The sequence below is a fragment of the Bacillus rossius genome, chromosome 1 (assembly GCF_032445375.1).
Source record: "Bacillus rossius redtenbacheri isolate Brsri chromosome 1, Brsri_v3, whole genome shotgun sequence".
Taxonomy (NCBI): Eukaryota; Metazoa; Arthropoda; class Insecta; order Phasmatodea; family Bacillidae; genus Bacillus; species Bacillus rossius.
In genome coordinates, this window is record NC_086330.1 from 358,745,387 (window position 1) to 358,817,475 (window position 72,089).

The window sequence follows — 72,089 nt, forward strand, 5'->3', positions numbered from 1 at the left end:
TCTTCCATTTTGAGTTGGAAATGCCCAGGATAAAAATGCTCCAAGTATTCGCAAAATACTAAGCCCTAGAAACATTTATTGTAATATACCTCACAAAAATATTTCACCACATATATATTTATGTAGAAGCATGTGAGTAACAGTTAAATCCCAACGATGGATAAAAATTCACTCTATGACACTAAAACACAATTTTTTACTTTATAAACCCAACAAAAAAGGGCCAATTTATGGAGATGTACACGTTATTCTTGTAAGATAACTGAAAGGCGGAACACTTTTTTAAAGTAGTGAATATTTTAGCTTTCATTGACAAAATTGTTGTATTTGTGAGCAACAATTTGTTTCTACCTTCATAGCTGAATTTGTAGTACCTATTGCATATACCATTAGGACACCTTTATATACTACTAAGAGCCTAATAATTTCTAAGTGTAATTTATGGTTGAATTATTATTGTTTTATTAGAGCGGTGTGTGGAACTAGTCTATAAAGCAATGCAACACGATTTTCTGCATTACATGTAACAAAGAGCGGTAGGTAACTTTTATCACATAATTTTACTACGTAGCTTTAAACGCATTTTTGTGAGCGAATATTAAAGTCATATTATTAGTTTGTACTTCAATATTTTGAATGTTAACATAAACACATGCAACATGCTTATATTACGTCTATTTTAAAATGAGTAAAAACTTTTCTTGTTAGTTTATATCCAAAATAACAAATTCGTACCACTAAAAAAATGAAATTTGTTAGTATTCATCCCCCCCCCCCCCCCCCAATTAAACCAACTTTGATTTTGTGCAAATAATTAATAGAAATAAAATAATAAAAGGACTGGGGTGATATAATAAATACAGTTAGTAAAAAATAAAAACAATCAACATTAAAATTAAAAAAATACTTAGTATTTAATATTAATAAAGTCACGTGTTTAATATTAATTATATAATTTAGTAAAATAAACGAGATGAATTTTAATTAATTATGGAAATAAATACATATGTTGAAAGTTTATTCTGATTTGTTAATTTAAAATATTTATTGAATAATAACGTAATAATTCCTAATTCCAATAACTTATACATACGGGAACAAGGACTAACCTATATAAATATACTTGAAAATAATTTGAAAAAGTTTATAAACACAATTTATATCACTAATATTAACAATATAAATGTTCACAATAAATAAATCGCTAAAGTTTACGATTTAAAAATACACACATAATTTTTATTTTGTATGTAGCCTTTTTTTATCCTGTGAAAATTTAGTAGCTTGGTGCGCGCGCATTGTAAAAATTCACTGCATCCAAACTTTTTCACAACGCGCCTAAAGAATTTTAACTTCAACAAATGGTCGCTTACCAAGGTTTCGGACAAGAAAAAACGCTATAAGAAAGACACCCCATACACGTTCTTTAGATAATAGTTAAATGTTTTAATCTTCTTCTTCTCCTCGTCCTGCTCTGGTTTCGTCACGTAGGATTTTCGAATGAAGATTCCTGGAAGGCACCCTCCCCCCACTACTAGACAGTCTCCTGCGCCATCTTTCTGTTCGTGTCCATTGCTACAATAAGCGGGGCGACTGAAATGCTGCCCCTTGGAAGGGCAGCCCTTCAGGATTTTTCTGACAGTAGTGTTTTTGAAAGGTTGTATGAATTGTTGCCCCTTGGATGGGCAGCCCTTCAGGATTTTTCTGACAGTGGTTAGTTTGTAAAGTGACCTAACCTAACCTTACCTAACCTAAACTAACCACTGTCAGAAAAATCATGAAGGGCTGCCTATCCAAGGGGCAACAATTCAGACAACCTTTCAAAAACACTACTGTCAGAGAAATCCTTATGGGCTGCCCTTCCAAGGGGCAAGTTTTCAGGATTATTTAAACACTTAAAGAAAGATGTTTTCAGAATTGGGATGGGCTGCCCTTCCAGTCGCTGTACAAGCAAAACATTGCCTGAAAAATCCTGAAGGGCTGCCCTTCCAAGAGGCAACAATTATGCACCCCCAATTCGGCCACCCACTATAATCAATTTGCTTGTGGGGGGGGGGGGGGGATGTATATAAAATTCTTTTTACCAGATTAGCTCTTTGATTAAGATTGTCTCTTGGATGTTACTTTCTACTTAACAAATCTAAATAATGTATGCAAATTATCACGCAGGCATCTTTCATTAGGAAAATCCCGCCAATTCCCGCTGATTTGCATTATTTGCCTCGGGTGAGTTGCGTGGGACTTTCACCAGTGGCGACGATTTTTAGAGTCGTGACACTCACTCTCATCGCCGTTTTTTTTTTCCGTCACCCCTTCCCCCACCATCCCTTCGTCCACAGGCGCTCCGCATTTGTCAGAGGAGCGCTGACGTTCGCGCAGATATGTTCGTTGGTTTGATGGGCGGGGCGGAGAGGCGAACAGTAAAAAAAAAAAAAAAAAAAAAAAAAAGGATGCTTACGCGCGCGGAATTAATGATCGTCGCACATCGGGGCCCGGGCACCATTTATAATCGATTTACATAACTAACTCTGTATTCTAGTCGGGAAGCAGAATGCATGATGCGGGCGTACCGCTAGGCCCAAAGTCCAGCGTTCCACGAATTCCGCAGGGAGCTGTAATAACAAGCGCAAGCAGGGGGGGGGGGGGGAACATTTTTTTTTTAGAAAATAAAAAATTCTGTTAATCAACATTGGAACAATTTTTTTTTTTTGGTTCTCTAAACTGCGTCCGCAAAAAAAAAGTAAGTTTTTGTATATATTTTTTTTATGTCTTCATTAGTCGAGGTCGCTGCTGTATACGGAATGCATGATAAATTAGATACTAGCAGTGAAAGCGCTTGTTCTGGAATACGGAGAACTGTACTCTAGCCAGCATGCAGTTATGAATGTTCAGGAGATGGCGTGCTGGGTCGTACACAGGAGAAAAATAAAATAAATTCTGTACTTTTATAAAATTCTTTTGGGAAATATGTTGCAGAGAAAATAGAATGTAAATGCTACAATAAATATATTGTGACTTTGTACAACACATGGCTATAGCTATTTTTGCATTTATTACAAATAGATACGTTTTTCGAGATATTACCGACTATTTCTTAGGAAATTCACAGTACATTACATATAGGTATAGAACGATGTTTTATTCAAGAATTATTTTATTAAACCATAAACAAGTTAGTCAAATATTCAATATTAGGACGTTAATTGGCAATGTTTATACAGTGTGGCTTTTCCGGGAATTAATAATAAAATACTTTTTTTCGGACACTAGAGACGTTCCTATATTTACCGTGAAAACAGCTTTTCTATATTCCTACTTTTTTCTAGGAAATCACCTTAATAGACTAACATTACAATACATTTACACGTTCGCCGCCAATTTTTCCCTTTCCCGTGTGGATATGTGTGTGTTTATGAATTGGAGAAATTTAGTTAAATTGTGAAAATGGTCGATTACGTTAGAATAGCTACATTAAAAATAATTGAAAACAATTTAGACGGTTGGTTGGGTTAATACAACTACATAAAAATACTGTGAAATCATGTTAGCAGTTGGTTAGGTCAGGATAGATACATTTTAAATTGGTATTTATTAAGTAACCTTTAAAAATATTTTACTGTATTTTAAATGTAGGTATACCAACTCAAACAACCGTCAACAATGTTTTGAATCTTTTTTTAAATGTAGCTAACCTAACGTAATCGACCATTCTCACGATAACTTAAGTTCTCCAATCCGTATACATACACAGTCACATGGAAAAGCGGAAAATGGCGCCGCCCGCGTATAATGCACACGCATTTTCTCAGAAACCAGTAGGATACCATTGATTTCTCAGAAACCTGTAGGAATTCAGAAACGCTGTTTTCAGGGTAAATACAGGAACGTGGCTAATATTTGAAAAAAATGTATTTTCGAAATTTTATTATTATTTCACAAAAAAACAGCACTTAAAAATATTATCCTTTATTTTGTCTCATTATGCTTATCAATTTGCGCAGTAAACACTGGAAAGATATTGAGGGAACGGTTTGCAAATAGCTTTAACTATTGGAGGTACTGGGACAAAACACAAAGCATAAATGCCCGGGCAACATTCTGAACCCAGTATTACTGCCAATACTATTTTGTAGTGACGCAGTTGTTTTTTAGTAAAATGTAAAAATCTACAAACATCTGTAATTTTACATTAATATTTCTGTTCCATTAACAAAATAAAAATACAGCGTAGGTTAAGTCAAATTCTTACTTACTATCGCAGCATTGAAACATCCAAAAGTTCGCGGAAATGATTTTTCCCCATGCTCGAAGATAGGCAATTGGTAGAGAGACCGGAACAATTCGCGGATTCATTTCACGATATGCTAAAATGCCAATTGTTGTATTGTTATGCAACTTCTGCTATTGGTTCACTGTTAACTTGGAGGACTTTGGGCCAATTATAGACCCTCAGTCAAAGCAGTATCGAATCACGAGTCTCCCAATTGAGACGCCTCACAAGTCAGTAGCCAATGAACAGGTGACGTTTGCCCGAGTATGCACAGGATCGTGGAGTCTATCCTGGACGTCATTGAATACGCGAATTTTTCCAGTCCCTAGTAATAGGTATGAGTTAGAATTTCTATCGTTAACAACAGTCACACAGTAAGCGTTTAAAACGGCTTTCACAATGTGAAACGCTACAAATCACACACAATTATAGGGTGCCCCGCAAGCATGGCGCATACCATCTGATGAACATTTAGCGGCTTCGCGCATTTTCTATGTAGTAACTAACGCATGCAATTCCAACTGCGTTTAATTACTCAAGTTTTGAAACGATTACGTAAAATGTTTATTGCTCTTCAACGGTGTAACATTGATAGAGACCTGCAAAATTCGCGGTTTCGATGGCCTTCAGGATATACTGCACATAACCCTGTACACTCGGGCAAATAACGCAAGTTCATTGGCTGCCGACTTGTAAGTCGTCTCAGCTGGGTTGTCTGTGATTCGATCCTTCTTTGGTTGAGGGTTTATAACTGGTTGAGATTCGTCCAGATGAACAGTAAGCCAATAGCAAAATCATCTAAGAGGTATATGTGTTTGAATTCTAGCCTATCACCGAATTAATCCGCGAATTTTGCAGGTCTCTAAACATTGAGCGTCTAGGATTCATCAAGACGTACGAGGTGTTATAAAAAATACAGTGAATAATTTTATACGAAATTTCACTTATCCACCATTTTGGTCTCGGCAAGTACTTCAAAACCTTAGTGAAAGACCTATGATCCAAGTGTGGCCAACTATATCTCCCATCTATGGAAAGGTAGTACCTACTGTCGCCCATAAATGGCAGTTACCAACATTCATGAATAACATCGTAAATTGATCTGTGACATCATTAGGCGTTATTTAGAAAGAGAACTGTAGTTACCATGCTCAGATTGTGTATTGTGTATCCTATACAATAAGATATGGTATATGTATAGCAGATATGATATATATGATCTTATGTATAGACATGTAATGTAAAGTCAGGTCAGAGACATAAACGACCTGGCCGTATGTGTAACGGGGACAATCCTGCCTGGTCAGATGTCCTTACACCAGAGAAATCTGGGGAAAATAAACCCGAGAAATAATATCGGAATTTATCACTGCTATTTCCTCTTTCTCTCCATGTCACATCTTCCTTCCTGCTATCAACTCTTCGAAGACCAAGGGCATCTTTCTTCCTTCCTTCTAGTGACTCTTTGGAGACCAAGGGCATCTTCCTTCCTTCTAGTGACTCTTTGGAGAACGCGGGCATTTACCTCTCCTCCCCCTGTCAGCTTGCTTACCACAGACATTCTCGTCGACGATGTCAGCCTGTCATCCCTGGCTGACACTTGGGACAAGTCAAAGTTACTAGCTTACATTAAATTTGAACTAATCTCATTTTAAATATTCTCTTCGGCTAGCGACTCGCACTCATCCAAATGTTGATTCCATGATCGGAAGCGGTATGTGGGCAGACCGGAACCTTATGTTCGGCCAAAAACTCTCGTATCAGAAGCGAGGTGTGGCAGGGCGCTTTGTCGTGGTAAAGGAGGATGCAAGTGACCCATTTTAATGGTCTCCGATAAGAAAACAAAAATTAATGTTAACACGTTATTCGAAATCCTTGATTAGGGACACGGAAATTTCGCGTATTCATTAAGTCTCAGGTTAGAATGAAAAATTTCACATTTCCACACTGTGTTCATGATTGGACTGTAGTTATATTGGACACACCCCTTTACGAACGTGAGCCAACGATGCACAGCTGAGAGAGAAGTAAGCGAATCAGGCAGTGCCAATTAACAAGGATAAAAATGTTCTCGCTAAGAAATCCACGAATGGGAAAACAGATACGTATTGAGCACATTTATGACTTTGAATTTTACCCTAAGACCATATGAATCCGCGAAATTTCTGGGTCTCCAGCCATGAATCCATGATGCGCGACAGACACGGTAAACACGACCTCACTCTTCCGCCTCTGGAAGCCAACTGACAAGTCACAACTTGTTCAAACATGACACTGAATATCTCAACGGATCAGGTCATCGGGCTTATTTCTTCAAATAGGTGTAGCGTCAGAAGTTGCAACTATAAAAATTTATTTACCGTATTTTTTGATCTCACCTCGCATAGGTAGATAATTTTGGTTTTATGTCTTGTAAACATAAATTAATAATTTTGATCTAATCTCTTTAGTGCGGAGAAATTGCCTCTTAGACTATAACGAACATAAATAAAAATAAAAGTCGTTTTTCCGTTTTTTTTTTCGGTCGCACATCCTACTAAACTTTTATAGAAATTCTGCTGAAGTTTTATTGTAATTTGTTTTAATATTAATTAAAATTATTCGGTCTGGTGCGCTTTAGTCTATTATGCTTCTTTTATGGTTCAAATGAGTTAATTAACTACAATACTATCATAATTTAAAAGGATTCTGGTTTCGCAATGTGCAGGTAACTTTACCATATTGTATACTTGAAATTTTTTGAAACACTCTATTACACACTAGCAAGTCAGGAATAATTGTAAATGATTCGGCCACGGTGTTATAGCCAGGGACAATACAAGCCTGCAGTGATTTTGGAACATCATGCGGAAATTCGTAATCCCGCGAATTCCTTTGGCGTCGAGCTAAAATTCAAAGCTCTATGATTTCTCTACCAACGTTGGCTTTACAATTGGCTGATTTCTTAGCAAGAACATTTTTTTTGCTTGGTCAGCACTAACTGATTCGCATGCTTCTCTCCTAGCTGGACATCAGTTGGCTTACGTTCGCAGAGGGGCGTGTCAAAATAATTTCGGTCCAATCACGAGCACAGTGCACGAGTGTGCAGGTTTGCATTGTGGGTAACGACCAAATGAGTCTGCGTAATTTCCGTACCTCGAGTAATTGGAATGTACTGGTGTTCGGACCCGAAAGTGAGTTGAACATTCCACAGTTTTAACATCTCACTCGGTAAATCATCATGAGAAACTACTCAAAAAAAAAAAAAAAAAAAAAAAAAAAACAATCACTGCTCTGCTGGAACCCGCACGATCGATCATCGCAGTGATTGCATCTCGCTGGATGAATTTGTTCGTATCTCCTGATTTTCATTAGATTAAACTGCAAACGGAAAATGTATCTACCGGAGGGATTTTCACATCGTGCGGCTGTGCGAAGGGGCTTTAAAGCGAGGGAAGGTTCCAAGATCACAGCAGGCCTCTGAAGCACTTCGATCCAGCTGAGCGTTCGTAAAAAGGGACTGTAAAAATTTTCGTGGGAAAATATACTCCACGATACACTGCACATCTGGGAAAACATCACTTGTAGTCCAATCAAATTAGGCAAAAATGAAGGCGAACCCGCACATTAAAAATAACAAACCGGGACTGCTGGAAAAATGTCTAAGACACCTTCCTTTGCGTCCATACAAAAATCCCAAAAAATCCGGTTGCGGGTTTTCCGCCATTTTGAAAAATACTGTCACCATTTTGAATTTTCACATATATTTACTAAAAAAAATCGTAGCAACTAAACGGTTTCACTTATCGGGATGTTTTTTTCCTACATACTTCCTATAAATTTATCTTTCCATAAATGTTACTCTACACATAATTTCTTTACCTGATGTTTGCGTTTCGTTGTTTAAAGTATTGCCGTTAATCGTTGTTTTTACTTTAGGCTGAAAAACTTAAGAATTTACATCAAAACGGTAGATCGCATTCAAAAACGTTTCAAACAAAAGTTGTAGAGCATAGAAAAACCTATCGAAAAATTTTTTAATATATAACATACGCAAATAATTGGCCTTTTAGAAAGTGTTTCTTTGCGTGGTGGCGTTAGCTTACAAGGAAATTAAATACACAGCATATTGCAGCAGAATTTTTACCCTAAATTTGAAACATCAAAGTGTATTTCTTCATGCAATGTTATCCTAAATATAGTCAATAAAGTAGTATAAAATTATTATTGTCGAACTCTGCCCTCTCTTTTTTTAATAACCAATAATATTCTCGGAAATACATTTTTATGTTATGAGATATAAAACTCGTGAACTGATTTATTTTTAATTTATTTCAAAATCTATAATTTTTATTTATTTCTACTGTACCACAGAAAGTACAGTTTTAATGTCAATATAATTTGTCCAGTTCCATTTGTAAACCATATATTTTACTGGTCAGCATGTTTTGTGTTATTTACATAAATACACTGCAAGTCTTATTAATAAATAGTAAATACTATTAAGCATTAAAACAAAATGTTAATGAATGCTGTTGACATGTTAATTATGTGTAAATGCAAATGGTCACCAAACAATTTTATGAAAGTCACTTTGTACAACATATTGAAATTGTCACAATTGTTTAAAAGTCATTGCATCCTTCAAGACTGACATATTTTGTGGTTTATATAAATGTTTTTTGCAGGTGTTTGCTCGGAATTAAATTTCATATAAATATTAAGGAATAAACAAACAATTATATACTGAATGGTAAACATGATTCCTTATTATCAGAATCGAAGAACTTGAAATTAAACATATCAAAACAAAGAAAATTCAGACACTCAATTTTGTCCTATCAAATTTGAATCAACAGAAAGGAAATTATTAATTTAATGCACTTTGCACATCAATGTCAGCAACTACTTCTTCTTCACCAAATTCACAGTTGGTGCTTATAAAAGGACTATTGCTACAGCCATATCCAGAACATTGACCACACATACCAGAACATTCAAGTACACTTCGTTTGCACTCACAGTTTTTTCCACATGAAATTTTGCAGTTGCACATTACAAGTTTCATGAGGTTGTCTGGAGCAGGTTTTTGTAGTGTTGGAACTGGAAGGAGCCTATTGTTGTTAAGAATCCATCCCCATTCTGTGGGCGAAAGATCCACATGTTTCCACTGCTGCACTTGTAAATAAACGCGTAGGGAATGCTGGCGTGCTGCTGCCGTTGTGGGCGGGAGTTTTGCTAAGTTAAAGCTACCACTGACTTGCTGCTTGCCCACAGTCTTAAGGTAAAGGTGATGTCTTGCTGTGTCAAGATCAGATTGTCCCTTAGCGCCATACATTGCTAGAAAAAATTTCTCTCCGGCATCTGCAACTGAATCTTTGGATGATGATGAACTATTAAAGACTTCAATTTGACTTTGAAGCAAATCATTATAAAAAAGCAGTTTGTATGAATTCTTTTTCCCTTTGTTGAAAGGAGCAGAAGTGGTATCGCACCCTGTAAATGCATGAAGGAACAACATGTATTTCTTCATGTTCCCTAAACTGGCTTGCAGCTTCTGACTGCTATATATGCGATCTGGTTTTGTTTTCGTACCAGGTATCAACATATGTGTGTCATCTGTAGCATGCGTGATCAACAAGACTAGCAGATCAGTATCTTCTCCAACAAGCACAGATGGACCTGACAATGCTAACTCTGTGGCTTTGGTAACAATAGCCGTATCTGCATCTCCATCTGCTTCATAAACATTACACCCAGCTTTTTGGAGATGGTTTTTCATAAGTTTGATGAATCCATCTTTGTTAGTCTTGTTTGACAGAAAGTCTTGTTGTGAACACTGCACATGAATATTGTCTTCGACACTTACTTTTATTGAACTTCTATTTTTTGTCTGCGTAAATGCTCAACATCTTTTGTGCTGGGCCCTGCTTGATATCCGTCGAATACGATGTAACAGTGAACATAATGGTCCTCAACATATTTAACATACTGCTGAAATATCTGCTTGAATGTTGCTGGACGAAGCCAAACAACTTTGTGCAGTAAATGGCCACCATCAATTGTATATACTGCATTATCTGGAAGAGACAACTGATTTGACGACAATTCATCAAGGACATGTACAAGAGATGACTTCGTGCCCTTACGAATAGATACATCATCAAACAGCGATGGTGGATGAGCAGCCAGTTCGTATGCTAAGAAGGATGCCAGCTCTTCATCACTTCTTACAAGGCACAGAATTCTGTGGAAAAGTTGGTTTGGGTTGATCACAATTTCTTCATTGTGTACTCTTACAGCTTTACTTGCATTGTCTAAACACTTCACCTTGTCTGTGCGTCGGTAGTGAACTTCAGAGAATCATTTGCCTACAGTGCTCATAAGATTTGATTGGCCAACTTCCCAAGCTTTGTCACAGTTTAAAGATTTGTCTCCAATCACCCCACTGGAAAGAGAAGTTAGGTCATCTGAGAGTCTTTGAAAGGGATTGTGTTCATGAAGCCAATTTATGAAAGACTGAATGTCAGATCTATCTCTATCTTGTCTTGATAACCTGAGATCAGTGTGCTGTTCTGAGGATTCGATCCAAACTCCACCAATTTCTTCTACAGCATCCACAACTCTCGATGTATTAGGTGCTGCATGGATCCATTTTGCAAGAGTGGATGATGAAATTCCGCGGCCATGCGTGAGACCTCCAGTACTCTTCATTGATCGCATTAGTACCTGTTCAATGGTCATATCAGACCATATACCCGACCAGAATTTGCTTGATCGGCGAATAGTGAAAAATCCTTGTTTGGTGAACTTCTGAAATTCGTCTGGATTCATTTTATCTTCAAGCTGAATCATTTCTTGAAGGTATACATGAGCAGATTTGGCATAGTTGAAGTGGCCAGCAGAATGACTGTATGGTAGCATCTGTTGAATAGCATAAAGATGCAGCTGCCAGTCACCACAACGCTCAGCTCGTATAAACAAACACATAATGTTGACCATATTCATGTACTGAGTCCATAGTTTGGCAGTGCGCCCACCATTTGTTTCGACATTCTTCATTTCCTCCAATAGAAGTTCAGTTAGCTTCTGTAGAGACTGGCCTTCAAAAATATTTTGGAGATTTGAAGGTTTGTTGAACATTATAGTGTAACACTGTCGCAAACATTCAAGAAAGGCGGTATCTCCGACAGTCTTCTCAAGGATGAGAGTAGTTAAAGCTTGTAGGGTCAATAAATGAGCACGAAACGCTCTTGAGTATGCTCGTCCACTTAGCATGTGCACTACACTATTCTTGGCATATACTATCTGCCATAGATTTTCTAATCCACTTCCACTCATTATATGACTCATAGATCCCATGTACGAGAGCAGAAGGTGAAATCCACCGAGACGTACGACAACACAATTCAGTGGACTTTCTGGAGATGATGCTAAAACCATTTCAATAGCTTTAGCAAAAAGTGGCTGGTCATATGTCACCATCACATTCGATTGACCACGTTTGATTCCTTCTTCTGCTGCTTGTAGTAGTGATGAATATATTGTAGAAAGATTCCCTGGATCCATATTAAAAAATGGCAATGGTAAAACAGCTGATATTTCAAATTCTTCATTTTGACAAACTCGCTCCATAAAGCCCGACCAGTTACAACGAGGCAAAATATCTAGCCATGTTCCTGACATCCATAAATAATCTAGTTGCTGGGCAATCTCAGCACTTTTTGGTTTCAATTGAAGTTCCATTACATCTTGCACTATTATATTACTATAACCAGATCTGCTAGGCTGTTTGTAGAATGATATTTTACTTAATCCTAAAGAACTTGTGCTAGCTGCTGAAATAACACCTTTTCTAGGTACTTTTTTTTTCTGTTTTAACAGCTGTTGCAGGCGTTACACACTTAATGCCACCCATTGCGTGGAAAGTTAGATGACCATCAAGTCTGCACATTGTAATCGGCATTATCATACACAAACTGTATATATGCATGGTCATCTACAGTGGCTTGTGCATTAGTAGCGACGGAGGACTCATACCTAACCACTTCACTGTAAGATGAGCAAATACCGAGGTTTGACAACAGATCAACAAGATTTTTAGATCCATATTTCCTGTGCAGGTAAACACCCAGACCTACTTGCAGAGGTGAAGTAAATGACCTAGGTCGAAGTGCAGCAATAATCTGATGCTGAAGACACAATTTTTTCCTTTCCATTTTGACTGAATCCTTTTGTTCTTTTTTTTTGGAGCCAAAACTGTACTTGTAAATAGCTTCAGTAATCCGCCTACCAGCTCTGTATTACCTGTCTTCATTTCTTCTACAGTCGGAAAAAAGTCATGTTCGTAAGGACGGGAAAGAATTTCTTGTCTTATCAAGTGGGCTGCAGCTACAACTATCCTTTTTTTCTTCTTCTTTTTCGTCAGTTCTTCTTTCGGTGTACCATTTATCTGTAATTGTTGTACTTATAACATCCGAAAAACAAACAACACCTTGTTTGCCTGGCAAGTGTGTTATATTTACATTTTTACCATAATGTTCGGAAAGTTTCCGTTTCAAATGCTTCTCGCTGTATGGTTGCGTATCCGAACTTATTTCAGCCAAATTTTCTACAAGCTCGCTGATTGTGAATTGACAATCCTCATTTTCTTCGATAAACTGACATAAACCTCGAAATGCTTCCTCACGTAGTTTATCAGAATGTCTCCCACTCTTCTGTACTGTTCCGGGCTTTGAAGATCCACACACATTGAAGCGCTGATAGCAATGCCGATGATACCGACCTTCTTCAGCAACAAGATCTATAACCCCTACTAGTCTAATGAGCACATCTTTAGCCCAGTCACAATCTCCTCTCTTCTCTGCCATATGCCGAATAGAGTCTACAATGTGCAGTGTAGATACTACACTCCACTCTTCTTTTCCAGGATTACGTAGTTTTGAGGTATCAACACAACTACGACCGCAAAGCAGACATTGACTTTTAAAGTTGAATGATGGTATATTTGTGCGAGTTATCTTAGGTGTAGTGGACGTTTGTGCAGCAGTTCGTTTCCTAGTGTAGTTTTTTCTACACTCTACATGTACAATTAATCCCTCAGAGCCTACAAGTTCACGATCTAGACCATCTTTCCTTAACTTGCTTATTTCTATAATAGTGTTCAGGCCTTTTTTTGTAAGCTGAACAGTTTCGCCATCTGGGCGAAGACAGGGGCGCAGACAGCAACACTCCATTTGTTTTGCTCATTTATTCACTAAAACAAAAAGAGCAGAAGAATTTAAAATAAACATTATATATTATAAAAAACATTTTATAGATTGAAACAAAAAATTATTTGAGATTAAATTTTTTTGGTCCAGGTATAAGGCAAAAGAAATAGTTCGGGTTAAAAAATTACATGCAGAGTGCCACAAACAAGTTTCATAATTATAGTTAATGGGGATTACGATAACATTTTATAAAGAAAAACGCTTTAATGTTTCAAATTTAGGATAAAATTTCTGCTGCAATATGTTGTGTATTTACTTCCCTTGTAAGCTAACGCCACCGCGCAGAGAAACACTTTCTACAAGGCTAATTATTTCCGTATGTTATATGTTCAAAGTGTTTTCGATAGGTTTTTTTTATGCTCTACAACTTTTGTTTGAAACGTTTTTGAATGCGATCTACCGTTTTGGTGTAAATTCTTAAGTTTTTCAGCCTAAAGTAAAAACAACGATTAACGGCAATAATTTAAACAACGAAACGCAAACATCAGGTAAAGAAATTATGTGTATAGTAACATTTATGGAAAGATGAATTTATAGGAAGTATGTAGGAAAAAAAAACATCCCGAAAAGTGAAACCGTTTAGTTGCTACGAATTTTTTTAGTAAATATATGTGAAAATTCAAAATGGTGACAGTATTTTTCAAAATGGCGGAAAACCCGCAACCGGATTTTTTGGGATTTTTGTATGGACGCAAAGGAAGGTGTCCTCGACATTTTCCCAGAGGTCCTGGTTTGTTATTTTAAATGTCTACCTTTACGCCTAATTTGACTGGACTATTGTTCATTGGCTTCTGGGCAACTTGTGATTCGATACATCTTTGATTAAGGGTCTCTAGTTAGCCCAAGAGTCCCCCACATCAAAAGTGGACCAATAATAGAAGCAGTAACATATATATATATATATATATATATATATATATATATATATATATATAATATATATCAGCTCATTGTGCGATTACGAGGAATGAAAGAAAAAAAAATTAGATGACTGAAACTTAGATTTTTTCTTTATAAAACATAAGAATCCTTTTTAACGGTCGAAATATTTATAGAATTTTTATTATATTTTAAAATTTCTTTACCCATAATGTTTTGTTTACAATTTAAAGCGAATGAAAAAAATTTCAAAGCAGTCATGAGGACTGCTGACAGAAGTGAAAACGTTTTCGCAATTTTTACGAAAAAAGATTTTCACACAACAAATTTGTTTTATCACGTTAGTAAAATAACTCCTAAATTACTATAAAATACGCATTGCATAGTAATTGTAGGTATTTAAAAAATAATGATGTTCTTAATTTTTAGGTTACATTGCTACGAAGACTCCGTTTTCCACACAAAATCGGGTATCTAAAAAATTATTAAAAATATATGTTTAGAGAGAATAATAATATAATGTACACAACATTTTTTTCCTAAACTTCAAATGATAGAATTAATAATAATAGAAGTAACTATTATTAATATTAATAATATAATTTAGAAAATAAAATATAATTAGAAATAAGAAATACTAACTTTGTAAAATATAATTGTGTAACATAAGAAAATATTTTTTGATAAAAATCAGACTTTTTCGGAAATTTTACGAAAATATATTATAACGCGACAAATTTGTTTTATCACGTTAGTAAAATAACTCCTAAATTACTATAAAATACGCATTGCATAGTAATTGTAGGTATTCAAAAAATAAATAATGATGTCCTTAATTTTTAGGTTATATTGCTACAAAGACTCCGTTTTCTTCGTTATTCAAACTATATATCTATATGAGAATAATAATATATTTTATACTCACTTTTAATGCACAGTAATCGTATACTTAAGATATAAAAGCCCAATAAGTTATACTAATAGGAACAGATATAGTGTTAGCGTTAACACGTCACGTGACCATGTCGATGATGACTTATATGAATTTACTCCCTATCCATACCTTATAGAAGTTTTCACTTCAAAAAATCTTCAGAATGGCAAATAAATATAAGTATTGTGTAAGAAGCTTACTAAATCCGCTATCTGATAATGTGATAAAAAGAGTATGTGCTGTCATATTGCTTTGAATCAGTTCTCAGTGCTTGGAGTCAAGAAATAAAACATGGAGTGTAACGCCTGACAAGTGAAATTTTTTATTATTATTACTATAAATAAATATACAAACATGTAAAACTTTGCCAGAATACCAGGTTCCCAGTCGATAATCTCCCTTGAAGATGACATGCTTTCGTTCCAACGCGCTCAAATGAAGGCCTATTGTTGTGGAATAGGTAGTATAAAATACACACAATCCCACACACACACACACACACATATATATATATATATATATATATATATATATATATATATATACATATGAAAATACATGGCCAGAACATCAGAACTTCAACTGTTAATCCTCCTTGAAGATGGCTGCAATAATGCATGCCGAAACATCGTGCACACTACCATTTCAACGGCCGTGGCCTTCAGACCCAGAAGCCAAGAAGAAGTTAACGACTATGACCAATTGCATAATAATAATTATTTTTTAATCTACTTAATAAAACTATAACACTGACTGAGCGACAGACAACGCACAGCTTAACCCGGTGTGTCTAGGGGCCGTATTCCAAGACACAAAAATAAGGGTTTAGGTGTTGAATATGCAAACCTGTACCCTAACCATATTCCAAGTGCACGGTAGGACACGGCCAGTCCCTTATTTTTAGGACACTGTTTTTTGGTGTCCAATCTGTTGCCGATTTTATCCATAACTGTATGCTTATATATATTCCTTTTTAATGAAATTTAACGGAACTTTTACGATTACAATTTTCCCCTTAGTATCTTAAAAAAACAGCAAACATAAATACGGCCAAAAATTCATAGTTTATTCTTGTACAACCAAAATTAAATATTTTATTTCACATTATAATTCCATAGTTTTAAAAAATGAGCTACAATTACGATGGATTCCACGAAGTACAACTGTTTATAGCCTCGCACAAGTCCTCGTTTATTAAAACGGCTGCCGATCTGATATCTTACAGGGGTTCAGTTAGGACACGTTTTGGAATATTACCCCGAGAGTTAGGGTACGGCAGTTGCCCAACAAGGCAGTGCATGTTCGCTACCTTACTCAAACGTCTTGGAATACCGCCCTAGAAGCATTAAATTTTGCATAGGAGTTCCTGTAGGTGAGCACGAAGAAAGGATTTTCGAAAATGTATCCCATAAGTGGTTTAAATAAAGGATGAAAAGCTTGCATGCAAGTTGGTGATTTTTGAAGTTAGATATATGGAAATTGGTGTTTAGGCTTCTGTTGTATCGGCGTTTTTTTTGGTAGTTCATCAAAAAATGGGGTTCGAATAATTTCCCATCGGGGCACATTTCTAGTATGTGATAGTTGCGCCAGTGAAACGAGAAAGGACATATTTTTTAAAGTAATTTTTTTCCTGTCTCCGCAGTCCTACTTGGCCCGCCTCCGCGGCGTAAAGTGACTCGGATCTCGGATGTTAACGACGGGGGGAAGGAAATGTAAACGAAACGGAAAGATATAATTCAACGACATGTCCGCCCTTCCAACAATAACCCGGTGAATAATGGTTAGGACCTTCCCGGTGGACGGGGGAAGTACTCGAGACGGATTTTTTTTTTACTTTCCAACTCTGGCGGTACGAAAATATTTATTTTGTAGACGGTTCGGTCGCCATACCCGTTCCCATTCAGCCATCCATTCCCCCGGCGGGCTTGGGTACACACGCTGTCCCGGGCACTCGCCGACGGGAGCGATCGGGAAGAGTTGTGTAGGTAGGGAAATGAGAATGTGGCGAGGAGTATTCCTCGGGTTTAAACTTGAGCAGACACAGAAGGGAGGAGCCAAGACGGAGAAGCAAGTGGGGAATAAGAAAAAAAAAAGAGATTTACATCGACTTGCCAGAAGCGACTTAGCACCGGGAACGAGGAAGAAGGTCGACGTCGGACGACGAACTCAAATACGCAAGAAAGCGCCTAGTAAGAGAGGTGTCTGTGTCAGTGAGGCGGGATTGATAAGTGCGACGCTCGCTGGTGCTTCTAGCGCGGTATAGCCTCTAAGCTCAAGGGCTATGAACTGGCGCGCAGTCTTCTCGTCGTCACAGGAATACTGTAATGCAAGTCCCTTAAGTGCTTTCAAGAATCTGTACCGGTTGTTTTACGTCTAAAAATTACTCTGAAAACAAGCGTTTTAGCCATTTTCACTCTTCTAAAGATACAATTTAAAAAAAAAATTGGTTGTCTGTAAAGTCGGTTAACGGACGATAGTTTAACGTGACAACGTCATAACAAAAATTTGATGAAATGATTGCATACTTTTATGAATAAAATTGAATCATTTTTATTGAATTATCACTATTTTGTATGGATACAAAGAAGGAGTGAAATGAAATCTACAATTTAAATTGATAAATTTAATTTTATTTCCACTCATTAATTTAAATATGTTTATTACTTTAACGAACAGATTATTTTAACTTTAACTTTTATACATGTTTGCTATTTAACTTCTTCCAATCCGTGTTATTCTGTTAAGGATAGGACAATGATAGGAAACGAATTTGAGTGTTTCAAGTTTAATGTGCCTCGAAAAAGTCAAATCGATGGTTGTTCCAATCGAGTGGAAGAGAGATAGATGCGGCGCAAGCGTATAATGAGAGTAACGGGACAATGTGCGTAACGGGACATTTTTTCGTGTGTGCAGCCGGCGTTCATCGATTTATTAGACGTTTTCACGTCAAAAACTAAATCCTGTAACAAGACTACCCATCCGCCCTCAGCGTATTCTTAAATGTTTTTCGTAAACAGACGCCACTCGGATATCTTAAGCAGTTTTCAAGTAGCGTGGTTTCTTCTGGAGCTCTGCACACCGCGTGTGTGCTCGGGTAGGCAAGGGCCTTAATTACAAAAGAAAGGAAATTCCAATTTCTAATATGATTGGCTCAGGTGGTGTCTTTATTTTTAGAACTTTATAGCAGTTAGTTGACCACCATATGACAGTCGGATCCACGCCGGTTTTCAGCGCGAGGATTCTGGGTTCGAGTCCCGGGTGTCAATTTGTGGTTGTGCAATCATATCGAAAATGCATGTACCTAGTTTTAAGGAGGATTAAGCATCGCCATCTTGCAACCTCAAATAATTTGATACTGTTTCCATTAAAGCTTCCGCATTAAATTTTTTTTGGCTTGACATGACATAGGCTTTGGATTTTTTTTGTTGTTGAAGTCAATACTTGTGAACTGGTGTGCGGTACTTGCAGACTAAAGAACGTAAATAAATATGTGATATTGCAGCATGTTATAGGAGGTCTGGGAGACATGATTCATATCTTGACATGCCAAAAATTAGAATTTACGGAAAAAAAACCAAGATGGTGGGGCCAAATAGCACTTAAGAATCATACTCATTATATAAGAACGTAAGTTTCTCACGCAATTATAAGTCGTCCCAGGAAAATTTAAGGGGTAGAAAAGTCGCACTCCCCCCTCTCAGTTTGAAAGTGTTCTTGAGCTAGATTGTATGAAATCTCTTGGAAGCCCCCCTACAATTAGGGGGGGGGGGGTGAAGATGCAACCCCTAAAGTTAAAAACTGAATAATTTTTGCAGAGAGCATGCAAAATTGTGAATTATCGACAGTCTTTTTTCTTCTTCGATGAACTGTGTTCGCACTGAATATCCCCTGCACGCGATGTACAAAGGCCACTTCCCCTGTTGAGATAATAATTAGTGACTGACATAGTCCAAAGTAAGTAAATTAGGGGGAAATTTCGCTGTTTGAGAGTAAAAATTGCGAGCGAGCCAGACGGTTTTATCAAACAAATTGTGGTCAGAGCTTTCAACTGCTGCACCAAGAGCCCTGCGGCCAGATTATGAACACACGTGTTACGACACAAGACACGATAAACACCGAAGGTCTTGGGGATCAATGCAGGAAGAATTTGCGTTATCACGAACAGCACATTCATTTTAGGTTGAAATCCGACCGTTGATGACATTTTGACGGAACGTACCGTAACCCTTCGAGTATGAACACAAATATCGGACAGTATTTATCACACCGGTGTTAAGTTGAATAGCACGTGTTTATCAGTTGGTGGTGTGAAACGATGCAATTTAACTATGATAAGTACTAACTAGTGCGATAAGTGCCACGATTTTCCTTCTATAATAACTGGAACTTTACAGTAGACAAAACTTCTTGAAATGAGTGTCTCTCTCTTCTCCCACCGGTACAGTAAGGGGAAGAGGGAGAGTCTCGAAGAAATAAACACTAAGTTCAGGCGTTAGAACTTTTCCTTTTATTATTTAGGATTATTTTCAAAGCGCAAAAGGTAATAACAATTTATATTAATAGCTGCACGCCACATTTGCCACTAAAACTAACAGTTTTGCAGATTACAACCATGCTGCTGGCTAATACATTTATATAAATCTTCTAAGATCACCTCATGCCACATTCGCCACTAAAATTAATAATTTTGCAGATTACAAACATGTAAATGGGTAATACATTCATATAATTTTCCTAAGATCAGCTCATGCGACATTTGCCACTAAAAGTAACGGTTTTGCAGATTACAACCATGCTGCTGGCTAATACATTTATATAAATCTCCTAAGATCACCTCATGCCACATTTGCCACTAAGAGTAACGGTTTTGCAGATTACAAACATGCTGGTGGCTAATACACTCACGTAAATGTCTAAATAATTCTATAAAATTGTATATTGTCATCAATTAAGTTCACATAAAATTTTATGACTATATATATATATATATATATATATCAAACGCGGACTATACAGCTTCTCAATAAACACAATAATTCTTCAAAAGTCACGCCGCACTTAAATTTTGATTGTGCAGTAATCGGGCCGTTATCCAATATAAACTAAAATCTATTCCAACCCGGGTCACCGATGATTTCTGTCCTTCCTCGAAAAACAGGCAAAATCCAGGAAAATGGCTGCTTGCGGCGCGGAGAAATGGTATAATCCCATCTCAGGAATTTCAGCTATCGGAGGAACGGGAAAATTCCACCACAGGAATTTTCTGCCATCAGAGAAACGGGACAATTCCACCACAGGAATTCGCTGCCATCGAAGAAACGGGACAATTCCACCACAGGAATTGGCTGCCACCACCGGAGAAACGGGGCAATTAATTCCACCTCAGGAATTTCTGCCATCGTAGACCAAACCGACACAAAAAAATGTTATAGCTCACTGCTATACTATTCGCGCGCCGCGAATCCACAACCTCTGATGTGCGTCGTACACAGTGGCGGATCCAAGAGGGGGCACCAGGGGCAAGTGCCCCCCCCCCCCCCCCCCCCGAAGAACCAGTTGTCTGCTACATTAATATTGCCGACAAAGTGATTTTTTCTGAAACCAATAAAATATTTCAATATAATTAATTAATGAATTTCTTGTAGAATCATAAAATCCGGTGGTTGGATGTGTATATGTGTAGTGTGAGTAGATTAAATACAAATTTAGTAATTTTAAGACATTTTTTCCTCTGGCTATTCTGAAATCCTAGAGTGCCCCCTCCGAGGTGAACCTCTGGATCCGCCACTGGTCGTACAACTCTCGTCACTCCCCATTTCCCTTGTCAAGCCCAACACTCTTCCTAGACGCTACCCGTTATAGTCTCGTCTCCAAGACTCCCCGAAAAACAACTTAATCACAGCTCGCCTGTTTCTCTTCAGCCTGAACCACCTCGTCCCACTCCACCTCACTCGTTTTTCTCTCTTCCTATGTTTCAAGCAGCTCAAAACCACGACAACAAAAAAACAACGCAACCACCAATCTCACAAACCAAAATTTCCCGCGTCGCACTCACCGCAAAAAAATGGGGCGCTGCCAGCACACAGCTAGCAGTGACACCTTACGGTTAAACGGGCACAACATCACCCGGACGAAGAATAGAAACAAACAGGTGACGACCAAACTCGTCACATTCTTATAAAGAAATTAAACGTAAACAATATTTGAGGTTAGGAATTTTTACCTACTGTTTTTTTTCCTACGGCAATACACAGGTATTACAACATTGACGTCAGGAAATCTTTTTTACTCCACCTTTAAATTAAATAATATTCAAAAAAATCGACGATAGTTTAAAAGCTGGACATTGAACTAAAATAAAAAAAGTATATTTAATTTATCAGTGAAACAAAAATTTTCATATTTCACTGAAAAATGGTTTGTTCAAAGCACACGTTAATTATTGAGTGTGTGCAGGCCCTTTGACGTCACTGGTTTATTCCGTGGCTCACAAGTCTTCGCGGATCGTAACGAAGTGCGTACCGCGTGTTGGTTCGTAATCACGGGAATGCGGAACGTGTTTCTGTGGAGCGTGGAGAATGCCGCAAGTCTCCGCGACAGTTTGTGAACAGCATCACCCCAAGATGACAAATGAAGTTCCTTCAATGGATTGCTTCCCCTTTTGACGTGACAACGTCTAATAAATCGACGAACGCCGGCTGCACGCACGAAAAAGTGTCCTGTAACGCACATTGTCCCGTTACGCTGTGTCCCGTTTGGCTCATTGTACGCTTGCGCCGCATCTATCTCTCTTCCACTCGATTGGAACAACCATCGATTTGACTTTTTTCGAGGCACATTAAACTTGAAACATTCCTATTCGTTTCCAACTTTTCCTATCATCGTCCTATCCTTAACAGAATATCACAGATTGGAATTAGTTAAATAGCAAACATGTATAAAAGTTATAGCTAAAATAATCTCTTCGTTAAAGTAATAAATATATTTGAATTAATCAGTGGAAATTAAAGGTAAATTGATCAATTAAATTGCATATTTAATTTCACTCCTTCTATGTATCTATACAAAATAGTGATAATTCAATAAAAATGATTCAATTTTATTAATAAAAGTATGCAATCATTTCATCAAATTTTTGTTAGGACGTTGTCACGTTAAACTATCGTCCGTAAATCGACTTTACAGACAACCAATTTTTTTTATTTTATCAACCCAGCCCACCAAGTAGTCCAAGATCCCAGAGCGATAAGACATAACTTATTTTCACACAGATGAAACCTTAGGTTCTCAGCAGCGTCTCGTGTGCTTTGAATACCTGCGTGCTTGTGGAGCTTTAAAGCTCCAAAAAATAAATGAACTTAAATATAAACTTTAAATATATTAAAAGTACTTACTGCTTTTGATACAAGATTTTTGCATCTCTATTTCAATAAGATAAAATTCAACATTAAGGTTATAATTAATAAATATTAAAGTAAAATAATTTATTGCATATATTTGGGATAGTTAATATATTCGGAGCTATTTTGTTTTGTTAGGAATTGTTTTATGTTATTGTAAAAAAGATACCAGTTGGGATAATTTAAAGAAAAAATCATTTTAGTAAAACAATATTAAACTATGATTTATTAAAGCAAATATTGGTTTATTCTTATAATCATCGTAATCACTTTCACAATCATTCGATTTTTCATCATTCACCCAATCATAATTCTGTCCATTCGAGTCATTATCCTCATCGCAATCAGTTATGTTGTCGTTTCTGGCAGCTTATTCTGCAAAAAACAGTTCAAAGAATTAAAAAAAACATAAAAATACAAATATAATAAATTTTAAAATTGAAGTCAAAGTATAGTACCTGATTTTTGAAGAGATTCACTAACGTCTCCTGGTAATTGTTCACCATCAAACCAATGAAAGTGATACTGGTTATCTTCTAACCTCCACCCATTGTGTTCAGGAGTAAGAATGGTTGGTTGTGTTTCATTTGCATTATTACATATGCTAGAAATATAATTTTCTTGGAGAAATTGTTGAAATAACTCAGTTTTACATGGTGGTAAATTGCTAGCATCAATTTGTTTTAAAATTTTGGATTGAATTCTTCGGTAACATTAGATACGCTGTAATTATTTTAAAACCCCTGAAGCCGGGCAGCATCAGCGTCGAGTATACCAGGAACACTATTAATTTCACAGATAAATGTTTGGATTTTTTTGAAAATATCTTCTTGTATGTGCTGATCGGTAAACGACTCTGGATCTCCAAACTGCATAAAAGCTCGCTGATATTCATGATTTAAACTCGCAATCTGTTTCAATCTACTGTGTATGTGCCCTTTGCGCACAACCGATGATATACAGTATAGTTCGGGTCTGTGAGAGCACATGTTTTTGTTGTTTACATCTTGTAATTTGTGAATTCGAATCAGTTGAACTGGTGTCATGTAATTCACATAAGAAGCTGCCAGAATATAACTGATTGCGATGAGAATGATGACTCGAATGGACAGAATGATTGAGTGAATGTTGAAAAATCGAATGATTGTGAAAGTGATTACGAATATTAAAAAAATAAACCAATATTTGCTTTAATTAATCATAGTTTAATATTGTTTTACTAAAATGAATTTTTTATATTATACTAACTGGTATCTTTTTTACAAGAACATAAAAATAATTCCTAACAAAACAAAATAGCTCCGAATATATGAATTATCCCAAATATATGCAATAAATTATTTTACTTTAATATTTATTAATTATAACCTTAATGTTGAAGTTTATCTTATTGAAATAGAGATGCAAAAATCTTGGATCGAAAGCAGTAAGTATTTTTAATATAGGTATTTAAATTTTTTACTCTGAAACGCATGCATAGTGCTCTCGCGCACGTACTCCTGGCTGAATATATTTTTTGTGTTTAGGGGATGTTTGGTCACTACAATTTGTCTGACTGATGAAATATAACTTTTGTAATAGTTACTTTAATAACATATTTAAAAATCATACTTATAAAAATAAGTAAAGTTCATTTATTTTTTGTGGAGCTTTAAAGCGTCTGACAAAAGTTATGGTCAGTAATAAGTGTCTGACACTTATGACACGACTTCAGAATAATATTCTACAATATATATATAAATCAGCCATATAAATTTATTTTAAATAACTCTTATTTTTAGTTAACTTTCTCCCCTGGTACCTGCCCAAGTGTCACAGGGCTGCTCCACAAGCACGAAGGTATTCAAAGCACACGAGACGCTGCTGAGAACCTAAGGTTTCATCTGTGTGAAAATAAGTTATGTCTTATCGCTCTGGGATCTTGGACTTTTAGTCCCAACTATTCCAAAGAAATCATTTTGCTATAGCGACCAGTTTTGCGGTGTTTGTAGAAAACCTTTTTTCAACAAAACTTTATCAAAATTTTCAGAGCATATATTTACAATTGAAAAAATTATTTTTACAATTAAAAAAAATTGTTCAGCTCCAATTTCAAATGCGGATACCAGTCTTGGAAAACACTTCAGGCTAAAAGACGATAGGATTTCACATCCTCGTTTTTGATGAATGAACAAAAACGCTCCAATTTCCATATTTTTAACTTCAAAAATAACAAATTTCCATATAAACTTTCATCTCCCCTATTTTACCTCCTTGGGGAATGAATTTTCAAAAACCCTTTCTTAGTGCTCATATACATTATATAAGGGACACCTATTTAAAATTACATGCTTCTAGACCCGCCGGTTTAAGCTGTGCGTTGTCTGATGTTCAGTCAAGTCAATGTTAGAGTTTTATTATGTAGATTTCTTTTTGGTGATGAACCTGAAACCAAATTTAGCTGGTTAAATTCTGATTAATTCTGTATATTTGCGTAGATCATACATTTAATTAAAGCCATGCCTTGGACTCAAAGTAACGACCTTCTTCGCATAAACGAATTACTTTAGCTGTCGCGGTTAGCAACTACCACACTTCGGTGTATGTCATGTGTCATTTATTGTTTTTGACAATTATAAAAAAAATATATTTTTCTTGAGGAATAGTGCCCATTTCAACCACTAACATGAATGAGTGGAATAGTTTAATTCAGTGTAACATTTTCCAGTCCAAACGTTTAAAAAACGACTTATAAACGTGAATAAGGTTTTACGACTTATAAACACAGGCTGCTTTGGTTAAAAACGTGAACAAGGTTATACGACTTATAAACACAGGCTGCTTTGGTTAAAAACGTGAACAAGGTTATTCGACATACAAACACAGGCTGGCTTTGGTTGAAAACGTGAACAAGGTTATACGACTTTTAAACACAGGCGGCTTCGGTTAAAAATGTGAAAAAGGTTATACGACTTAGAAACACAGGCTGCTTTGTTGAAAACGTGAACAAGGTTACACGATTGTCTCACAAAAGCAGTTGTCACGAGTGTTGTTAAGAACTCCACGCGTGTCGCTTGTAATAAACTTCCGTTTAATTTCAGAAATATGTGTTTTTAGTTGACTCAGTTCTAAAGTAATTCGGAGACGACCACAAAAAAAGACGTCAAGTAAACGTTCCGTAATTTAAAAATAAATTTACTGGAACACTTCACGATAATGACCAACGATAATGACCACCATAGAAAATGACAAACTCAACCGACAATTTTCGTTCGGAAAGTCTTCGAAACACGCCAAATAAAAAAAGTGAGATATATTTTTTTTAAATGGCTGGAAGCGACAAAACAAATATCAGTTTCTTCAAATTCTAGTCTTTTTCCCCTTGGGTCTTTTTAAAAATTGTTCGTAAAGATTTGAATTGCAAAAAAAAATCTGTTTGTTCCTTTCTCCCTGAATAATACATCCTTGCCTTTACACCATCGGAAAAAAAAAATTAACGTGTGGCAGCTCCTTTCAAAGCTTACGGAGAACAAATTACGTCACAATTACGTTTGTCAAGCAAAAAAAAAATATTGTATATAATTATGCGAGGCAAGGACAGGGTTGGCGTGAAATAAATTGTCCCAAACAAAAATAATTTCCCCCTGAAGGCTGCGTTGCGTGCTGTCTGGTTATCGGCGCGACATTCAGGTTATGCAGGAATCACAACAGAGCGAAGGGCGCGGCTTGAAGGACGCGAAGTGACGAACCAAATATCGCGTTATTGTGAACATGCGCGACAAACAAAAAATCGCGTTATTGTGAACATGCGCAACAAACAAAATATCGCGTTATTGTGAACATGCGCGACAAACAAAATATCGCGTTATTGTGAACATGCGCGACAAACAAAAAATCGCGTTATTGTGAACATGCGCAACAAACAAAAACAAATGACGATACATAAAATGCTCCTTGAATTACATACGCCTCAAACATACGACCGCCATCAATGTTTACAGGTTTTATTTTTTAATCAAAATGTTAATTCAAATGTAACATTCATTAAAAAAAAATGCACGTGAACACATTTCAAAGATTTCACAGATAAGTCTACCGAAAAAAAAAAAATATTACTACCTAATGCACCGGGCTAACTTTATTTCGAAAACAAAATAGCGATAATTTCAGAAAACTTCGCTCACGCGATGAGATATAAATGGAAAATCTTTCGGACTAAAATTATGTCGCGCTGACGCCAAAGATGTATCGAATGCGATTGGGTAGGGAATCGTTATATACGTGCAATTGTGATTTCAGAATAATCCATAACTTAGGCGAAGTTCAAATCAACACGTACGTTCCAGTGACTGAAATGCGTAGTAGTCGATTGTAACTGCAAGTAGATCAAGGTACTTTATTTGAAATAAATATTGGTTCAGCTGCTGATAACTGGCTTGGATATAGAATGCTTAATTCACCACAGATATTTGATTATATATATTCAAAAAACAAATCAATTTACCAATTAAGATTCCTCTTCTAGCATAAGGTGAACAAATTACTATAGTTTCTTTTTCCACGTGAGCAGAAGTACGTACGATCTAGTATTAGAAAAGACATAAAACAACTGCCACAAATGTAAGTATAAATTTCGTTTGGCAAGTATTGAAGCAGTGAAAATTATTATTTTTATTTTTATTTCAATTAATAAATAAGGAAATAGTGTTTTATAAAACTTTGTTCACCCTGTGGAAAAATAAATACGTTATCATTAAAGAAATACGTATTTAAAGTATAATTGTGATTATTCTGTTTGTTCGATATTTAATTACAATGTATTTATTCACGTTTTAATATTCATGTAATAAACATTTATATAATTTACTTCTGATTGTAAGTATTTACAAATTACTAACATGCATTATGAAGCTAGGGTTTTGCTTACTGACTACGGATGGCTATAGCAACTAAGATTACCTAGCCACTTACAGAAATTTTTTTTTTCATAAAATATTACTTTGAAAACCAATAAAAACCTTGTAATACTACAAGAAGATTATTGAAATTTTTTTAAAACACATGGCTATGGTTAATTTTTACATAAGTTACATGAAATATCTTTTACAAGATAATACTGAACACTTCATACAAAAATTGGCTGATAATGATTTATTTTACGTGATGTTTCATTCAAACATAATTCTTTTTACCGTGAAAAACTAATCAAATATCCAATATTGGTTTTTAGTTTATTAAATTATGCTTAAAAATGTGCGCGGTTAATATCGGATCGCTATTCGGGGAACGGTTCAAAAATAAGTAGGGACCGGAAAAATTCGCGGGTTCAATGACCTCTTTGATGAACTCCATAGTTCTACGTACACTCGGTCAAATGTCACCCACTCATTGGCTGCTGTCTTGTGAGACGTCTTAACGTAGCAGCCTGTGATTCGATAAAGCTTTGGTCGGGTGTTTCTCATTGGCCCAGAGTCATCCAGGTGAGTTGTGAGCCAATAGCAGAGGCAGCACTGAGGTATAACTATTTGTACTTTAGCCTATCGTGAAATTAATTCGCGAATTTTTCCGGTCTCTACTCATAAGTTCTCGCATAAAAAAATGGCGCCACACACAAAACAAAAGGAAATTGCCGCAAATGAAATTTCTTCAGGGTCACAAGTCGACAGATCTTTCACGTCACGTGTATACATAATGAGTCTGAATTCTATCCACAAAATTCGACTGCGGGTCCATCACAACAAGATAGGTTGAAAACATAAACGACTAAATGTCCAAAGTGCTTCCCTAGTTGCTTTGAAGACATACCTGAACAACACTTTTATTGTAAAGGCCTTTTTTTATAATATACCTTTAATATATTATACTTTAGGTAGCTCATGTGTATCTTATGTGCTATTTTTTTTTGTAATTTTACATGTGTACTGATGTGCTAGTTTAGTTTTTATTTAAATGTATTTGTGACAATTTGTTGTCATTTCTAGGTTATAATATTTATCAAGTTTATTATACATGTACCTTGTTAGTAAAGATGTATGTGGTTAGGTGTAAGACAAGGCGGTACGCCTTAACTTCACCACTTAAAATAAGGCAATAAAAAAAAGATGGAGAAAGTATTTAATACTGAACACTGAGCGTTTGGATTATTATGTTTAATTCAATGAAGTTCTACAACCACCTCAAATTTGTCGCTGTAGCTAAATATTTTCATTAAAATAATTTAGGGCAGTTACACGTCATAAATCTGTGTGAAAATGCAGTTTACTACCCTTAATTATTTCAATGAAATAATTTTTCGACTGCTACAAAATGCGCGGTGGTTGTATAACTTAGTTAAATTAAACACAACCTAGAAGCTCAGTGTTCAATCTCAAATACTTTTGATATTATATGTTAATAATTTAATACGCTCATCGCTGACTCACTGACTGACTTTGTAACGCTGTGTGAATTCTGTTTTCATGCGCTTACAGTGTATTTTTTTTTTTTGCTCTTTGCTAACCTGTTCCTTCTAGCATTGTTGCCGAGTCCGTTTTGTAAAGATAACATGCATGGAGGCATATCGTCATATTTTGACGAGGCCGATAGTTTCAGCATTTTTCAGTGATAAAGTAGTGAGCCGTGGCTTAGTTTGCCACGTTTTGGCTGCTGACGAATCTCAGTGTTAAACGTAGTCTTTTTTTAATCAAGAGAAGTAAAATGAAGCCAATAAAGATGTTTCACTTCAATGCCTACATCTTGGAGTTGGGTAAGCCATTTTTCTGCACGTCATCTATGAGTTAAGTATCTTAAATATAAATACGCCCATAACTGACTCACTGGCTGACTGTGTTGACTAAATGACTGAATGAGTTGATTATTTAGATTTTGTGTGTGAGTTGATTTGCATTATTCTGAGTAAGTTGATTTGTATAATTCTGTGCGTGAATGATTGTGTGTTTGATAAGTATGAATCGCATGTATATTTGTTAATTCTTATTTTTCTTCCTAGGTTAAGCTGCTCTTGATCTTCCCTTATGTATGTCCATTATTTATCTATATGTATGCTCATTATTTATCCATATGTATGTTCATTATTTATCCATATGTTTGCCCATTATCTTCCCTTATGTCGTTCTGTGTTTGAATGATTTATGGGATTATGTATTTGAATGTTTTTTTTCATTTTGGTTTGGCATAAAATGCAATGAAATATGAAATACATTATATAATGTTGAAAATATTTTGAATAAAATTTTTTTTACACAGTTATAATGAATGGGGATGAAGATCCTGCTTCTAGAAAACGTCACGTGGTTAACGAAAGACAGAAGAGGTGGCGGACAAATCAAAGTCAGGAATCGCGTGCGGAAATTCGTGCCTTACATAGATGCTGCCTCTCATCAAGAACGCAACATTCAAATGATCCCGGAACAATTAGCAGTACGTCATGTCACCTACGCTGCATCCCAAGACCAACAAATTGAACGTACGGCAGCCTAACAATCAGTGGCTCAACGTGTTGCTCGTGACATCACAACAACGATATGTTGATGGACTTAACGCCTCAATAATATTGAAAGGTCTTCAAAAAAATGCCTCTCAACAACAACGCGTCGAGCGAACGCCACCTGAAGAACGAGTTGTTCGTCATGTTGATGATGCCGCATCACAACGATGTCATGTTGATGATCTTGATTCCCAACAGATAGAAGCACATCGTGTGGCAAAATGTAGCTTCGCGTCGATTGGCTCAACAACGCCAAAATCATGCGATCCTCAATGAAGCAATACATTTCGTAGAAGCTCGCGTCGATGAAAATATTGTGGATCCCTGAATCATTTCTGAAAATTTATGCTATTGTACGTTGGTTTTTTCACGATCAAGAGTTTAAGTCAAGTAAATATGTATATTGAATCGAATCCACAGCAAGGGTGTTTATTGAATGCCCAGAGACTATTTATTAACACGCAATTTAGTTATTCAAGAGGTTCTTCAATAAAAACTTTTTTTTGTTAAATATTTTTACCATCTCTTATACCTACATCAGGAATAATTTTCGTTAGCACAGTATTAAAATAAATTGAAATTTTAATAGATATTTTGTGTGTATTAAATTATATTCATTTTTCAATGGGCGCGTTATGCGCTTACAACTAACTAGTTTACATTAAAAATGTTGTCCGGTTCTTTCATAAAAGATGTAAACAAACCTTGGTAAGCAATATTTACCATAATTCGTACATAATTTTTTAACATGTCTTGTGATGAACCTACAGTCCAAGTTTGTCGTTAGAATCGAGAGTAATTCTGTATAGTTGAGCACAATAAACGGGGCATGAGTGTATTTCACAATCCTACCTACCGTATTCAGTTGCTAATATCGAAGAAGCGTAAAACATGACCCGGCCTCTTAGCCGAATAGAGAGAGAGAAAGAGAGAGAGAGTGAGAGAAAGAAAGAGAGAGAGTCACAGTTCCAATTCGAGAAAAAAAAATCTTATAAAATACCTGGTACTAATTGCCCGCTTGGCCGTTGGTAAATGTACTGCGAGACGGCTTGCAAGTCGTTTGAAAATAGCGTTCCAAAAAAAAAAAAAAAAAAAGAAACACGTATAATAAATGCAAATTTTTACTGCTAAGTGGGCTGAGCTCATGTGACGGGCTCTTCAACATTTCGCCCGTGCACTTCGTCTTTTTCGCAGGTTTTTCCGTTTCGAATGAGCTTTTCGCGGAAGGGGTGACCTCTAGAGGAAAGTTTGTTCCACCCCCCCTTCCCCTCCTTAACTCAACCAATTAGTTTGATCGCTTTATGCCATGTTTTTTCCCTGACCAAAACGGGCACGTGAAACGAAGAAGGGAAAAAAAATATTCTGGAAAGGAAAGGGGTGAAGAGGAAAAATAAATTGGTAGAAGGAATTTTTGGAAAAAAAGGGGGGGGGGGGGAAACATCATTCCACTGCGCATGCGCTACGCGAATAAATTCCCGGGCCGAAGTTCATAAAAGTCGGACTCACCCGTAATAGAATTTCGAGTTTATCTATTCCGCTTTCCTCCCACCGCACTTTACATTTGTTCTTTCTCTCTCTCTCTCTCTCGCTCTCCCTCCTTTATTCTTTCTCTTTCCCCCGCAATCGTCAAACACCGGGCGTTCTCCGGTGACGGGGGTTAAAAAGACACGCGTATTTTCTTCGCGGGGACATTTGCGTGAACAACTACATCCCCCCCTCCCCCAACCACACCCCCTCGCAGGGTGAAGCCACGCACCGGATGCCCTAAGATCGCCCGAGATGAGTAATTAACCGACTTCGTAGTTTCTTCGTGTCCGGACGGGTTTTGTGCTCGCGCATGGCAGAAATTCCTACCCGGAACGTTCACGTATTATTTCTTTTCTTCTCCCTCTCTCCTCAACTCCCGAATTCCTCCCCGGCACTCCATCAAGGACGGTGGGCCAACTTAAATTCCAGCATAGGATAACTTACCTCTGATCTCTCTGTTAACGTTTCGACCCCATCCCCCCCCCCTCAAATCTTTAGGAAACATGGCCTGAAGTTGACTCAGCGTGCGCGCGGCGCTGTCTTGCTTTTTTGCTCCCGCGCTCGCTCGACCACTCGATAGCCATCTTTGTTTACCGTCCGGATCACGTGTCCCGTTTTTGTGACAAGTTTTACAACCCCTTAACCTCCTCATCCCTATTATAAGTTACACGAATAAATCCAGGAAAACTATTGTGTGATCTACCCCTGTATGAACGAGCGCACGATATATATATATGTACAGTAGAACCTCACATATCCGACCATGGCGGGACCGGGCCATGGTCGGAACGGCCAAAAGGTCGGATATCCGTAGGAGCAAAAAATATATATATACCCCTTTCCCAGCTATTTGTAAAAAATGTTACTGTATACATTTAAAACATTTACTTTTGTTAAATTATAAATGAGAAGATGAATACAATGTAAGCATACCTTATTTAAAGGATTCAGTAATGTATTTTTAGTTTCAGTTTTGCCTAATTTTGATTTTGCGGAAGTGTCTCTCCACTTTTTTTTTTTGCCCACAATACATTACGTTACGTTAAAAAAAAAAACATAGGACAGTACAAGATTATAGTACGAGCACATTCTACACCAACAATCACGGCTGAACTGACAGTTTGAGACACGGAAACATGTAGATGCGTCACATTTTCAAGTCTGAACAGGCTCGCCAACCACGCAGACTAGGTCGGATATCCGGAGGAGTCGGTTGTGGGAAGGTCGGATATGAGGGGTCCTACTGTATATATATGTTTATATATATAGACACACACATATATATGTATATATATATATGTGTATATATAGACACACACACATATATATATTTTTGCCGTAATCACGCGAGGCAATAAAGCTGTGATTACGCACAAATTATTCCATCAAATAAAATAAAGGTATTTTTTTTTCCTCTAAGGAACAAGGCTAGCCAACCATTGATACGTTGCCTTCCATAACCCCCCCCCCCCAGGCTAGGATAATATAAGATTATTCAGCGCTAAAAATTAAAAAAATATTGATAAAGTTCGTAAGATATTCTTTAGAGGAGCCACCTCTTACTTCGCCACATTAAAGAACTGATTTTTTTTGTGCTTTCCAAAAACGCCGTTCTCAAAGGTTAAATAATTTTTAAAATTATTTTCCACTTAAATTAAATACTTAAAAAAAATCTATTAAAAATTTTCCGTTTGGCTTTTTATCAATTTACCGTTATTATTGTAAGGTGAAAAAAACAAACACATTTTGCCTTGAAATTTTGTTTACGAGGCCGGTATAGTGGGGGTTATGCGTGTCAGTGAGGCGTGATGATAAGTGCGACGCTCGCTGGTGTTTCTAGCGCGGTATCGCCTCTAATCTGTACCGGTTGTTTTATGTACGCCTAAAAATGTACTCTAAAAATACTCGTTTTATCCATTTTAACTCTTATAAAAACACCATTTGAAAACTTAATCCAAGATCAAAAGTACTTTTCAGCACTCAGAAAATTCTTAAACGCTTTTCATAAACAGACCCCTCTCGAAACCGCGTTGTTTTTTTTTCCTGAAGTTCTGCGCACCGTGTGTGTGCCTGGGCAGACGACGCCTTTAAGAACACAGATAAAAAAATGTACCTCAGTAATAAAGCTAATGCTCATTTATTAAAATTGTTGTAAATAAATCTCTTCTTGCATTTAACCCAGGTACATTGTAACAAGTGACATTTAGTCATTGTCATCTAAATTGTCTCAAAAATTTGACCAATCATCTACGCATACTTCTTCCGCTATTGTTCTGCAAACATCTGTTTGTTAACGACGGCATGTAGTTGTTGTACGCGAACAAACATCAGGCCTTTGTTTTTGCAAGTGACAGTTGGGAAATGGGTATCACTGGTACTTTTTTTTTTTGTTGAGAACCATCAAGTCTGAGACGAGTCACGTGACGCAGAATTCAGAGGAGACGAGCAAGCAGGTAACGTGGAAGGAAAGAGAGATTTTCTTGACGAACAAGGTTTTTTTATTACCCCAAAGGTTTTTGTTGATACTCTAAAATAGTTCTTGTGAGTTCATGCTTGAAAGCAAACTTATTACCGGTAAATTTACGGAGATCCTTAGTTAATTTGTAACTAGTGGTTCATCATAAATCTAAGGTGAAAAAAAAATTCTAACTATAAAAAACCTGAGCTCATGTGCTTAGCTTGAAAAAAAAAAGAAGCAAATTACGCTTCCTGCTGTGTGACAGGCTCGTAAATTTCCCGCAGAACAAGTGAAGGGTAGTGTATTCGGAAGGATGATGATGAAGAGGGGGGAAAAAGGGGGAGTTGAGAGAGCAATGGAAAGTTCAAAATGAGGGATAAAACTTGGGCGTGAACGATAAACGTCCACGTGAAAAACCAATTCTTTGACAGAATTAAGGAGCGCTGGACATTCCTTTGCCAGGGAGTTCTGTAATATTTCCCCTCTTTTACTTTCGTGGAAAAAGAAATAAACGTCTTAAAGGGGGGTGGGGGGGAGAAGTGAAGGTAGGAAGGAATTGGAAGAAAGAAACGGGTTACCTATTTTCCCATCTTTGTTTGAATTTACAACACACCGGGCCAGGCCATCTCATTCTTTTGCTTCACTGCGCAAAAGGTTACCAACCACATAAATTTTTCGCTTATTGCCCAGCCTTTTGCGTTTTTACGTCCTTGAAATTTTTAGAACGAACTTGGAACGCAGCGACTCCCGTAGGTTTTTATGCTCTAACCAAAATCTGCGCGGCGTCAAATAAATGTCTAATATTACTGCTGAAGGAAAAAAAACGTAAAAAAGGAATTATCGATTAAAATAGATAAAGGAAAAAGGTTGCTGACTAATATCAAACTAAACCCAAAATTGCTAGGCAGTATCCTCATATTATTGTATAAAAACCAATTATCATCTATTTTGTCACTTTTATTTATTTTACGCACACACACACACACACACACACAACACACACAAGCAACTGACTTCATATGGATATGATATTGAAAATTTCGAAAGGAACGGATGTGTAACAGGTTTGAACTGAACTCTGTCTGTGTGTGTGTGTGTGTGTGTAGTAGTAGTAGTAGTAGTATGAGTAGTAGTAGTAGTGGTAGTAGTAGTAGTAGTAGTAGTATTAGTAGTGGTAGTAGAGGAAGAAGCCAAGCTTCATGATTGCTGTGCGTCAAATCTGCCGTCGTTGTCATGCTAGTCCAATACGATACTAAGTTATGAGTCTTTCCGTACTCGCCAGTGATGTGTAAACATCTAAGCTCGGTAACGAGCGAATTCATGTGTCCTCGTGTTGTTCATGTTGCAAAATAATTTCAAAGCAGTGATGAGGAGTGCCGACAGAAGTGAAAACTTAAAACTACAAAAAAAAAAAAAACAGTTGTTATTTTTGGATATCCAAATTAATTGTTTGATCTTAAATTAAAAATTGTAAATCAAAGTAAGTATTATTAATATTAAAAATGGAATTAAGAAAAAAAATTTTGGAAATAAGAAATATTTACTTTGTAAAATATAATTGTGTAACATAATAAAATATTTTTTTATAAAAATAAGAGGCTTTTTCTCAATTTTTACGAAAAAAATATTATCAAACAACAAATTTGTTTTGTCACGTCAGTAAAATAACTCCTAAATTACTATAAACTACGAATTCCATAGTAATTGTAGGTATTAAAAAAAATTATGTTCTTAAATTTTAGGTTATATTGTTTCAAAGACTCCGTTTTCATCGTTATTCAAACTATTTATCTATATGAGAATATTAATATATTTTATACTCACTTTTTACTGCACAGTAATCGTATAGGCCTACTTAAGATTTAAAATAAAAATTAGTTGTCTGTAAAGTCGGTTTACGGACGATAGTTTAACGTGACAACGTCATAACAAACCATTGATGAAATGATTGATTCAGAAGAAAAGGAAATATCATATTCGGCCTGAGACTGAGCCGTAATAGGCTTCTGCAACCAAACCATTTAGGCATTCAAAATATTATATTCTTTGAGAAAGATTTTTTTTATTTGAATCATATTTATTGAATTATCACTATTTTGTATGGATACAAAGGAGTGAAATTAAATGTATAATTTAATTAATAAATTTACTTTTAGTTGCATTCATTCATTAATTCAAATATATTAATTACTATTGAAATTTTGCGTGCGCCGTATTAATTTTTAGAAGAACAAAAAAATTTTTTACATCTGCCAGGAAATGAACCAACATCCTATGGATTGAAATTTTGCGATGCTGACCACAAGACCAAGAGGCCATACATAAAGAACAGTTGTTTCAAATGATATATATTATTATAAATTTTTTTTCAGGGTAGGGGAATAAAATTATTTCGTTTTTATAACACGATTTGATAACAAATACGCATCCCAAATACACCAAACTTATTTATAATGTGTTACAATATTTTTTAAAACATTGTGCAAAATATCCCGGGTGTAATTTGGATTATTATGTGTAACTGTAAAACTCCATTGTTGGTTCAAAACGTATTTAAATATTCAACATTACTTTTAAATAACCGTACTAATTGTGCTGAAAATCGGTGGACGATCGTTAAATTACATAATATTAATAATTCAAACGACGAAAATATGATTGAAAAGTCAAATCGATGGTTGTTCCAATCGAGTGGAAGAGAGATGCCGCGCATGCGTACAATGTGCATGAAGAGAGATGCCACGCATGCGTACAATGAGCATACAGGGCACATCCGTAGTGGGACATCCGTAGTGGGACACTTTTTCGTGCGTGCAGCCGGCGTTCATCGATTTATTAGACGTTGTCACGTCAAAAATTGAACAAAAACATTATTTGAACTCTAATGGGAACAGATATAGTGTTATCGTTAACACGTCACGTGACCATGTCAATCACGACTTACATGAATTTACTCCCTATCCAAACCTTCCCATTGAAGCTTTCCCTTCAATAAAACTATAATACGAAACTCGGACATGAAATTTAACGTGTAATTCTTTAAATTAATAAAGAGCTGGATAAATAAACGGATATAAAATAGTCATTTTCAAAATACGAAAATATTTGACATAAATCACATACATAGGCCACTTTCTGCGGCCGCCGCTAGCATTCGCTGCCTGAAAAGTAAAAGTTGTTTGTCACCATCAAACGCTGACAACAACTAGCAGCTCAATATAACCGCATATTTTAAACTATTAGAAATGGCTCCAATAAACCCCTCCTGCTTTGGACCTGATTTTCGAAAAGGAATTTTAATAAAATACCGCCAAACTTGTTCGAATTCACTAAATACTTAATACGTTAAAGTTTCCACACACGACAGAACTTATACTTCTATGGCATTACGAAAATACAAACCTGAAATAATTTGAAACACATTCTATAACCCTAAGTATAAGTTTGAATAATTTGTATTGCTTAAACGAATGAAATCAGTCAGTAAATATTTCCTACGAGCAAACCTTAACCTCACTGAGCTGATTCAACATTATTAAACGATATTATTATTAAATGTTATTAAAAAATTTCTAGTGATTAGACTGAACTACGAACCTTGAGGTTACGCTCTACAGCTGTGCTACCAACCCTGTTGGATATTTAGAAGAAGAAGAATGTGTCTAAAGATGTAATTCTCTGGCGGTATCATGAAAGGTATCACATTGTTGTGCCTAACACGCCAGCCTCTTGATTTACTGAAATCTGTAAACCATGAGGCGCACCAAGTAAATCAAGAGGCTCGCGTGTTAGGCACAACAAACTGATACCAAGAAGAATGTGTATTAAATCATTGTAATGCCAATTTTTATTTAGGTATTTTTACTATGGCTATTTTGGTTTACCAAATATATTCCAGGGTAGTTTCCACAATCATAAAGTTTCATTTGGCACACCAATAAGTTTTCTATGTGCCCTGATGTTCAAGAAAGTTACCATATACGGGTTTATGTGGCTACACGTGGGTCCGCCATCTTCTTTACACATTTCCGTTCATCGACTTCCGTTCCATTTTCACGAAATTACTCCAACCAAATGCCGCATGCCGAGAGCTAAGTAGTTTACTCATAAAAAAAAATTGGTTGTATGTAAAGTCGGTTTACGGACGATAGTTTATCGTGACGTCATAACAAAACATTGATGAAATAATAACATACTTTTATGAATAAAATTGAATCATTTTTATTGAATCATCACTATTTTGTATGGATACTATGAAGGAGTGAAATGAAATCTACAATTTAATTGATAAAATTACTTTTATTTGCACTCATTAATTCAAATATGTTTATTACTTTAACGAACAGATTATTTTAACTATAACTTGTATACATGTTTGCTATTTAACTTCTTCCAATCTGTGTTATTCTTTTAAGGATAGGACGATGATAGGAAAAGTTGGAAATGAATGGGAGTGTTTCAAGTTTAATGTGCCTCGAAAAAGTAAAATCGATGGTTGTTCCAATCGAGTGAAAGAGAGATAGATGCGGCGCAAGCGTACAATGAGCGTAACGGGACTCAGCATAACGGGACAATGTGCGTTACGGGACACTTTTTCGTGCGTGCAGTCGGCGTTCATCGATTTTTTAGACGTTGTCACGTCAAAAAACTTTCTTTATCTTAACAAAACAATTTTTTTTCGTCTTACAAATTTATTGTTAAAATAAATCTCCAGTGCCATGAATTTCATAAAATGGTCGTATGATGCTTATCGCCCTATGGTAAAAAAAATTTCTTATTTAACTTGTTACTAATACAACATACTATAGTGTCACACCTTGCCGCTAGGTTATTTGACGCGTACTCGAGTGTTTTGATAGCATAGAGCTGTTTGACATTAAATGCATGCATGTATTTAGTGCAAAGCATTCATTTTATATAGCACTGCCGAATAAACTGGTCCCGTGGAGTACGCAGTTGCCATAATGTTTAACTTTTCAGATATATCAAGTCAGTCTGCAATTTTTGCATGCATACGTATTTCAATTCAGGCATCTTTTGATAGCTCATATGGACAGTACTTCAAAGTTCACAATTTAAAACACGTATGAAGATTTTACAATTTTTACCTAAAAGCGGATGTCGTGGGATAAAAATTTTAAAAAAATTGCTTGCATCAATAATTTCATTATATGTTTTTATTTCTATACGTGTGGAATTGCGGATATTATTTGCGCAGTGGTAGGACACTTGAATCGCACATGGAAGTAAATGGTTTCGAATATCGGTCAGTTTTCCGTGGTTTACCTAAATCACTTGAGGTAAATGTAGGGATGATGACCTTATATAAGCCAAGGCTGATTTCTCCCCTAAATAATAATATTCCTGATCTGTGTTGCTGAGGACGTGATATGAAAAAAATAACATTTAAAAATGATCTAACTGGCATATATTAAAAAAATTCTTCATCATAATTTAGTTATGGTAGAAATTAGAAGTAAACAGTGATATAATGAATAACAACAAATCCAATCAACTATTAACACTGTTAAAAATATTCATCTAAGAGTTACAAAGAATACTGATTTAAAAGAAAATGTCCAAGAATCTTCGAAAATTTGCAGTAGATTTTTCTTCTTTCAATTCATGGGAACTGAGTTTGTTTACATTGAACATAAACTCCAAAACAATATTGAAGTTTTAAAAAAATAACTTTAAGACGCGTTTTAAGGGCTGTGTGCAGAGCTTCAGAAAAAACCACGCGATTTGAAATTTTCTCAAAATAACCGAGTGGGGTTGCTAATGAAAAGCAATTTTATGTCCGTCAGTCCAAAGCAGCAGTGGGGGTATGTATATTCTGTAACACTGGATAATTTTCACCTCAAAAATCAATATTTCACAAAAAAAAAAACTTCAAACCTCTTACACATCAAGTTTCAAACGCATTACTCCAAATTTCCATCATATTTCTCATTTTTCACATCGAATTTCTTGTTTTTTTTTCCCCACACAGAAATGTATGTTTCTTCTACTCCCAAAATAGTTACAAAAATCTTGAACGAAAAATTTTTGCATGAAGATTGCATAAATAGTAACCAAAAAAAATCATAAAATTCAACGAATTGATAAAAAGTAAACAAGCAAGGCAAAAAATATAAAAAAATAAACTTGATTTTAACGTAACAAAAGTTATTAAGTAAACACAAGAGTTCAAAACAAGCAAAACAATAATATTGACTAAATATTCAATAAATATATCGAAACATTTAGATGTTTCTTCAAAATAATCCCTTTAATAATGTAAATTTATATATTTTCAATGATTTTCTTCAAATAACAACAAAAAGTCACTACTACGTATCCTTTTCTGAACTCTACTTTTAAATTCCACTCTAAATATTCTTCGCACCTCTGAAAGCAGAAACCCGCCCCACCAACTGCCTTGGCAAATCGATCGAGTACCAATCAGTATTCCGAAAGGGATTTTTTTCCGAAACGTTGGAGGAACGATCATCGGTTAAAAGTATTTTCGGTTATATTACCTGCGTAAAAAACAAATTTCGGTCTGCTGCCTGCCAGTCAACTGTCTGTTGCAAGAGTTAACACATTTTCCCAGCAAGATAAATTTTCCGGTTTTTGACCAAATGACTGTCGGTTAAATGATTTTTCGATAAAGTGACTTCCGGAAAAAAAAAAAAAAAAGGTCTTTCGAACTGCTACCTTTCAGTCGACTGTCTGTTGCAAGAGTCAACACATTTTCCCACAGAAAAGATAAATATCCGGTTTTCGATAGACTGCTGTCGGTCAAATTATTTTCGATTACACGACTTTCGAAAAATAAAACGACTTTTGGTCTACTGCCAGTTTCAAGAGCTAAACTTATTTTCCCAGCAAGATAAATTTCCCGGTTTTCGATCGAATGACTGTCGGCCAAATGATCTTCGATAAGATACCTTCCGGAAAGGAAAAAAAACGGCTTTCGGTCTGGTGTTGCGCCACCAACCGAACCTTTCTTGTTTATGCCCCTTGGTGCGGGGTGTGTGCGTGTGGGGGGAGGGGGGTTGTTCCTCGGTCGGTAGCCTTGCGTCAAGACGCGGCCCTCGACCATACACACCCCGGCGGTGCTTGGGAGTGAAATACGCGCGCGGGACTAGGCGGCGGTAAAGGGCATCTGGTTTTGAGAAAAAGAAAAAAGAAAAAAAGAGCCTAGGAGAAGAATGAGCCCCTGCAAGTATAGTCGGCTGTAAAAGTCACCCAGTGTAAACACTCCACAAATAACTCGGAGTTGCTGCCTAAACTGCCGTCGCTCAGTAGTGATTGCTTTCAGTAAGTAAACCATCCCCCCCCCCCCCCCCCCCAGCCCTACCCAGCCAAAAATCAAATCAACCTTAAAAGTCTCGTGTGCCGTAATTATTTTCACGTGTTAAATGGGTTTGCTTCATGAATTATTTGTCTTCTACGTATTTTTTTTTTAAATTTTGCTGATGATTTAAATTGAATACATAATAAATCTACAGTTGATAGTTTATGTTATTTGTTTTTTATTGATTCAATATTAAATGTTTAATTAGTGGTTTTGAAAACTTTAAAAGCCAATTTATATTTCAATCCTAGCACGAATTCAGAGCACAAATCGTTTGAAACGTAGGTATTAATTAATTTTTTTTAACGTCATGCATAATTCAATAAAAATTTTGTTTCCCCAAAACCTCGAAAAAATCGAATTTCTAGGATATTGGGAAAACCCAAATTTTATTGATTCATGAAAGACATATAAAAATAAAGAGTTCACGTCAAAGGTTAAAAAAAAAAGGTAATTGATTAATGTGTGTTATACGATAAGAAACGTTTTGTTCATGCAAGGTTGTATGTAATTTGGCCTTCAAGTTTCTTACAACCACTAAATAAATACTTTTTACATTGATAGTTACAAACATAAATCGAAGTTGTATCACCCAAATAATTGAAGTCACTACTGAATTTTACGGATGTTTCGATATTTATTATTATAATTTAAAATCTAGATAGGGGAAGTATACGTGAAATTATTGCTTTCGTTGATGAAAAATCGTTTATGTATCAAGTTTTTTTAACAGTAACAGCACATATATGACCATAATTACTCGAAGATGTTGTTAATTACAAATAAACACTCTTGAAGATGGCTGCAACAAGTAATGCCAAAACTTACGGCTCATTAATATTTTCCACAGACTTGGTCTAAATCCAGAAGCCAGGTAACTGTGCTATGATCGTTTAATTATCTATGATGTTATTAAAATACTTAACCATTTTGACCAACAATGTGTTGACTTTAGCAACTCTCACATACAAAAGTTCCTAAAACACACTGAGATATATAATTGATTACATTAAATAGTCATACTTGAATCTTCAATTGAATTAGTTATGTTTTACGCAACCTTAACACTTATCATACAGCATTAACCTTGAAAAAGTACTGTAAACTCTACAAATAGAAATTCATCGTTTAACATATTTCCTGACTGTATTTAAATAAATACCAAGTGAACAAAGAAGTCTTAGTTAACGGAAAATTATCCTTCACTTAACACCATAATTTGCTGGGCTGTCTCATTTAATACCCTTTCAAATTCTCTTAGGCCAGTATTCCAAGTCACAAAAATAAGGGTTTATGTGTTGAATATGCTCCAACTGTACCCTAACTGTATTCCTAGTGCACGATAGGACACGGCCAGTCTCTTGTTTTGTTTTTAGGGAACGGATTTTGGTGTCCTATCCGTTGCCGAACTGTTACCCAAATCCCGCGCATGCGCAGAGCTCACTTTTTTTTAGTTGATTTCGTCCAGATGGTGGACCCGCGTCTGGCGCCATCAAGTCGTAAACAGTCACTTTTGTCATCATCGGGAGACGTACCAAGCGTGTTGCTGTGCCGAATGAAACTTTATAGTAGCGGAACTATCCTGAAATACATTTTTGTACACTTAAATTGTCGTAAAATAAAAAAAAATAGCAACAAAAAAAATTGGTTGTCTGTATAGTCGGTTTACGGATGATAGTTGAACGTGACAACGTCATACCAAAACATTCATGAATTGATTGCATACTTTTATGAATAAAATTGAATCATTTTTATTGAATTATCACTATTTTTTGTGGATACAAAGGAGTGAAATGAAATCTACAATTTAATTGATAAATTTACTTTTATTTGCACTCTTTAATTCAAAAATGTTTATTACTTTAACGAAGAGATTATTTTAACTATAACTTTTATACATGTTTGCTATTTAACTTCTTCCAATCTGTGTAATTCTGTTAAGGATAGGACGATGATAGAAGTAGGAAACGAATGGGAGTGTTTCAAGTTTAATGCGCCTCGAAAAAGTCAAATCGATGGTTGTTCCAATCGAGTGGAAGAGAGATAGATGCGGCGCAAGCGTACAATGAGCGTAACGGGACAATGTATGTAACGGGACAATGTGCATAACGGGAAAATGTGCGTAACGGGACAATGAGTCATCCTTTTTCGTGCGTGCAGCCGGTGTTCATCGATTTATTAGACGTTGTCACGTCAAAAAATAGTACTTGGGAAAATTATACAGGAGGTTCTATTTTTGTGCGATGATGCTATATCTAGAATTTTTCCCGTAAAAAATTGTACCGAAGGTTGCGAAACGTCCGTTAAAATGCGCTGGAACCAGTTTCTAGCCTCGCGCAGGGCGCCGTTAATTTAAAACGGTCGCATATTTGTTTTCTTGCTGTGATTCGTTTTGGACACGTTCTGGAATACGGCCCGCGAGTTAGGCTTACGGTCGTGTCACAACAAGGCGGTGCTTATTCGCTGCCTGACTTCCGAACGTCTTGGAATACCATCCTCTGACACCAGAATTCTAACTCAAAATATAGGAAACTAGGAATGTGTTTATTCATTTTGGGACATGTGAATTTTTTTTTGGGTTCGGATAGGATGGAAATTACAAATTCCTCAAAAGATGATATCGTTCGTACGTTTGTTTCATGCCCGAATGGCGTAAATTTTCAGACCCCTAATCGTCTTTTCACGCAAGTGCCATTTAGAATAAAACGTACGGGGTAATATAACAGCCGAAGAGCCCTAGAGGACAATCCCACCGCTACACGGCACTGAACGATCTTCCGACCAGAAGGTTTGCGTCAATCTCCCCGACGCATCGGCGCCGTATAAAGTTCTGTACACGGTTCGCGTTCGTGAATAATTCACGTTTTATACTGTTCGTATGGGGGAATCGTAAGGGGGGAAAGGCCCTGGTAAAGGATGCTTCTCCAACGGGACCGTTCAGAACGAAGGCAACGGCAAATGCAGCGGAGAACAAAAGACCTGTGTTCAGATCTCGGGATAGGTCGTAAAGCGATGAAAGTTAAGCCCGGCTGTTACTTGTTACCTTAACAGCCCCGAAACTCCCACCCTTCCCCCCCCCTTCTACACTTGTAATTTACTATCACGGAGGGTACAGGAAAGAAGCGGAAAGAAGAATAAGAAAGGATGCGGTGGGGAGATGGTGGACTTAAAGTAAGGGCCTTCTCAATTTCCTTCGCTCTCCGAGGACGCGACGGTCAATTGTTTGAACAACGCCCCACCGTCACCCTGGCTGGACGGCCAATAGGGGACGAGATTTATTAGCAATGTACGCCCAGAGCGGATCGCGATGCCCATCGGGGAAAAAAAAATGTCGTCTTATTTGTTTGTTATATTTTATTTATTTTAACGCTCGTGTCGGTTGTGATGTCGACGGTTTATATAAATGAGCCCGTCCGGCATGGTGGTGGTACCGTTGTTAAGAAGGGGGGAGGGAGGTTGGTCTCCCCGCTGGAAACAAAATGTTCCCCTCCCGCCCGCTCGCTTTTGCGAAATCGCAACTGCGAAACGGGAATGATAAACGTTATCCCGCGGGGCCTCCTTATTGGGAATCCTGCAGATTTTCGCCCATGCCGAGCGATGGATGTCGCTCGGGCCCTCATATAGGGTGTCTGTAAAAGAACTCCCCACACACATCCAGCCTGAAGTCCAGTTCTACATTGGCGTTATGTCAGGTGGACGCGGAGGTCAGCCAGAAAGAGCACTGTCATCGCGACCATCAAAAAAAAAAGTTTGCAAACGCTTCACGTTTGTAGTTTTCACAAGAACCAAAGATAGCAATTGAATGGCTGGAAAAAAAAAGTAGCACTTTGGAGTTATGAAGTGGGCAGCACACTTTAAAAGGACACTAACTAACAACAACAACAAAAAACAGAGAGAAAACCTGGTTTAGTAATGTAATGCTAATCCAACACTATATTTATGCCCTGCAAAAGTGTTTCTCGCATGTAATCATGAAGATTAATGGTGAAAGCCTAGTTTAAATATAAACATCGAATATTAATGAAGAAAAAACTGTAACAAAATAGCACATACAAAACAAACTGTAGTCGTATTCTTGATTAAAAAAAAACACAAAGTTAAATGCAACTGACTCACGTCTGTCAAAATCTGTTTCAAACACCTTTCACAAGATTTTTCTTTTCTTCTTCTTTGAAATAAAGAACAGCCCTCGATCTGTCAACGAGGCTACAAAGCGAGAAAGCGTCTTTACCCGTCAGCAGTTCCTGTCAAAATAAATGCGCAAAGCACAACTTCAAAAATACCCCGACTGACATCTGTTCCAGTTGACAACATATCACGGCAGCGCGTTACAAATTTGAGAGTATTTCCACTGTACAAAAAATAAATAACGCAGTGCAGTATTTATTTTAACGCATGAACTGAATCGATAGAGAAATGTGGTATTGGACAGCATCACATACACTCCAGTAATGACAAACTGCTCAATGATTGCCGCTAGTGTAAAAGCTCCCTGAATATCAAACCACGTTCACTCACAGAAAAAAAAATTATGTTATTTTACAAAAGATTCCTCTGGAAACTATATGTCAAGAAATAGTGTGTAGAATACAGCAAGAAATATACTGTAACTTTGTACAACACATGACTATGATATTTTAGCATATATGAAGTATTTTCGAGATAATTCTGAGTATTTCTTGCAAAATATTGGCGCATAATTTTGTATCTTTATTGATATTTCATTCAAGCAAATTTTTTTAAAACAATGAAAATTTAATCGAATATCCAACAAATTCTCTTTAATTTGTCGTAGGCCTATCATTCTTATTACGCGCGCAGTTAATACTGAAAATTTATTCAGGGAACGGTTTACAATTAATTTTAACAATTGGAGGTACTGGGAAAATTGCAAAGTGTAAGTGTATGGGTAAGAATCCAATCCCCATATTACTGCGAACACTATTTTGCAGTGACACAGTTCTTGTAAATGTTCATATTTATAGTATCTGTAGTTTTACATGAATATATTTGTTCCATTTACAAAACAAATTCCAGTCTACACTTGAAGTTTAAATGGTTTATCTTCTTCAGTTTGAGATCTTCTACTGATATTTAAAATAATGATATCATATCACACCAGAAGAAAAAAACGCGCCGATATTTGTAAAAAATTAACACATTTTGGCAACACCAAAAATATTTTGTCTGTTCAGGTTTGTCTGAATTTAACAGAAAATCTTTAGCTGGAGCTTTATCACGATAAACTAAGTTTTTTGTGTGTACAAATATATAAACACACCCATACATGACTTGTGGACTAAAGTTATTTGCAAAGGGGTATAAGTTACGTTTTTGAAGCTGGAGGTGACACTCGTTTAATATTAATAATAGAGAAAATATTTAACATAGAACACTAAACGTCTGGATAATGTTTAATGTAACAAGTTATAAATTTACTATGAAAATTGAAACTTGTCAATATCGTAAAATAATTTCATTGAATATTTTGGGGGTAATGTTCATGAACTCCATACAGTTTTGTGACGTGTTTTCACCTGCCAATTTTTTATTTTTTTTTAAATAAAACACTGATAGAGCGACACGTTTTGCGGTGGTTGTAAAATTTTGTTTAGTGAAACATTATTCACACACTCAGAGTTCCATCTTTAATACTTTCTCTAGTATTGGTAGTAAACCAGGGCCCTGTTTCACACAAGTACAAGTCTTATGCAACAACTGTAGGAAATAAGTTCTTGTAATCACAAGTTGTCATGAACAAGTGTTTCACATATCCTTAAGAAAAATAGGTTATTTGTCCAAAACATGCATACCAAAATGCATCAGTAACAAGAGTCAATGGCAAGTGTTCACTGCAAGTGCAATTTATTTGTTCGATGAATAACCTATCGATATAAATATATGTATTTACATTTATTTCTGTAAGATGCATGATGTCAAAAACTATAGCAACTTGCAATTAAATTATGATCCTCACAGAAATAAGATACCTTAGGCCGAAATATATTTTGGATAATTTTCAGTTCCTAAAAAATAAATAAATAAATAAATTTACGACAAAGTGACACTGCAGGTTAAATGGCATCAGAAAAAAGACTGAACTTACACTCGTGATGGTTTGTGGCAAAGATACGAAAACAAAAATGGCAATTTTTATATGAATAAATATTTATTTAATATCTAGTTTAATCACCAACAGGAATATATATTTTTATATTTTCTTACGTATTTAATTTGTAGTACAATTATTACTAGCCTAGTTTATTTAAAAAATGTGTGTTGCATAACCTAACTAAACTTATCTTAAATCTTACCTAGCCAGTCTTAACTAGATCTCATCACTTTCTAAATCTTGCAAAGCTGACTACATACCTTTCAAGACTTGTATAATAATTTGGTCAATTATAATTGTCATCTACAAGTTTGTCACCTAAAATTGTTACTAAAGAGCAGCACATTTGTCAGAAATAAGCAATTTACTTGTAATTAACTTATAAGTATCAACACGTAATTACAAATAATTGCTTGTTCCTTTGTGAAACACAATATTTCATAACGTTTACATTTTTTTTTTAATTTAATTATTATGAACAAACTCTTACCTTTGTGAACCAGGGTCCAGTTATTTGTTCATCTCAAACTTAAGAACCTCATACAAGCCTTGGGAAGTTTCAAACCATATGTATTATTATAATCATGGTTACAACTTATTTTTTCGTCATGAAAATTCGGCCGAAGAATGTCGGTCAAATTCAGACTCACTCTGCGTATAGGTACCCTACGGAAAATTTTTTTAGTACAGAAAAATAATTTTGCAGGGTAAATACATTTTTTTTTTCTTTCGTCAATAAAATATTTTGTTAGGAATATAAGATTAATTGTAGTCTCTGCAAAATATTGGTTGAGATCTATATTGAGAAAATAATTTCGTAGCGCCACTAATAATTGTTTTCAGTGCACCATGGAAAATGCAAGGGTCTCCACACTGTAATTTTTTTTAAATGTAACTGCAATATTCATGTTATAATTACAGAAATTTTTACATTTGTACATTTACACGAAAACAACTGTTTCACTGCAAAAATAGTGTTCGGTGTCATACTGGGTTTGGATTCTTACCCGGGAATTTAGGCTTAACCGTTCCCTGAATACCTTTTCAGTATTAACTGCTTACATGAATAAGCATAATAAAACAAAATAAAGTCCAATTATCAATTTTCGATTATTTTTTTCATGATATAAAAAAATCATCGTGCCAATTTTCGTAAAAAATACTTAGTATTATCTTGAAAAACGCATATATTTTTTTGCAAAAATAGCCATAGCCATATGTTGTACAATTTTAAAATATCTTTCTTGTAGTATTACTGACTATTTCTTAGCAACTGGTTTCAAAAAAAAAATATTTTGTAAAAGAACAGAATATTTTATTATCTGTGCAGGAACGGAATCAGTAGATGAATAAAGAGAAGTGGTGACGTCATGGGTTCATCCGAGAACATTTTTTTTTTTTCCTTTCCGCGGTGAATGTTTCTTAGAGCATGCAAACCTCCTTTCCTGCGCCCTGTTTCCCCGCGGTGGCAAAAGTGCTTCGTCCTCTACCGTCGCGGAACCATACATCAACTTCTCCCTCCTCCCTCTTCCCCCCCCCCCCCCCCGCAGCTAACTTCACTTAATACTAATTACCCGTCGTGGGATAGTGAAAACAAACACTAGGTGTTGAGTCGATGGGGAGATTGCCAGAGGTAACGAGGTTGTAAATAAGCAAGCGTCCGGTCGGCTAGAGGAGTGTTGTCGCGCTATCTCGGCATGCCATCGGCCGAGCAGAGCAAGGATCTCAGCGTGCCGTTCCGTTGAAACTATTTAAGACTAAAGCTGGGTTCTCAATTGAAAAAAAAAATTGGTTGCCTGTAAAGTCGGTTTACGGACGATAGTTTAACGTGACGTCATAACAAAACGTTGATGAAATGAATGCATACTTTTATGAATAAAATTGATCATTTTTATTTTAATAATAATAGAATAAAAACTTGAAAAAATACTAGTAATCAAGATTTTTAAAATGCAATAATAATTAACCTTTATTGCCGAAATTGTTGTTGTAATAAGCAATGAAAATCACATGAACTTTTCACTTCACTTTATAAACAGTCGACGAAACAGTTCACGTGTAGATGACTTGTAATTAATTTTAAAAACTGGCGCTTAGTTATAAAGTTTAAATATAATTATGAACAATTTTTATATAAATAAACCGTAATCAAATATCTATCATCAATTATATGAATCACCATAATCTTTTAGTCAATTTTAACATAACATATTATTACTGCACTCGCCGTTATATTAAATATGTAAGTATTCACATAAACTAATAAACATGGGATTTTCATACACCTAAAAGTTTGTCAATGAAACTGGAGTATGAATAAGATCGGTTTACGAATGCAGTTGAAGGTAAAACCAGAACCTTACGTCACACGTTAACGCACACAGGTTCCGCAAATTTTCTATACGTCTCAGCATCGCCCGGTCTTCGAATTTGTGCTAGTAAATTTAACGATGCTTGGTTTGGGTTCGAACCCCCGACCCTCGCCACGAGAGAGCTATTTTTTTTTTGATGACTGACACGGAAGTCTCTAAGGCACCTTTTCTAATATAGTTACAATTAATTAAATACTTCTCGCTTTAACGTCAGTTAAATCAGCTGGCTATACAGTACTGTGCCAATGAAATAACTAGCTGTACTCCGCTGTTGCGCGAAGGGGGTGGTGTCCTAAATTATTTCATAACGGTAATTACGTGTTTTTGCTCATTATATTCAACTATCTCATGCGCCCGTGCTTCGATTCGGCAGTCTACAGACAGAACACTCTCGCATTGCTCACGATACACGCCCTTCCTCGTGGGTACGCCACTGCCACGCCTATAGTTGAAAAACAATTTGGTTGTCTGTAAAGTCGGTTTACGGACGATAGTTTAACGTGACATCGTCATAAAAAAAACATTGATGAAATGATTGCATACTTTTATGAATAAAATTGAATCATTTTTAATTAATTATCACTATTTTGTATGGATACAAAGAAGGAGTAAAATGAAATCTACAATTTAATTGATAAATTTACTTTTATTTGCACTCATTAATTCAAAAATGTTTATTACTTTAACGAAGAGATTATTTTAACTATAACTATTATACATGTTTGCTATTTAACTTCTTCCAATCTGTTTAATTCTGTTAAGGATAGGACGATGATAGAAGTAGGAAATGAATGGGAGTGTTTCAAGTTTAATGTGCCTCGAAAAAGTCAAATCGATGGTTGTTTCCTATGCGGCGCAAGCGTACAATGAGCGCAACGGGACACAGAGTAACGGGACAATGTGCGTAACGGGTCACTTTTTCGTGCGTGCAGCCGGCATTCATCGATTTATTATACGTTGTCACGTCAAAAAAAAGAAACCAAGCATAACTTTGAAAATCTTATCATGAAACAAAAAATCGTTAAAACTAAGATAAACGGGAAGAAATGTAAACCAAAGACGCCGTATTGTTTTTTTAAGGACTTATTTAAACAATACAGCGTCGATACGATGGCAAAGGTGATAATTACAGAAATACTGGATCACGATCCGTAAGCGTATGAGGCGTAAAACATTGCGGTACCCGTTTCCATGGAGACGAAGAAAGAATCATCAACAATACTACAGCCGTTTCCATGGAGACGAAGGAAGAATCATCAACAATACTACAGCCGTTTCCATGTAGACGAAGGAAGGATCATCAACAATGCTACAGCCGTTTCCATGGTGACGAACGATCATCAAAAATGCAATGTCCTTTGCCACGGAGACCATCTGGATAACGCGGTCCCAAATCGCTGTAAAATTATATTTAAATAATAAAAAAATAACTTAAACAAATTTCCGGAAATTTTCATCGAGGTGCAAACAGAACTTAACAAGAGAATCCGCGTGCCAAATTTCACGAATTTCACGGCTAGTCGCCTTGCGTTACGCCAACTGCAGACGGACAGACACTCTAATTTATTAATTTAAGATAAATTCGTTATATATATCGTTAATTGTCTACATTTTACTTATAAATTTAATGGTTTTTAGAAACGTAAAGGCCAAATTTTAATGTCAACCCTAGCATGAACCTAGAGCGTGCTGTTTACAGCTTTAAGTTAATCATTTTATGTGCAACTTTTGACATGTATTGCTTTGTTTTTTTGTATATAATTCACAAATCAATTAAAAGTTGTTTTTTTTTTTCAAAATCTTCCAAACTTGAGTACAAAACCGGTTATCTGGAACTACGAGGAATAATTCAATTCTTCGAGGTGAATTATTCGTTGAAACAGCCCCCGTACACTTACTGCTGTTTCTAACAGTTTATATATAATGTTTTTAATTTTTATTTATTTGTCTTAATATGACATTTGGTGAAGTTGAAGTGTGGACACCACCCTAACTTACACTTAACCACAGATTCAAAAAAAATAGTTTTACAAATAAAAAAAACATTAAATAGAAAACAAAAGGACTGATCACATAAAAACCCTAAGAAAACAGCTCACACTTAAACAAATGTATAATTAATTAAATACTTTTTTTCAATATGTGTTCTTAAATGGCGGAATGATTGCTTACAGAAAATAAATACATAATATAAATGTAAAATTAAAAATGATTCATAAAAAAGAACAAAAACTATACTAAATAAAAAATTAAAACCTATGTAAACTACTTTAAGAACTAAAAACTGTTCATTTTTCAACCATACACACACACACACACAATCGTACCTGAAGTTGCTTAAAACAATAACAATAATAATAATATTATCTTTGAAAGATTTGTGCAATGGGAGTGCATGACTTGATGTAAGTTTTTGGACATACGCCATTGCTAAGCACTTTATCTGTAGAAGAAAACTAAAAAATACCCAAAAGACAAAAACACAAATTAAGCAAACAATTGCTGTTGTCAACAGGATATAAAAACCCCATAATATTCCAAAACAGGAATATGGTCAATAAACAAAGAAAAACAAAGAAAAATGGACTAAGAGAACGAAAATAAAACCACAAATGATGACAGCACAAAAATATTGTCTTTTGGGTATTTTTTTTTTTTAGTTTTCTTCTACAGAAAAAGTGCTTAGCAATGGCGTATGTCCAAAAGCTTAAATCAAGTCAACAACAATAATGGATCACATGCACTGCCCATTTCAAGTTACGCCTTGTCGCAGTCGGTCTCGACGCAGCAAGCCAAAGTATTAAATGTTACCAACCTGCAGACCCTGTAGTTTTTCCCCCCTAGATAAGAAGAGAAACAGCGGTGCCTCACATTTCGGAACGAGGAACCAGAGCTCAAAGACGGCACCAGTTTCCGTGGACATCCCAAAACCCTCAAAACCCCCCCCCCCCCCCACAACCCACTCTTTGAATTATTTACGTGACGGAACGGGCGAACTGCGAAGATGTTCGCCGTGTGATCGCATGGCTAGGAGAAGGGTATGTGTAGGAGGGGGAGGCGATAAAAATCCCCGAATCTAGAGAAAACGACCGGCCGTCTTCTGGAGGATCGGCGGAACATGGTCGCGGGTCGCGGAATCTTGTTATAGGAGATAAAAAATAAAATAAAACGACGTGGAATTTTGGAAAAGGAGAAGGGCAAGAAGGGGGTGGAATGCACGCCGTGAATTTTTTTTTTACCTATGTCTACAATTTTTGTTTGGAAATTAGTTGTCAATTTGTTCTACAGAATGAGTCGTAAAGTCTCAGTACGAATTTCCAACAAATAACGGTAGAAACTTTGTCACTTGTTCGCCGAAATTGGCAAGAACGTCTGTCATTTTATGTATGTCGACATGGAAGGGATACATGACGAGCTTATCCTTTACTTGCATCGCTTGAAAAAATTTGTACGAATAGAATTAATATCAAATCACCGCTTTAAATATTTCCATGGAGACTCGTAACTCAGCCGGTATTTTAACGCTACAAGAAAAAGAAAAAAATGTGTGCGTGGGGTCCACGCGAGACAGAAATGAAACTTCTTGCTTATTATATTATGAGGTATAGGAAACATAATTTTGTTTGGGCTGATGTCACACATAAAAAAGAAAATATATATGAAACTATGCCAGCGCTAAATTATGTTATTTTGCAGATGTGCAAGCGTGTTCCGAGAAATAATTGGCAAATTTTGTTTACGAGATAGTCATAAACACAAATTGTGGTAAAATATTATATCTTCCTTTTCGTAACTTTGTACTTTAGATGAAACTAGATTAAACATAAAATTTGCCCAATATGCAATCATTCTCCTCGTTGATTTTGACATTACATGAGTTTGTAATTAACTTAAAGCTGGGCATTGCAGTCAAAGTACATGTATGTAAATATGCAAATATGCAAATGTGAAGGTATTCAAGTATGCTAGTATGCGAGTGTACGAGTGTGCAAGTAGCAGCGTCATTTCTATCTCTCCCTAGCCGTCTCCACCTCAAACGGTTCCCCCCCCATCACATACCTATTCCCCTCATGCGATCGGAATTTCGTAACGCTCGAAAATTGTAGCCCCCTTCAGAAAAGAGGTTTGTTTCACTTTTAAAAAAAATAATTGTATGTTTTCATACACATTTCTGTGGGACCTACGAAATATATGCTGTATATATTATAGATGACTCCAACATCTGCTTCTTCAAATGAACCATTTATGAGGATATTATTGGATAGTTTAAGCCGTGTGGTTTGTATGGATTTACAAAAAAATAATAATTTTGGCAATCGGTGTCTAAAAATATGCTAACAATTCTTTTTTTTTGTTTTTGCAGCGTAGGGGTGTATCTTGGTGTCGATGCCGCCGAACATATTTGACGCTAAATCGCAGGGCGACGCTGTGGCAACCGATCCCACCGGCGCCCCCCCCCCCCCCCCCCAAACACTGGGTCAAATCCGCGCGCTGAAGACCACATCGCTGTCCCGCGGTCGGGAATTTACGCCGCCGTCTCGTGGTCTGACGTAAATTATTCCAGGTCCCAGGGATGTGCGTGCGTGTATGTGTGTGTGTGTGTAAGAGGGGTGGTGGGAGGGAGAGAAAGGGGATAAGACGAGGTCGTGTCCGCCATAAACCGCCCTGAAGTGTATCCGGCCCGTCGTAAAAACTCCTTCAGCCGCGGCTACGGCGTATTCGCTGCGCTCCCCCCCCCCCCCCCCCTCACTCTACAATCACCCCACAGTCAACAAACCTCTTGTTGATGCGCGGGGACCGCACATTAAATTACCCTACACTGATAGAAATTACAGCAAAATTTACGGACTTTTAAACGAAGAATTAAACCCAAATGAACGCAGAGTTCTTAGTAATCTCAGCCAACTGCATCTTAGCAGAAACTGCACACCGGTTTTCAACTTCCGAGATCGTGTGTTACATTATAAAAAAAAAAAAAGGTAAAACACGAGCGGAAGAAAAAAAAAAGAAGGTTTTTGCTGTAGGCTCAAAAAGGTTTTTTTTCTCTTCAATATTTTGTTAGTACAATAAGATTAATATTGTTGATTAATGTTCAAAGTGAGTGGACTTACGACGATGACAGCAAAATTTACGAAGTTCCATGGATAATTTATTTCCAACGTTCTTAGTAGAATTCAGGTGAAATTTTCTAACAATGTACAGGTGAAAAGTATCTAATCCCGGAATTTCGGAATAATTCCGGACTAACGAACGTCATAGTTACAACGGGATTGCCGGAAATAAAATTGTGAAAGTCAACACACTGTCAGGAATTGCAGTAAATTCACGGATTTTTTTTCAACGTAGAAATCAATTCAAACAAAACAAAGTGTTCTTTGTATTTTCAAGTAAATTTCTTCTTAATAAACTGCGGCGGTTTCGGTATTCCGAGTATTATGTTGCGTCGTAAACAAGGTTAACACATGCGTGGGATAAATAGGAGTGTTTTTCTGTAGACTTTACCAATTTGAAAATATTTTTTTTAAATACGTACAATTTTTCTAAAGGTATTATGGTCACAGAAAGTTAACTCAGCACTCGTTGATTTACGGAGATGTCGGCAAATTTACTAAGATACATGGATAATTTATAACCAGAGTTTTTCGTCAACATAAGGTGAACAATTTTAACAGTGCAGCTGGAATCTACCCGGAAAATAAATCTGAACGTAAGAATATCGATCGGTGCCGGATTGCAGAACGTGTCAAAATATAGAATGCGAGTTGAAAGTTTTTCATCACCTGTATAGCCACAGGGTGGACTCAACTGCTATATGCATTGTCAAGCTAATTGATTGTGCTTCTTTTCCGATGACATCAATAATTTTTTCCGTATTTTGAGCTCCTAGGTTAGACGTTATTGGGCCAGTACATCTTCTCATTACTGGCTGAAAGTCGTTCAGGACATGCCAAAGGATGTGTGGTCCAGTAACTAACGTGAAGCATGTGCAAAGACATATCCAGCTCAAAATAAAAATATGACGCTTGGAAAAAGAAGGGGGGGGGGGGTAGTAGTATTTTTCTGAAATGCAACTAATTTTTTCAGGATTCTTAACGTTTTAATTCCCGTAACTTCTAACATATGAGACAAAGCTGAAATACCAGATCCTTTTAAAAAAAAAGTTGCCAAGAAATGATTTGTAGCAATAGGTGCTACACAGTAGCTACTAACCATTTAGTATTGTCGCCCTTACGAAAATTGACTCAAAATTATTTTTTGTACAAGCATAATTTTATAATATATTCGTTAATATTTCTCATATGTTAATGCTTGAAGTCAAAATGAGAATATCCCCCATACTATCTGCATAGCATAGCAGCTTATGGTTGTAATGAAGTTTAACGCTGGTTTCTGGCACATGTGTTGGTGTTATGTTTGTTCATCAATGTTTACCACACAATGACATCTTTACGATGTCTTCCCAGCGAGTTCCCTGTCAAGATATTAAGCAAATTTTATAACAAATTTGCCTCTACGCAGCTACGATTTGTTTTTGCTAACCAAATCGCCAACGAGTTGACTCGAACCTCGGAACAGACAGCCACCTGACTGACACCTCCATGCAGCGCACAACCTTTATAGTTCTCGATATCGTCGGGGAAGCGTCAGCGGAACAAACATGACGACAAATAGCAATTGCCGTCACGCCATTCTCCTCCCGATCCGTTCTTTAAATGACTCATGCAATGGGGAATTCTGATTTAATGCAGTTTTTTTTTTAGTCATAAGTAGGGACACCTGTATTTCGCGAATACATTTCGTGTCAAGGTATTTCACAAAATACTGTAGCTTTTCTCCTGTGGTTAATGGCTGAGGTCGGCGAGAGGTGTCGTCCCGCTCTTGACGGGGGCCAATGAGAATGTGGTCACCGTACTGCTGCACCCTCACAATTTGCCATGGCTCTTAGAAAAAGCTACAGTGTTTTGTGAAATAACTTGACATGAAATGAAATCGCGAAATACAGGTGTCCCTAGACATAAGCCATTGCAGTTCTGCACTGTTTGTCATGGAAAAATTCCGAAAAATTATATATATATATATATATATATATAAAGATAAAAATTCACAGAAAACAAGACTGAATCATCTGATGTCGGACAAACGGAACCAACGATGGAACGTCGCAACTGTTCTCATTGGAAATCTTCTGTGTTCGTCAGTGCTATCGTCGTTGTGTTGTCCATAGGACTTGTTTAGTTCCATCGTTGGTTCCGTTTGTCCGACATCAGCTGATTCAGTCTTGTTTTCTGCGAATTTTTATGTTCATATTTTTATTTGTTTTCGACTATAGGAATTTTTCCATGACAAACAGTGTAAAACTGCAATGGTGCTCCAAAAAAAAAACTGCATTAAATCTCCTCTGATCGTTGAACCTTCATTTAAACGCTCCGATGACGTCATCGCCTCGAATCACCATGCCACCTGCAAAAAAAAATTGGTTGTCTGTAAAGTAGATTTACGCACGATAGTTTAACGTCACAACGAAATAACAAAACATTAATGAAATGATTGCATACTTATATGAATAAAATTGAATCATTTTTATTGAATTATCACTATTTTGTATGGATACAAAGAAGGAGTGAAATGAAATCTACAATTTAATTGATAAATTTACTTTTATTTGCACTCATTAATTCAAATATGTTCATTACTTTAACGAAGAGATTATTTTAACTATAACTTTTATACAGGTTTGCTATTTAACTTCTTCCAATCTGTATTATTCTGTTAAGAATAGGACGATGATAGGAAAAGTAGGAAACGAATGGGAGTGTTTCAAGTTTAATGTGCCTCGAAAAAGTCAAATGGATGGTTGTTCCAATCGAGTGGAAGAGAGATAGATGCGTCGCAAGCGTACAATGAGTGTAACGGGACAATGTGTGTAACGGGACAATGAGTCATCCTTTTTGTGCGTGCAGCCGGCGTTCATAGATTTATTAGACGTTCTCACGTCAAAAGATAACTTTAAATAACTTTTAAACTTTTCCCCGAAGGTGTGTATCAGTGGGATAGCGTGTACTGGCTGCCACCTGGCTGCCACGTGACTTGTGCTTTTGTTGCGCGGAGCGGGCCTGGCTTCACGACCGCCAAGATGTCAGTCTCACAAAGGCATGCCTGCGTTAGGTACCATAAAGTGTCAGTACACGTTTCGCTTCGCCATCTCCTAAGGCCACCCCCCCCCCCCTCAAAATTCCACCAAAATGGCCGACGCGCCGCAGAAACCCGGGAAGCAGGAGCTGAAATTTTATGCCCCGCCCGCAACGTCAACTAATTTTATTCCCGCGGGTGGATGCAACTTTTCGCTCGGCCTTCGAAGTGTTGCGGGTCCCGGTGGCATCGATAACCTAAAAGGACGATTCACTGCAACTCTTAAAAAAAAAAAATCCCTGTGGAAACCAGTTGCCAAGAAATAATTAGTTCGTTAATACTACTAAATACGGTTTTTCGAGACAATACTGAGAATTTCTAACGAAAACTGGCGCATAACTTTATTTTTCATTTAATGTTTCATCAACCATAAATTTTAAAATCATATCAGGACTTTACTTTGTTTCATTATTATGCTTAATAATGTGCGCAGTTAATACTGCAAAGCTATTCATGAACGGTTTGCAACTAACTTTTAACTACTTATATGTACTGGAACAACACAAAGTATAACTGTTCGGGTGAGAATCCGTACCCTGTATTTCTGCGAACACTCTCTTTTAGTGATACAGTGGTTTTCGTGTAGCTAAATGTAAACAAATTTACAAATATCAGTTTTTTAATATCAAGTTTTCTGTTTCATTTACAAAAAAAAAATCAGTGTACCTTAAAAGGATGTTTTACTCTGAGTTATTACCACTTATCCACGGTTCATTTCCTACATCATTCGGAGCAAAATATGCCAGGTGTCATTACCAATTAAAGCAGAGTAGTTCAAAACATTAGAAGTGCCCTACAATGAACATCAGGGTTTTGGGTAGGATGAGGGGGTGGGGGGAGAGAGAGATGGAAAAAGGGGGGGGGGGGGGGGGGGGCAATATCCGTAATGGCACCAAGAAAGCCGGGTTGAGTTCCGATTTTTTTTTTTTAATGAATAAGTTTACCCTAACAGTAGTACTAAATTACGATTTTATATCTCCGCTTTTTTTTTAAACCAAAATTAAATGAATAACGAAAAATTACATATATTTATGAATTTGGGCTTTTGCATGAGAGCAACTGTATCGTCTCAAGAAAAAGATGTTCGCCGTATTTCTGGGTTCGAATTCTTGCTCGGAAATTTATGCCTTGTGTCGTCCCATTTACCTACTTTAGTTAAAGTGATTTGTAAACCGTTCTCTAAACAGCTTCCCAGTAATAACGGTGCACAACAATAATCTTAATAAAACAAAGTAAAGTCAAATTGTTGAATTTAGAAAATATTTTCCATGGATAAAAAAAAATTATGCTTGCATAAAACATAAATCAAAATTTAATATTTCGAGTTAAATTTCGTAAAGCGAAAATACTAAATGGTTAGTATAGTAGGTACAAATTTACAATATTTTTCTTGTAGTATTACACACAATTTCTTGGTAACTGGTTTTCAAAAGACTATTTTTAAAAATACCAATATATATATATATATATATATATATATATATATATATATATATATATACATACATACATAAGTATTTCTTTTTTTCTGTGTATAGACAAGTTACGCAATACACGTACTTACAGTTATTACCGCGCTAACTTGCAGTGGTGGAAATCTATAGAATTCACGAAGGGAGGGGCTGGAACTACGTTTATTAATCCTGATTTACAGTTACTTTTTGCAAGCGCAAAACCCCCACAGTTAGAGGGTTATTAATTCCAGGGATGCTGTGTTACCCCCTCCCTTCTCAAATCAACGCCCATGGCACCGTTTATAGTGTGTAATCTTATTTTTAATTCGTGGAATTTGAAATAAAAATTGTACATCAAGTATGTAAAGAGAATTTTATTATATATAATATATATATAAATAACTATTTGCCCCTGGCTCCTTAGTTTCTCTCTACGGCCTTGCGAACAGCTTTTTGCTACATGGGATGGATGAAGGACATCCTTCACCAAACGACTGCAGAAAAACGTGAAGAACTACTTGTGCGTGCCATGCATGCGGCTACAGTAATTATAGACAGATTTGTGCTTTAAGCATGCATTAGCCTATTTATAAATGTTCCTTGAATAATTGTGATAACGAACAGAAATAAGTTCAAGTAAGTATTAAGCTGTCAACAATCAGAGAACATTTCACTTAAAAAATATGAAAATCTTTAAAAAAAAATACTTGTTCGACATGTGCTATTAACATTCCCACTTCTGCAGGTACGGAAACCAAAATCTTAAATATTTTAAAACTTCAATTTTTTGGGTTTTACTTTGTGTTAAAAGACTCGTTGACAGATAGTCCATTATAGACGGTAGCGTCAAATTAACACCGATCAAGATTATCGGTGAGGAGAGGAATCTGCCACTTTGTATTTTTTTTAATGGAACAGAAATATTTATTTTAATTTACAGATATTTGTAATTTTGTACATTTACATGAAAACAGCTGTTTCGCTAAAATATAGTGTTCTATATACTGGGTTCGGGAATTTATGCATTGTGTTGTCCCAGTACCTCCAATTTTTAAAGCTATTTGTAAACCGTTCCCTGAATAGCTTTCCCAGTATTAACTGTGCACATAATAAGCATGATACAACAAAATAATTCAAAATTATGGATATTCAAATCCATTTTCCATGTTTAAAAAAAAGATGTGCAAATTTTCGTAAGAAATACTCAGTATTATCTCGAAAAAAAAAACACGCAAAACTAATCAAAGATATGTGTTGTACAAAGTTACAAGATACTATTTTCTGGCTTTTTTTTTTCAAATTTCCAAAGGAATCTTTTGTAAAGGTACAGAATTTTTTTTTCTGTAATGGCCTACAGTAACGAGCAATCAAATAATTTTCGCCTTACGTAACTCTGGGAAACCACGGCCACCTGAAGTCAGCATGCTTGACCGGTACTCCAGCTCGGGTACTCTGGAATGCTAGTACAGTACCTTACGTCCTTACCTGTACCTTACAGTACCCTACCTCACGCTTTTCGGGTAACCCCTGTCTTCACTGTCCTTCACATGCTGCTGTGGGAAGCCATCACGAACTGGCTTAATTGTGAACCCTTGGAAAACTCTCATCGTCGATTCGGTGACGATTATATGATAATGAGCAAACCACGTGGTACTCAAATAACCTTTTGCAGGAAATAAAATTAATTACGTGCACTCTCGTTTTCTAAATTTAATTGCAATCGTGACGTACGATAATCTTTGGAATTTGTTTAGATAGTTCACATCTTCAAACTTGAATCAGAGGAATTAACTAAACGACATGAAATAACGTTATTTTTAAAAGTAGTTCGGGTATACAATCTCAGGGTAGCTGTAACAGTAAACAATTTAAATAATTTAAAAACGTTTTAACATAGTAATGGAATTTTTTATTATTATCGTTCAATAAGTACAGACTTAATATTCTTTTAACACGGACATGTGGATAAACAGAAATATTTTTTTTTCTGAGAAAGTGAATATCTTAAATTAGGATTAAAGCTACAAGATGCTACAAGACAAAATCACTTTGTAATCTTAACTATTATTCTAATAATTTTGTATTAAGAATTTTTACGTCAAACTTAATAACTTCAGTTAGACAAATGCAGCATATACAATAATTATTTGTACTTTAGTCGGTCAACTGAAGTAAAAAAATAAGTCTTCTATTTTACTGCCATGAAATTTATCCATTATTTCGTTAGTTGGTCAACGTGATAATAGAAACTTACATTTTATCATAATATATTTCATTCATGAGCTGAAGAAAAAAAAAAGTTAAACATTATATCAAGTAAAAAAGCATACGTAATATAAAATTAATATAATATTATATTTTACAATAATAAAACGCTGTTGCCACTTACATTATAATACATGTTTACTTGATTTGATTACAAAATTTTTTCAAGATATTTTCTCAACCGATTGTTTTTCCCCTCCTTTCATAAACTTCCTATAGGTTACTGGTATCTTGTGGTTACTTGTAATTTTTCTATTGTAATTATGACTGAAATTATTATTTTATAGATTTTTGCAATAACAAATCTTTGGAAAGATTTTATTGCAGTCTTGAAAGTGGACATGTTTCCTACATCACACGAAATACCGCGAATACCTAGCTAACCTAGCTAACCTATTTAATCTAGCTAATAGAAGTCAAAAATGTTCCAACAGTTGAACAATTTTAATATTTTTCTTTATAAAAATAAAACAAAGTTTCTGAAATAATATAATTTTTTTACATTTCCTTTACTTTTATGATATTTGAAGGACAGAGAACATAAATCGACAAAAAATTTAATCATATGACAGATTTTTTTAACTGCGATAAATTTATCGTGCGCAGCAACAATTATTACTTATTTCCAGACTAACTGCGCAGTAAAATCTGAAACTCTAATGAGGTTTCTAGGTTTTAAATCCAGCTTTCAAATATTTCTTTATTTTTGAGGAAATGGGCTAACATAAACAAAAAAAAAATTCAAATGATAATTTACTTAATCTATGGTACTAAACGGCAATGTAAACTGTCTCGTAGCTATACATTTACAGGTATTTATTTTTATCTCATCCATGCAGTAAAACTGGTCAGGTGATGCCATTTCAAGAAACCAGTGGGTGTAAATCTCGATAAAAGAAAATGAATACAGGGCAAATGGCCCCGAAGCAAATTATTTTATGCAAACACTTCTACAACAAACTACCTGACAGAAAAAAAAGATATCTCGTTAGTCGTCCAGAAGATGAATCGGTGTAGACGGTCGTGATTTTTAAATGACGGCCTTAAGACACAGCATGAAGTCCAAAACTACGCACCACTAACGTCGCTTGCATTTGATTGGTCTCAGCAAAAAAAAAAAAAAATGTGTTTCCATTCGCTAAATGTTTGTAAAGACAGTTGACACTAAAAAAGAAAACATGATTTACTGCTCAGTTTTTTTTCCCATGTGAGTTTTTGTTTTACGCGCAAGTCATTCACGCCGAAGATTTGGCATTCCGTAGGCAGCATATGCAAATACACACCGTCACGTGAAAGGACTTAAAACGTCTTCCCGGACACACACTCATCATAGGAGGCGCGCTAACAAAAAAAAAATACCGCGGACAAAATAACTTATTCGCGAATCCAACTGCGCGAGCAGGGACATTAAAAATAAATTTCTTCCCCGAACTTTAAATATCAATATGCTATTCTGTTTTGATTTGCATTATGCTTAGGGAATAAACTGCTGCGTGAGATTCTTTTTTTCTTCTTCTTTCTGGATTTTAATTGCTCGCAGTTCAAGTTGTAACTAGGTTGTTAGCTCTAACTTATAACTTGCACACATCCGAGGTAGTTTATGAGAGTTCCAAAGGAAAGTTTTGCTGGTGAAAAGGTGGTAAATACTGAAGCGTGATGTTCCCCGCTCCGAGATATTAATTTTTAGACACACACCATCACACACACACACATATAAATATAGATAAAATTACAAGTTTCGGATAACTTCATGTGGAGCGTTAGTGTAAAGTTACTCGACGATAAGTGGTTTGTCCTTTGCGACCCCATTCTCAGTTAGCTGAATCTTTGCGATCCTACATTCGTTTATCGTGAGCGGCCCTGGAAAGCGCATATGTCACGTGTTGCTTTGGAGTAAAAAAAAGTCGTAATAGGGATTTCTAGTGAGTTACGACTTTCCTGCGGTTGAGTTTCCTGAGCTTTGCAATCGACCCACCGGGTGGATTACATGCGGAAGTGATTACATTGAAGAGAAGTCGAGTCGGTTTAATTCGTCAGAGCGTAAGTAAGTACAAGAGAATAACAAAAAAAAATTATACGATCAGAAATAGTGATGTATTTGTTGAATTTTTCCACTTATTCCCCGCTCACTTCACTACTCAAGTCGATTGAACCAAATTCAAGTTTAAATTTGAAGGACCCTCGTATTTCTAGTGAGTTGCGAACCTTGACGTGATCTGTCAAATGAATTCCGTCCTGTAAAGTGTGCGACAAAAGTTCTTTGTCAAAGTTCGTTTTATTATTCAAACTGAGTCTTAATTTGACCGTCACTTCGGCTATAGGTTTACCATGAGAAAAAAAGTTGAAAACGTATGTACAACTTATGGTCTTAAGTGATTCCCAAGGGCTTTGAAGCTGGAGCTGAAAAACTATTTTATTGCAAATAATAGAAAAGTATTTAATATGTAACACTGAAACTTGGATAAAGTTTAATTGAATAAAGTTTTACAACCAACGCAGAATTTTACGCTGTCTTAAAATTATTTTATTGAAATAATTTGGGGTAACACCCGTATTTCACATATTTTTGGTAATTTTTGCCTCATTTAATTATTTTAATGAATTAATTTTATGACACCAAATTTTTTTTTAATTGGACATGAGGCTTCGTTCATTTTTTAACGTTATCCAGACACCTAGTGTTCCATCCTAAATACTTTCTCTATTATTTTGCAATAAAACGTAGTTCAGCTCCAAATTTAAAGGCTTATACTAATTTGTGAAGCACGTTTTCAACTTCTTTCTTCGTGATACACCTGTAGCTGAAGTTAGTTGGAAAAATTCAGACTCACACTGTGTATTACCTCGGATACCACGGATGCCGCATACTAAATCACTTAAAATTGATTTTAATCCCCAACATTATAACTGAAAAAATTAAAAAAAAAAAACACACATATTCCGGAAAAAGTTTGAAATATAAAAAATAACATAAAACTGTATTCTCCCATTCTGGATTCAGCATTTATTTAAATCAATTTTTTTAAAATAAATTTAACATAGAACTATTAAAATTCTAGTCGTAATTATTTTTACCCTTGGTGGGAAAACATATTCAAACATTTGTTTTTAAAGGACTAAAATTTGTTTTAAAAATCTTAAATAAGAAAAAACAATACCTTCCACTTGAAACTGTAATATAATTTTAGTTAATGGCGGTTCGTTGTATCAATAATATTCATACCAAATTTAATGAGTTTGGAATTAAAAAGTTATCCACTCTTTGTATAAAGAAACCTCTAATTAAATTCTTTGAAAAAGCAGGTTTTCAATCGATTTCACGTATAATGGATAACTTCTCGTTTTCACAAGAAAACACATTAATTCACATAGAAAAACATGTGCATTTGCGTCAGTTTATTGTATAAGAAAGTACTTTTGAAGCGCACCGGAGCGTGGCAAAAAAAAAAAGTCGTTCACCAGGCGTAATGGACCATGGAGGTAAAAAGTCAGGGATGGGCGCTTGAGCAAACTTTGTCATTTTTATGTAACAAAAAATTGTAGTAAAAGTATCCAATAATTTGATGCAGGGTGAAGTTTTATTTTTTTTAATGCCAATAGCTCAAAATCCTACGACACTTAAGTAATTATTATTTTTTGTATTCAATCGTTTTTAATTGCCCTACCAACTGGTAATCGGCTCAACGTTGAGTTTTGGGAAATTCGGTATATCTTATCGTGTTAATAAATGAAGTCAAAATGAGAACAACCCCGGTTAGGAAAACAATTTTTTTATTATTATTCTTCCTAGCGAGTTACTTTCAAACTATTTAACAAACATTTAGCATGAGCTTCTATATAGCTAAGGTTCGGTTTGCCAACCAGTTGCTGTGTAAAGAGTGATTTCAACTTCCGGACAGACACACTACTGCATGGACTAGCGCCTCGATGCAGTGCACTTTGCAGCTATATATATATATATATATTTCTTGTGTGCGTGTGTATGTCACTGAACTCCTCCTAGACGGCTGGACCGATTTTGATGAAATTTTTTGTGTGAGTTCACGGGGATTCGAGGATGGTTTAGATTCACAATTTGGTCCGCTGAAAAATGTTTATTGAATTAATTTTTTATTTATAGATTGTTGTTGATCTTTGAATGGTTTAGGTTTACAGTATATATATGTGTGTGTTGTGTATTTATTTATGTGTTGTTAATCTTTGGATGGATTTTATGAATTGTTGTTATTACATTAAAATTAAAATAGAATTGGTTATTGAGATTATTATATTATTATTTATTGAAATAACATTTTAAAGTGTAATTAAAAATATAGGTGCGAATTCGTGAGGTGCAGTATTGAAGTGAGTATTTTACATGATTTTTCGTGATTTTAATTATGTATACACGTGAATTCAATACCAATCAACTTAACCTCCAAATTTAAATTGTCAGTTCTCATTAAAATGTAATAAAAAATATGCATTGTGCAAAATATGTAAGGTGCAGTATCAAAGTGAGTATTTAACACGATTTTTCATTACTTTTAATTATGTATAGACGTGCATTCAATAACAATCAACTTAACCTACAATTTTAAATTGTTAGTTCTCATTTTATTCTATGCAACTTATGACGTATTGATGTCTCTTTGAAAATAAAAATATAAGTTAGTAAAATAAATTATAACATTTATATTATTTAAATTACTTATAGTAATTATAGTTTAAAGTATATTTAAAATTGAAGTTTTGTATTTTTTAATTTATAGTTTTTTTAAAATTATGATTTTTGGATTTACAATGTTTGAACAGGACACCGTCTGTCGGGTCCACTTTAAAGTGTGTGTTCAGGTGGATTTAAAAATTGTTTAGATTCACAATTCAAGCCAATAAATAATATTTGTAATTAATTAATTAATTTAATTAATGTTGTTGTTAAACGTTCGATGTTTTACATAGGATCCAGTCGGAAGCGCTGTGGTCGCGTTATCGAATATTCAAAAATATTTTATTTTTATTTCAGTTCGACCCGGCAGATGGTGCTGCGATTATATTCAGGGAAATTTCCTGTAAATTTTCAAATTTAAAACGTTTGAACAAAACAACGTCTGTTGGGTCCGCTAGTATAAATAAATATATATATATATATATAAATATATATATATATATATATATATATATATACAGTTGCAATCTTGCCGCTTTGGGAGAAGCACGATATTTACAGTTATTTCCCGTTCGCACTCTTTTAATATTTTAATATCGACCCCCGTTGGCCCTCCAAGTAGAAGAAGGGGGGGGGTGAAAAGGATTGTGGGGGGGGGGGGGGGGGAGCAGACGGGTTGTCTGGAGACTGCCTCAAGATACGTGACCAGAATTCGCCGATTCGACCGTCTTGCAGATAAATCCCCCGAACGGGAAGACAAACGCTCATGAGGAAACTCAATAACACGTAGCTGCTTACGAGCCCCCCCAATCAAAACCCCGAATATCCTACTACGTGTTTTTTTTTTAAATTTCATTTTTTAATAAGCGAGAAAGAAGAAATATTATGTTTACTGCGACAGCGGGAAAACGCGAGTCTTTGTCGGCTTCTCTCTCTCTCTCTCTCTCTCTCTCTCTGTCCCTCTCTTCGTGGTTGACTTCATATAGTCGGGAAGTCTTATGATAGGTGTTTTTTTTTTTTGGCCAGCCCTTTTTATCAGGACTGTTTAACGTATATTACAGCTGGCTAATTGAAATAATCCCCCCTGCCGCGGGGGAGGGTTCCTAGGTTGGGGGGAGAGGAAGGGGGAGAGGGTTGGAAACGCTTATGGGGTAAGGACGAAACCGTACGTCGGAAAAGGAAGGGTGAGGAAACAGGTTGAAAGAGAGGAAAGGGGGAGTTTGGAGCGTTCTAAATCACAGCGAGATCACGGTTAAAAAAAAAAAAAAAAAAAAAAAAAAAAACCGGGAGCAGGCACCCCATTACTTGTACTACGAGTTGGGTTCTCTATTTGACCAGATTGTATTACCCGTGTCCAACACTCGTGAAAGGTAGCGTCGAGGATATACGTCTCGCGTAGGTCTACATCACCAGGAGACTAGAGGAAATAAAGAATAATAATAATAATAAAAATAAATCCAGCGAGAGGGGGAAAAAAAGGTCAAAGGTCGCTTTGGTAACTCGCGGCCCCTTACACGGATTCAAGCGAAATTAGCAGACGAATAAATTTCCAGCGGCAAGAGATGGCAAGCTGTAATTTCCATTGGCTACACTTGCTCTCTCCGTGGGAAATCCACGCATAAGTTATTTTATTCAGCAACTTTGTTGTGTGAGCCTTCCTCCAATCATGGAACAAACGTGACTGTTGACCTTTCAAGTACAGGATGATTTTGGGGAGTGTGTGTGTGTGTGTGTGTGGGGGGGGGGGAATGTAGCAAAACGTTTAGGGTTAGGACAAATTTTATTTTGAACTTTTTTACCGAACTCTATTTATTCCCGTGTCTTCATAAGAGGTCGGAATGTCTTTTTCCCCCCTTTCATTTTACCCCAAATGAAACCTCCGTGAACGTTCGAAAAATTTAACAACTGCAAATGGCGAGGTGACAGGGTTGTGCTGCTCGATAGACGTAAAACCCCTATACCTGTACTTTTAAGGATCTTTCTCACACGTCATGCTGTTTCTTTGTTGAAGCTGTACTTCTTTAGGCGCGTTATGGCGTAGGGACACCTGTATTTCGCGATTTCATTTCATGTCAAGGTATTTCACAAAACACTGTAGCTTTTTTAAGAGTCATGGCTAGAGACATGCAAAATTCGCGAATTCATTTCGCGATAGGCTAGCATCAAAACAACTACATATACCTTCGTACCACTTCTGCGATTGGCCCACATTTTATCCGGGGAACTCTGAGCCAGTGGGAAACACTAAACCAAGAAAGTGCCGAATTACGGACAGTCTAGTTGAGACGTCTCACGCGTCAGTAGCCAATGAACAGGTGTCATTTCCGCGAGTATTTAAAGGACTGTGGAGTCTATCCTAGAGGTCAGTGAATCCGAGAATTTTGCAGGTCTCTAGCCATGACTCTTAGAAAAAGCTACAGTGTTATATGAAATACCTTGACATGAAATGAAATCGCGAAATACAGGTGTCCCTACCGATAAGATAACTTCTAACGCGCGACATTAGTACGCGCACACAATTTTTGTGGCATTTTTTATTTATTTTGAAAGCAATTTCTGAAAATATTTTGCAAGAACTTATTTACATTTGTTTTTTGGTCATAAATTTTTGTCACTGGATATTTGCGAAAATTTATTTTTGAGCTTTAAAAGATTGCATGCAAGTGATCATACGGGGGGGTTAGTTTCTCTAGATATTTTAATTTTGGATACACTCTAATTTTAAAAAAATATATAAATGAATAAGTTTTATAAACTTCCAGACATTTTTTTAAGTTTGTACATTTACACAAAAACAACTATATTATTACAAAAATATGTCCTGTTCGCAGTAAAAGGGAATTGAGTTTCTTTCCCAGGTATTGCTTTGTGTTGTCCCAGTACGTACAATAGTTAAAATTGCTTGTAAATCGTTCCCTGAATAGGTTTACAGTATTAACTGCACACATTAATACACATAATAAAACTAATAAAAGTCCCATATTTAAATATTTTATTATCTTTTCTATGGTTTAAAAAAATGTATGCTTGAATAAAACATAAAATATAAAATTATGCGCCAATTTTTGTAAGAAATACTCAGTATTATCTCGAGAAAAAAAACGTGTTTCATACATGCAAAAATAACCATAGCCATGTGTTGCACAAAATTACAATATCTTTCTTGCATTTTTACAACTTGGCAACTAGTTTCCAAATGAATCTTTTGTAAAAGTACTAAAAAATTTTATTCTGTGTGCCATAAACTAAGTTGCATTTTTTTAAAAAAATAGGAGATAGTGGGATATGACCCACTTAAATTGAAGGGGAGCTATCCAAGCATGCATACTATATAAGTATATACTTTGTGAAGCCACTTTTTTACCCCAGATGATTGTCTGCACCGTGTTTGCGGGACAACCAAAACATCGTTTTTTGTATCGCGTGAACGCATTTTCAAAGAAATTTCCTTTTTACGGAAGTGACTGCGTTTGACGACGAAATTTTTGATTCATACTTAATGGGCCTAGAGACCGTAAAAATTCGGGAATTCATTTCGCGATAGGCTAAAATACAAATAGTTCTACCTCAGTGCTGCCTCTGCTATTGGTTCACAACTCACCTGTATGACTTTGGGCCAATGAGAAACACCCGACCAAAGCTTTATCGAATCACAGGCTGCTACGCTGGAACGTCTCACAAGACAGCAGCCAATGAGTGGGTGGCATTTGACCGAGTGTACGTAGAACTATGGAGTTCATTCTACAGGTCATTGAACCCGCGAATTTTTCCGGTCCCTATTAATGGCCATCATCTGGCGTGGATGCGCGCCATTTCCGCAACCTTTTGGATGTCATGATACGGCGATTGGGAAGGGGGGGGGGGGAGAGAGAAATTTACTTAAACTGTGGGCACAGCGAGCCGTTTCGTGACAATTCGCTGCCTCGTCAGGGGCGCACTTGTGTTGGTGAGGCGGGATGATGATAAGTGCGACGCTCGCTGGTGATTCTAGCGCAGTGTCGCCTCTAAGCGCAAGGCTGCGGTCTGGCGCGCATAGTCTTCTCGTCGTGCAAAAGTCAACTATGATATTTGAACGGTAACCGTAACATTTCATGGCGGTGAAATGAAGATAAAGGTGTAATGCCTAAAAGTTATTCTGAAAACACGGATTTTAGCCATTTCCACTCTTATAAGAATGCAGTTCAAGAAAACGATTGCGTCTTCAGCGTATTCTTAATTGCTTTTCTTGAACAGACACCACGGTGATATCTTGATCAGTTTTCAAATCACGTATTATTATTTCTGAAGATTTACACACCGTTTTTGTACCGGGGTATGCGGGCCCCTTTTAAGTAGTTTAGCCAACCTATATTTTCCACCTATGGGTGCGTGTTTCCGTATGAGGAGGAGGGGGAAGGGGACTTGTGTGTGACGTTAAGAAACGGAACACATTCGTCGGGCGCATTCATGTTTATTTCATTGCTATGTCATGCTTCCGTTGCAAGGCTACGTGTGCGCATCTTTGCCTGCTGTTGTTTTAAATGTGCGCCGTAACGTGCTTGCGTGTTCGACCGCAAGCCAGGCCGTAAAGCGCTGGCTACGTAGAGGTTTACTGTCCAGGGGTATCCGTTTCTTCCTTCGCGTCTTTCATTACCGCAGGCCAGGAAGCGGACTGCGGTTACAGCCCCGTAAGACGTTACGAAATAAATAAATAAAAAAAAATCAAGAAGAAGAAATGAACAGTAAACACAATCAGGCAGAACCATAAAACACGAAACTGCCAGCTGCAGGAGACCAGAGAAAGAGAGAGAGAGAGAGAGAGAGAGAAAGGAAAGAAGAAGCTCACGTAATGGTACCATTTGTTAAACACGGCACATCAACTCCGGAACCTTGTAATAAGACAACAATTACGTTTCCATCGTCAATACTTCGAGCATAAATTTTCCAGCACGAAAACCTGACATCTTTTGTAACATTTTTAATCACTTAACGCTGGAAAGAGTTATGGGAGCACTTCGGCCAGGAAGGAAGTTTAAACAAACTGGAAAGGAATTGCAAAGCAAACGCGCACCGTCGTAAAAAAAAAAAAAAAAAAAAAAAAAAAAAAAAAACAGAGAAAATTAGTTTTAAAATTGACTACCCATTAAAATTTTCTTTAACTACCTACTTTAATTGCTATTTTGTTGTCACTTGAGAGCAGACATTTCAAAGTCCTAAATCATGTATAGTCAGTTTTGTAGTTCTCGGAAACACGATTAACATTTTACTGAATTTTCGTTTATACAGCTGTAAGGCGATTTGCAAATGTTTTACTATATGAATTTCCTCTACAATACATAATACATATTTATGTTAGCTACAAAAATTGATTACTGACGAATAACTTCAAACAGATAAATAGAATAGTATTGCCGTTAACCATTAAAAATTTAACGAAGTTGATAATAAAAGAAAAAAAAAGGTATTTGGGCACTAAAAATCTTATAGTCATGGCTTATAGCATGTATATACTAAAATACTAAAAAATATACTCTTAATTTATT